This window comes from Ailuropoda melanoleuca, chromosome 8 (genome assembly GCF_002007445.2).
Source record: "Ailuropoda melanoleuca isolate Jingjing chromosome 8, ASM200744v2, whole genome shotgun sequence".
NCBI lineage: Eukaryota > Metazoa > Chordata > Mammalia > Carnivora > Ursidae > Ailuropoda > Ailuropoda melanoleuca.
Genome location: NC_048225.1, coordinates 67,468,085 through 67,539,587, shown reverse-complemented (window position 1 = coordinate 67,539,587; position 71,503 = coordinate 67,468,085). Strand labels below are relative to the sequence as shown.

Here is a 71,503-nt window from a genome sequence, read left to right as displayed (position 1 = left end):
TTGGTTCAGGTATATTCTGGACTTGCTGATGTGCGGAACATGGGTTTGTTGATTGACTCCTAGGCTTTTGGTCTGCGAATTGGTTGAGAAGAGATGCCCGAAAATAATTCTAATTTGGAAATACTAAGTTCAGGGTGCTTCTTTGACATGCAGAAGGTGTCGCTAGACCGATGAATCAGAAGACAAAAGCTTGGGAGAGGTTAGGTGTGATTTACAAATTTGGGAGTCTGCCATCATGTAAATGGCGTCTAATTGAAAGCCTCCATTTCTGACTGGGCAAGGGCAGCTCTTCAACCTGAGAGGTCATCAGAGGAGGGAACGGCAGCAAAACTGCCAGGAATGGCCAGTGAGGTGGAAAACCAGGAAGCCTTGTCCTCTTTGCAGCTAAGTAAAGAAAATGTTTCAAAAACATGATTATCTGTGCCGTGTGTGCTGACGGAAAGCATGGGGGATTTTACAGGGTCTCGACCAGGCTGTTGCAGTGGAGTGTAGGGATAAATGCTCTTTGAACGGACTTAAACGGAGGAGAGGCTTGTAACACCTAGGCTAACTTTAGTTTTGCAGCGAAAGGGAGCAGAGAAATGGGATAGTAGCTTAGGACGCTTGCGGAGGGAAGGAGTGTCAAGAGAGTTTTGTTTTTGTTTATACTGGAGAGGAAAAATAATAATACAAATGAAGAAGGGGTAGCGAGAAGCAAACTCCCCCCCCCCAGTGGTCCAGAATCACCTGCAGTTAGGACTAGGTTTAAATGGAAGAGCGGGGGCACCTGGGGGGCTTAGTTCAGCATCGGCCTTTGGCTTAGGTCATGATCCCAGGCCTTGGGATTGAACCCTTCATTGGGTTCCCTGCTCAGCGGGGGGGCGGGGGGGGAGACCTGCGTCTCCTCCTGCTGCATGCCTCGTGCACACTCGCTCTCTTCTCCCTGTCAAATAAGATTTTTAAAAATAAATAGGAAGAGGGCCAAGGGCACCTGGGTGACTCAGTTGTTTAAGCGTCCGCCTTCAGCTCAGGTCCTGAGATCAAGCCCCGCCTCGGGCTCTCTGCTTAGCAGGGAGTCTGCTTCTCCTTCTCCCCCGCCCCCACTTATGCTCCCTCTAGCTATCTCAAATTCTTAAGAGGGCCAGTTCGCCCGGTGCAGTGAGAAAAGACTATGAACACTGATGCGGAGATGTTTGGCAGTGGGAAATGGGGTGGCTGTACTTCAGTCTGTTTCCTTAAATCATTAAACTGGCATTGCAGCTTAGAGATCTTGGGTATCTTGGTTCCATCCAGGTGAGCTGGAAAAGCTGCCTTTCTAAATCTAAGCTTAAACATTTCACAGGTTGCCTGGCTGACTCAGTTGGCAGAGCACAGGACTCTTGATCTTGGGGTTGAGTTCGAGCCCCATGTTGGCTGTAATTTATGGTTAAAAAAAATCTTAAAATTTTTAGTCTGCAAGTCTAAAATTTCCCTAGTTTAAGGCTTGTTTGTTAACAGCAGAAGTTAAATCTTGAGGTTGCAGGCTGCATAGGGAATCAAAATGTGAAATGCTTGTACATCATAAATAGAACTACTAAAAAGGGATTTATGCCTTGAACCCTCTATTGAGTCTCACAGTTCAGTGTACTTTCTAAAAGTATCGTATTTGCTTAAGACTGGTTCTTCGTTAGTTTTCCTGTACTTGCTTTTCAGTGATCTGTAGTCTAAACTCGCACTTTACCAGGAGGCTGAGAATTCTCTACTAGTGAAGGGAAGATTGGGCTCTTAAATCAGTCTGTGCATTCCTGCCCAGTTCTGATACCAGTTGTAGACACACAGTTATGTACAACTGTCTGTCCCCTGTAACCTTTGGAAAACATCTCGTGAGTTTTGGTTTTCTCATTTATGAACAAAATGAAAGGGCTAAGTGACAGTGGAAAGAACAGGTTTTGGGAGTCGGGCCAACTTTGCACTTCCTGTGGCTCCGAGGTGTCCCAACATGAGAGGTGGAGACTGGGGAACAGGGATGTAAGAGGCCTGGCACAAACACCCCCCCACCCCTCAGTCAGGACGTTGATTAGTAAGACCAGTTTCTTCGGTGTGGTGCTGATAAATGCGATGGAGAACGTCTGGCTGCAGCGTCCTTGGCCTGTTATCCACATGTTGCATTTTAAAAAGTTCATTTTATCAAAAAGCATATATAACTTCTGTTATGGCCTCTTTTTAAGTAAGCGGATTTTTTAAAAAGATTTATTTTAGAGTGCGCACAGGGGGAAGGGGCAGAGGGAGAGGGAGAATCTCAAGCTGACTGCCCTCAACACAGAGCCCGACACGAGGCTCCAGCTCAGGGCCCTGAGATCATGACCTGAGCTGAAACAGAGATATCCCAAAACAAGCGGGTTATTTTTGAACACCTTTTAAAAACATTTACAGATTTTGGGGGTGGGGGGCCGACAAGCAGACTCCACGCTGAGCACAGAGCTCCATCGCACAACCCTGAGATCATGACCCAAGCCAAAAATAAAGCTTAGCCTACTGAGCCAACTAGGCACCCCAAAACATTTTTCTAAACAGTATCTAAAATCTGTTTCCTCAATCTGATAGGCTCATTAGGGGGAGGGAAAAAAGCCCTGAGCGGTTCTCAACTTAGACCCCCATGGTCCATCCCAGACCTGAGTTAGAATCTGAGGGGGCAGATTTGAAAACTGAGAAAGTTTTCCTAGCTGACTTAAGCAGCACTGTTTCAGTATTTGGCAAGTATATTTTGTACTTTGTAAAGAACTGGGGTTAATAACGTTTTGTCTGCAGATTGGGGGTATTCTGGGGTCACACCAGGGCTGTTACAGAAGGGAATCCACAGGAAAAAGCCATGGTGTGAGGTGTGCAGTGGCCAGCCCAGTAATTCCTTTTATTCTCCTTAGCACCCCCTGCCCAAATGTGAAAGCCACATCAGGACTTCTACCCTGTGGTGGAAGGTGTTGGTCTCACTTGCTACTAAGACCTAAAATGGGCAGTGGCCACCACCTCTGGCCTTGCCTTAGGAATGTAGTCTGGTTTGAATGTGGAGTCCAGCTGTCTGCAGAGTGGCTCACAACCCTCCCACCTGCCAGGACTATATTCCACTTGGCTTTGGAGCTGATCATTGCTTGCCCTGAGTATTTTTCTAAATGAAATGAATAGCCTAGAAGCAGAATTAAATCCCCCAGCCTCTTACTAAGATTTGTATTGAAGAGCGTTTACAATTAAAGTCTGCAACAGTCAGCACCTGCTACGTCCACCAAGTAATATGAGGGGTGGGAGGCGGGGAGGGGGACAGGGAAAGGCACAGTTTTAAAGAAAATGGAATAGAATAAGCAAGAAAATACTAACTTTTGCTTTATTATAAACCAAATCACACTCTTTCTGGCAGCAGCCTGAGCCAGAGAAGCAAACACAGGAGAAAATAGAACATCCTTCACAATTCAGCCTATAATCTGACTCCCCGTTTATGGTCCTTTCCCCATTTCTTCCCATCTTTCTTTCTCCCCCTTCACATTCCTTTCTAGGTGTCCCTTTACCCTACAATCATCCGGTTTTAGCATAAAGTCCTGCTTCATACTATAGGACTATTTAAAAAGTATTCATTGAAACCATTAAGTGGGCAAGTTGGCTTCCTTTTTTAAAAGCCACCTTACTGAAAACTTAGGAAAGTCTCAAGTTTCCTAATCCCTTATTAATAGGAATGCCACAGTGAAACAAGTGTGACTTTTAAAAAATGTGTCCTGCCCTCCCAGACCCTAAATAAGAGTTCCATTTGACATTCACATTAAAACGTGAAGATTTAAGCTGGCATTATCTTTTAATCCAGAAAATAAAGTCCATAAATCCTATGAAGACTGCAGAGAAAGAACCTAGGAATCATTCATTTAGCACTTGAAGGAACTTAAATTATCACCTAGCCCAGCGCCTTTCATTACAAATGGGGGGCTGTGGAGATGTCCTACAGGGGATCTGCAGTTAGTGGCAGAGACAAAGACCCAAGTCTGGATTTCCAGCTTTTCCCATCATGCCTTCCCCTCCCCCAGGTGTAGTTGCCATGTCCTATCAACAAAGACAAATAGAGTCAAGTGCAGTTTCTTATCACAGATCAAGAAACAGACCGGAAGAGTGATTGCACACATTTATTTTTAAAACCAATAAAATCTGAAGTCATTGTTAAATTTAAAACAAACAGCACTGTATTACTATAAGCAGACATGGTTAGAATAATTCTACTTTTTCCCCATTTTATGCTTCTTAGACTGGAAGAACTGTGGTGCTTTTTAATTTTCAGTGATAGCCAGATTCCCAGCTCATTTCATACAGATGTTTAAAGAGCTCATAAAATGGCATATGCTGTTACTCCCAGGCCAGTTAGTAAATTGCAGTATTAACACCATAATGTAACTGGTTTAGGTTGAAGTTGCCCTGCTGTTCTGTGGGGTTTTCTGGTCGGATTCTCAAGGTTTCCCACTTCAAGACTGATATAGGCCAAAGCCGGATGACCAGAGACAGTGAACAAGGTTCCCGGTTACCACCTAGCACATACTCCAGTCTTTGCCAAACCACCCTGAAATAAAGTGTTTCCTTGTTCAATCCAGGTTCTTTTTTGTTTTATCCTAGCCCTTTAAGCTCCTAGGAATTTTAGATGTTGAAAACGTTCCCTGCGCACGGGATTCGGTACTGTACGGTTCATTAGGGTGTGCTGTGGCTGGCCTTGGACACTTTTTGTTAACTAGTGAGTATCTGTTTTTCTCTATGTATGATGAACATTTTCTAAATGGACTAACTGTAGAGTTTAATTACGGTGGTTATGATTTTTGACAGGTAGGATTAGAAGATCATGTGATGTTGGAGTAGGAGGATTTATCTTGGTGACTTTAGGATGCTGGTACGTGTGCTAATTCAAGATGATCCAGGATCATGATAGATTGATCAATCTGTCACTAGAAGATTCCCACCCGCTCAGGGAGGAATGTTCTTATTTTTTAAAAAACTTAATGGGAACTTGTTTTACAAAATGATACTGCTGGGACGCCTGTCTTTTAAGTACGTACACGCAGACACATTGTATACCACATTTGTCAAATGAACAGATGAATGCATGACTTTCCATCAATACCAAGTAACAATTTCTACTTTATTTAGAAAGGCCCCAACCTTTTACATGACCCTGATGCTCATTCCTGCTCATGACATCACATCTGAAAAGGCTACTTTACGAATGTGTTCACAGCCGGCAAAACACATACGTGAATCTCCTGTGTTTTGAGCAAAAAAAAGCCAGAGCCAGGAGGACATAGTGTATGTATGGTTCCACTGGATGAGGTTTTCTAAGTAGAACTAAGCTAGAGGTGATTAAAAGCCTCATTTTATGTAAAACCTACCTTAATAATTTGTTATTAGCTACTTTTGACACCGAACCACCCCAAAATAGCACTCCAAGTTAGAATGGTTCTATTTTCAGTCTGGGGTAGCCATCTGTAAACATCTTAAATTTTGTTACTACAAATTTCAAACTGGTTTCTAGAGGAACTTTATATTAAAAATGACTCCTCTGTGTTTTTCTTATTAAGGTTCCATTGTAGGTATAATTATGCAAAGCTAAGAATCCAGGAAAGAATTGCCAGAGATGGAATTAAAAATAAGATTTTGTACGAAAGTACCCACCTTGATCCTGAAAGAAAACAAAGCACCAGCAAGGGCAGCAGCTGAGCGGAGTCTCAGGCATGGAAGCCCGGATACAACCGTGGGGTCAGTGCGAATACACTGGAGGCAATTCTGTTAGACCTCTATGGACCATTAGACTTTCAATCAAGTAATAAATAAAAGATGTGTTGGTGTAGTTTCTTTTTCTTTTTTTTTTTTTTTTTACACTTGTGTGAATGCCCACGAACTTACTCTGGCCCTCGCTCTTCTGCCAGTAAGGCATCTAGGGGACGGGTCAAACTGAGTGCGGAGAAGAGACTGTAAAAAAATGGCATTTCAAGAAACAGACTCTGTCGGATTTTCAAACTCATCTTAAAAACAAAAATCACAACTGTTTTACTGCACCCTGTTAAAAATGAGGCAATACTTCCTGGTTTCTAAAGTCAGTGCTTGTTGCAAGACACAACACTAATGGGTTTTTGACTTTCCAAATTGCTTTTTTTAAAAATGTACTCACTGCTTGACCCTATCTCTTACAACAGGTAGGTCATCTCCCCAAAAGTGAAGATTGTTTTTTTTTTTTTTTTGAAGATTTTATTTATTTGACAGCCAGCCAGCCAGTGAGAGAGGGAACACAAGCAGGGGGTTGTGGGGGAGGAAGAAGCAGGCTCATAGCAGAGGAGCCTGATGTGGGGCTCGATCCCAGAATGCCAGGATCACGCCCTGAGCCCAAAGGCAGACGCTTAACAACTGAGCCACCCAGGCGCCCCATGTTTTTGAATGCTCTAAATTTTTTTGGTTGTATGCAGTGTTTTAATTTTTTAAATGGAATTTAAATAGACAGATGGTATGCCTAAAAGTATTCTCAGACCTCGTTTGATGCAAAACAGCCACAGGTCACACATGTCATTACATTAATAATATAAGTCATTTATAATTCAATCCACTGCCATTAAAAATGGCAAAAAAACAAGGCACCCAACCAAGTCCACAGCATTTATTCATTCAGGAAAAAAACTCTCCCTTTCCAAAGCAATGAAATTATTTTTTTGTTTTAATGTCAACATTACTTTTCAAGAAAATCTTTTAAATGTTAACACAAAACACAAGCTAGAGGTCTTCCTGGTTAAGAAATGATAAATAATGAAAAAAGACCAGCAAACAGGACTCTGGCATTATTAATGCTCCTATTACTTGATTTTCATGGTAAGCCAGAAGGTGAAGCTATCCTGAAATTTTATTTTGTTCTCTTCCCGCTTTTCAAGGGGCAAGTGGGGAGTGCATGCTCCGTTCAGTGCACTGGAGGGTTTTCCCTCCCACGCGCACCTTTCCCGTGGCTGTCCTTACCAGGGGCAGGGCGCACGGGGTCTGTGGTCTGCCAGATGCCGTTGTCAAGCACATGCCCAGAGCTACTCTTACTGATCCTAACTGCCTAACGACCAGAGGAAGGACCTGGACGCTAATGAAGAAAGGCAAAGGCAGTGTCCAAGACCATACCATCTGTCCGCTCTACTGACACACGTCAGAGCTGAATCCGGTCCACGTGACTCGAATTGACCAGTGGCTTGTATTTTAAGAGGCAGCGCCATGTCTGCATGAGTAGGGGGAGATGTGACAAGTACTCCTCAAACCCGATCTTTAACAAGCTGTGCAGGCCGCTTACGTTCTCGGCTTCAGTTTACAAATGGATGCAAAGTATGAAACTGGGCAATGGGATTAAGTGAATTAAATTCCCACCTAGCTCTCCCATACTACGATTACATCTTACCCTGAGTAAGAGAAACCTCTCGGCTGGCAAAAATTTCCAAGGCCTTCGCCAATAACAAGGTTAGTTCATTTTCACAGCAGAATGACTGCATAAATGGAGACCTGGATAAAAACACAGTGGTGACACACTTGGGTAACTTTTAATATCACTTAGTAAGTTTATGTGATTATTAATACCCCCTATTTTCTTCCCCAACGACTAAGAGATTACAAAATGCGCTAACAGATAATGGGCTATGTCACACACCAGATCCCTATGCCATTGCTACTGGACCCCTCCCAAAAGGCCTCCAAACAGATCTTAGCCCTTCCACTTCTAGGCTCCAGCCCCACCTGTTTACACCCTGCCACCCACTCTAAGCTCACTGTGAACCCTGCACCCACCCCCTCGGCCTCTGCTTACTTTCCCATTCCACTCACAATGCCCTCCTCCCGCTGCTTCTCCCAGTCCCTTTTGCTGCTAACTTATGGGAAGGAGAAGCACCTTCTCACGTAGGTTCTCCTACTACTGGTTGACATTTTCACTGGTCACAGACTTGTGCTCCAAGCAGAGCCTACGTTTCTCAAGAACTCGGTCAGTTTCAATCTTTCCGTTCCCAGCCAAGTGCACGTCTGCTGAACTGTATTACTGACGGGAGTGCAGGCTCCCCTCTCATCCAAACACGCCCTCCCCACCGACTTGGAGAGTGACCTACCTTCACGCCCACTTGGGGGCCTCCAGCCGCACCGCTGCTTGCTGCCTTCACTGCTCCGTTAATTCCACAACTTCACACTAGGTGCTATAGCAGTAGATACCAGCTAAGCAGCTGATTAAAATAGAATTGCCGTCATTAGTAGTTTTAAACACTTCTTGTGGCCACATCTGTCATACTTTGTTAAATCTTTCTAGCGCTCTATGCACTTCCCCCTTCCCTCACCCCTCCCTTTTTTTTTTTCCTTGACTACTTAGCTTTTCCATCACAGTAAAAGGACCTCAGGGAATTTAAAATTAACTAGAAGCTCCTCTCTGGAATTTTGATTTATAACGACTGAGTTTGGCAACAAGACATAGTAACTATCCCTAATACCATTATTTGATTCGCAAGCATCTGTTTTAGTCTACGTACCTCTACTCCATCGCTGGTTTCCCTTTGCTTCGATTACATAATGCGAGGAGGTCTATATAATAAATTCAGGACTCCTGTTTATGCACTTTTCAGCAAAGAGCTAGGGATCAAATAGGGTTTGAATCCTTCTATTCCTAGATAAAAATCTGTAGTGGATGGGGGTCAAGGCACCCCTTTAAAAGTCATGTTAATATATATATATATATATATACTATAATTGGGTAAACAGAAAAATTAAAAGCGACTGCTAGAATTCTTCTAAAATGTTTTTTGGAAGCATCTTAAAATAGGGTCCAGGACAATATACCGATATCCTCTACCACCCCAATACTGGCATCTCACATGGCTCATTTTGTGTAGTAAGCTCCATCTTTTTCTCTTAAAATAGGAAGCTTTAGGGACAACAACGTATTACAAAGGTCTTAAAAGTATGACGTTTTGAAGCTTGTAACATGAGCACTACAAACTGTGTTGCAAGTAGTTTTCAACTACATTTCCCTTACTCTCCGTTTTCTAGAATACAGGTGGCCCCCCCCACAAAACTACTAGTGACATTATATAAACAGGTACAAATTTTAAAAGCTTCTATTGTTCCCTTTTTAAAAGCTTAGATCAAGTTAACAAATTAAATCTGTTTGTTTTCTAGGAATAACTTCCATTGAGGTCTCTATGCTATAAACCACCTTACGTGGCCTGCCCTTCCGAAATCAAAGTAAATAATCTGCAAACACTGGTTTCTTAATGGATCGGTTGCCATAGAAATATTTCTTCCCTTTAGACTGAGAACAAGTCATACGAAATGAAACCTATGCTTTGCCATCTGAATCAACAATTACTTTTGAAGCAAACATTCTTCTAGTTAGACTGAGGTTTTTTTTGTTTTTTTTTCCCCCTCAAATGAACAAAATAGTCAGGATTTTTACCTTTTGGTCTGAAACTGAGCTGTCTGCTCTTTCACAAGCCATTAGAGTTTTAGTTGATACAGAACTGTATTTCATTGAGCAAATCCTGACCGCTGCCATTTCAAATCAGGGTAGCAGCCAGGTCCTCTCACTTCACCAAGATACATTATTCTGGAGTATGTGGTGGGAAGAACAGGTTTCCTCTAAGCTTCTTATCAAGCCTTTAAATGACTTCAGGGCAATGAGAAATTACTGCTTTGGAGGCACAATCAGAGGTCACACTGAACCTTTTTATTCCTTCTGTGTTTACAATTTAAATTTACTTCCTTATAGTTCATTTCTCTCTGATATGGAATCTACCTCTTCTATCCTCCCAAAGGCTATCGAGTTTCCAAATGTCTAGAAGTTACAGAAGTATCTGCGCATTCCGCATGGAAGCAGAAGGCAAGAAGATACAAGGACTACGTATCTTAGACTCATTTTTCTGCATTTTAAGTATTTAGGTTATGCAAGTGGGAAAAGGTTACAACAGAAGGAATTTGAACCATTAGACCGTATGAGGATTCGGCTCCACCTGCATACAGTCTTAAACCTAGGTGAGAGGACCGCCAACTGCTTCACATTACACCACCAGATATTTCACATTTCAGGTATGCAAAGCAAAAGTTAGAAAACCTCCCCCCCCCCGCCCCGTTCATACAATCTATCCAATCTGGGTTATCAGTTATTTCCTTTCCACAAGGGAGTTCTAATTAAGGTGATCCTGGAAGCCCAATATAACAAGTGTTAAATGTACAAGCAGCAATTAATTTGGAGTACCTATTGGAATCACTGGAACACATTTAGTTGGGCCCTTTTACTCTTCCACACAGCACATTCACATGGACAGACTAAGGAAAAGGAGATGAAATTTAAATCAGCATTTTTTTTTTTGCTTTATTACTTTACTTTAAAAAAAAAATATATATATATATATAAAGTTGGAACCTTTTATTGTACTGGACCACGATGCTCCCACTCCCTGAACTACATACAGACAACTGAAATGTAAGGATACCTTCTATTAATAGCTACCTTTGGAAGTAAGGATTTTACCTCACCTCTCCTCTCTGTATGCTCTAATTCTTCAAAGCTTTTACACGTTACATGTTAGCGGACTACACTGGCCATCTCACTGCTCTTGGCTTTTAATTTTTTCGCTGATGCTAATCTGTGGATACGCGACTCAAGTGCTTGGCACATACAGAATATTTTATCGTATGAAACTGACTTGACTTCCTGTAAGATCATGGACTGCTATAGAAATGGCAGGAAAGAGCATGCCATCAAGCACAGCTCGTGCTGAGTCATCAGACGGGTCAGCTCTCCAGCCTGTATCCCTGCAAAACCTCCAGCAGCGCAGGTCGAGCTGCACGCGCTCCAGGCTGAGCGCCACACGCTCGGAACGGTGCCGCAAGTAAGGAAGTCACCTCCTCCATGAGGCCATCGCTCTCTTTACCTAGACAGTTGTTACGTCAACACCTTCGACTACAGAATACTGCTTCTCATACCCACAGATCCAGCTTTGTTTAAAAGCAAAACCCCTGCTCCTTGTCAAGATGCAAGTATATGTTGAATCCTGGCATGAGAAGGGAGAAATCAATTGTAATATTCCTAGAAAATAATTAAATACAAATTTAAGCACATAGTGAAGGTCCTTGTCCCAATAACTTACCTAACCGATGATTACTGATGCGCTGGCCTAGCAGGTATCTATTTGTTCCCTTACGAATACTGATCTATAATCACAACTGAAATTCCCCAGTTATCTAGGTCATGCCAAAATACTGTCCTTGTTCAGCTTTCTACATGGACAGCCCATCCCCAACATAACCTCACGAGATTCACAGGTGAAACATTTTAAAAACAATTCTAGGTTAACATTATGAATAAGTATTTTACAATCTACTAAGCCTTACAGACTAAATTAAGTTCCTGAGGCAACCTCATTAAATATACTCAATCCCCTGTATTGACTTGGAGTCAACTGGTCAGGATGGGACGGTAGATCGTAACTTTAAGTGCAAACTGTTAGCCGTTGCCCACCTTTCTCAAGCTTTTTATTTGGGGGGCTCCAGCTGCCCTCATGTTGAAATCAACAAAGTGGGGCCACCAAATAAAGTAGCATGTTTTTAGCAAAACGTAGTAAAAATATACTATCGAGGTAGGTTATTTCAACATTCGATTTCACATATACATAATTTAAACTTTGGAATGTTAAGGTATTTGGGGATCCTGGGTTTCTGTCCTTCCCCGACACACTCAAGAGATACATACTATATCCATCAGCACACTTCTAGGTCACTTCCAAAATAATTCTGAAGGGTTTATTTTAAATACCAAGGTTAGTAAATGTAAGTAAGACAAAGATCACTCACTTCAGCATGAGTTGGCTACACAAAGGATGTTTAGTATTTGTCTAACATGGTACCTGTAAGCCCTGGCAGTGAGGTTAAAAAAAAAAAACGGGCATTAAGAGCAACCGAAATAAAAACTCAACCACTAAACTGGGGAGACCTACTCCCTGCGTATTTCAGTGGAGAAGCTGAATAGGGCTAAAAAGAAGATTCAAATCTAAAAATCATCCAAACAAAAGGCTCCAAATATCAAACGGGTACTGTAGTTTTAAGTTTAGGCAATTCATCTGAAGAGACTGGTTTCCATGACTAATAGAGAGCTAAGGCAGGTGATTCTTACTCAAAACACGGATACCTTTAATGCTTGTGCGTGAACTACTGCGACCTCTTGCCAAGGCTGGAACACTACATATCCTTGCTTTTACTATTCCTAAAAATGCTATAACTGAAACAGAGTTTCTCTCAGAGCCCCAGAAACATGAACAACGAAGTTTAGATTCAAACCATTTAAAAAAATTTAGGAGAAAATGGCTTTAGGAAAAAAATACCGTATTCACCTTTCCACAGTATTTCACAGAATATTCTGGGGGGTGGGTGTGGAGAATCCTTCTCTGCTACAATTTCCACCCACTTTTTGAAAGATATAGTTATGTGTACAGAGGGAATTACGGAAACGTTTTAAGAAGCATATTTGTGTCTACTATCAGAAACTTAAGGCTTGGACTGTGAAAGACAGGTTCACGCCTTCCTCAGTACAAGCGTATTCTGTTCGGCTTTTTAAAAAAGTATCAGATATGCTCCCATAGACCTATCATCAGATCTTTTTATGTGACAAGTCTCTACCACTGCTTACAAAGCTATGAAAATACTTCATTTTTATTTGTGCAATGGGACTTATAAAACGATCCTAGGATAAAATGCCAATTTATATTAACCTTATAGAAAAACAAGTCATTCAACTCACACAACTGATGCAAACATTATACAGAACATCATCTGGCCATGAATGTAAACTCTCCAAAAGGTGAAAAACATACTTAAGATATACTTTTCCTAGAAAAATTTTAAATACTTTTTCAAAGAAAAGGGTCTTTTAAGAAGCTTCAACACTTCGTTAGTGCTCAGGAGCTCTAGGTTCATTGTCCTTATCGCTGGACGGGGTCTATCCTAGGCAAACATGAGCCTCTTGCTTGTGGATTTAAAACGGCTTCCTTTTGTCATTTCGACGTCAGGCTGACCGGACGCACGCTTCACTCTAAGATTTCATCTCACTGGGATCGATCTGGGTATCAGGGCCAGAGGTTAGTCCTGGCTGCTAGTTCCAAGCCAGAGCCCTCTGTCAAAGGCCAGACAGGAGTGACAAGATGTGACCTACCAACAACAAAGGAAACGCTCTATAGGACGGCATGAGTTACTTCATTTCTATCTTGCAGTGTTTTGCCTTCTTTCCCGATTAACCTACTCATGCTATTTTCACAGGACTGCAGCTGACCAATCTGATCCAATACCGGACTCAGGATGATCCATCCAACTCTCTGCGCAACTTTCTAGGGAAAGCACCACTTACAGCAACCACAACCTCACGGGAACAGCTGAGACACTTGTTCAGAACTAGGTCTTTAGTTTACTGGGTGTTTTGCTTGCCACAGAGACGCAGCAACCAAGTTTCTCACTGACAGATCTTATTCTGCCAAGCGGCATTCCTCATTTTTCTGCCTTTTGCTTGCTTGCTATCTGCTACAGTCCCTTCTTCTGAATTTCTTAAACACTAAAGGGATTATTTCTTTCCATACATATTAATTCTAATCTTCAGACTGCTTTTGGTAATTTTTACATTTTCCTGGACAGTATGCATCTATTCCAGCTTTCTTCCCAAAAGTTTCCAGCCTACGCAAAGCATGACATTCTACCAAAGTGTTACTGGGCCATTACTCTCTCCCACTGCGATTATTAGAATATAGAATTCCTTAAGCAAGTAATTTTAAACTACACTATATATCCAAGATGCTTCAAAGGTACCTAAATCACTGACTAGCAACAAAGGCTGAACTTTTTCCCCGGGTAAGTCTATGCAATCCTAGTAATTATGATGTATACTGAGCAACAGTTCCTGCCTGAGGTTGCCACCACTAAGCTAACTGCTAAAAAACACAAAACCTCTTGAGACGCTACCTTGTACGGTTACCGTTAAGTGTTCTTACAGTAATTACACAATTAGCCTTTGTTCCAAAATCTATAGACTAAACCTACGTCACCACCTAAAACTCCAGCTCAGCTTGCAGCAAAATTCCTAGGAGTATGAAGAAGTTAAAGATCCGATTTAAAATGGCTAAAACAAAAATCTAAGCAAACGGATAGACAAACCTAAACTTACCAGAAGCAACCTAAAACACCAACAACACACTAGACTGAAGTCAAGGTTTAGTTCTACAGTTTGACTCCTGATTCCTCACTTCAGATCAGTGAGGGTCCTTTAAGAAGATTAAGTGTTCTGTGCAAACCCAATAGAATTACAATTAGGGGATCTAATGTCGTCACATAGCTACGGTTAAGTTAGCAGTGTTGTGTAGTAGTGAAATCAATGACTGGCTCACGTGATGGCTTCTAAAAGCATCGTTCCCAGAGTTTCATGTATTAAGATAGGTGCGTATAAGATATTCGGTTGAGGACAGCCATTAGCATTTTGTAAAGATGGTAAATGGAGTGTTAACTTCTCCCAGCCAGTACACCATTTCCCCTCATTAAAATGTTAAGTCATCTGGGGGGGGGAGGGGAAGGAAGAATTCAACTTTGCTTCATAATTCAGAGTCAATTGTCAGTATACATTTAAGTTTTTAAAACCTAAATGTTCCAAAGTACAGAGTAAAGAATAAGCTGTCCAGAAAGCACACACTTAAATTTTCTCCTCTTGGGAGTTTTATAAAGGGATTTTGAACCTTGATGGCGAGAATCCCAAAACAAGAGTAAAATGAATTCTTTTTATTGCAAACAAACGTCTAAATTAATTTCTCCACCCACTTTCTTTAGAAAGAAAAAGAAATCAGCAGGCTAAGGAGATACCCATTCAAGAACTGACATGATTAAAAATTAAGATATAAATGGGTGACTCACAATGTCATTAGCTTACAAAGACGGTGGAGTAAACTACTACAAGCACACTAGTTATACAGTATTTTGTGGGAGAAGGGCATACAGACATAGCTAACTTCATATAGATCCCATTAGACAACTGGATTTACAACAAGTTTTTTTAATAAGAAATGGGCAAAGCCAGCTTTCTTTTCAGAATCAAAATGCAGAACAAATGGAAAAAGTATGGTATTGAACCTTCACAAGTTTGAGCCTCCACAAATAAAGCAACCAAGTTTTACATGTTTAACAGCCCTTCTACATACACTCCATCTTCTCCATCTCGGTTCCAAGTGTTATCTTCATTCCCAATTACGCCAATTCCATTGTTATTTAAAAAAAAGAAAAAGCCTTCCCCGTTATTGTCGGCAACTACTATTGAAGCTTCCCCCGCCACTACTCAGAGAACTACAGAGAGGATGGAGTGTACTATGAGCGGTACAGAGTCTTATGCAATTCATGAGGACCACTTAGTCCTTACATGAATCTGGTTGCTAACATTTCTATTATATTGTGACAATGACTCCCGACTGTTATCTCTGTGAGAAATGGGGGGAGTAAATTCTTAATAAAAGACACCAGGTACAAAGCAACATTTTACTTTTGTTGTGATAAAAAAAAAAAGTCACATTTTACAGATAAAATGTAGAACCCTGAAATACTGACACATTCTCTTATCGTGCACAATGCTGAGGTTCTCTTACGATTCACTTTAAAACTGCAATTAAAAATGTACAAAAAAGAAAAGAAAAAAAATCAACCCACAAAGCTTCTAAAAAAGGAACCCGCAGGCACTTCCTCTTGTGGAATGTTTAAAAAGTTAGCCTACTAAAGAAAACAGTCGACTTCTTGTGAAGGTTTTGGAGAAATATGTATCAGTTCGTTTTATTTGGGTATTCAATAATATCCTTGGTGATAATGCTGACTCCATGGCTTCTGACCCCAGAATTGCTGTAAGAGAAAATTTTTTTTTTAAAGAAAAAACATCAATAAGCCACTCAAACTGCTTTTAGGAAATGACAATCTAATTCAGAGTAACTGCTGGAAACAAATATATACCTGTCATACCTCTGATCTCTAACCAAACCAGATTTAGTTAGTATTAATATCCCATTATTATCAATAAACACATTACAAAAGGAAACACATCATGACTTGGTTAGTTTATACAATTAAAGCTAGCAATAAAAGAACCGTTTGTATTAAAGAGTATTTTATTATAACGTTAAATTACAACAAACTCCACCTAAATTCACACCTTGCCCTGTAACACTTATAAACACTCCAAACCCTGGACAAGTTTTTCAAGACTGATTTTTATGAACTTGAAGTACAATTAATGTCCGTAGCACATAAGAAATTACTTACACCCTGCTGCCACTGGTTGTAGCCCTGAGATTGATTTTTGTAGCCACGATTGTTTCCTCGTCCTCTGAAGTTCTGGGGAGAAAAAGAAATCTTTTAAGAACTCAGAGCACAGTTTGTCATGTTTGTACACGGGGGAAGCAGCGGCACAGAAATGGATTGACTGCTAGCAGTTATGAAGCTCTGCTCTGGGAACCCTCTGCAGGTTTGTTCTCAGGTATCTAACTTATTCATCTAAGGCATCACCTGACTCCATGCTAGTTCACCTGAAAAATCAAAATTCAGTGGGCCTCATTTTACCATCACTAGTCTTTCTTACATCACTGCATACAGACACACACAACGAGCTGCTTACGATTCTTACTGAGGTTTGTGACACACACCTACAACCTTCCAGACTAAATCCTCCAAGCATCGTGCCTGGAGGGACTTAAATCGTTACCTGGTTGTAGTTCCCTCTGTTGGGCATTCCACCTCTGTTGTAGTTCCCTCTGTTTGAGTAACCGCCTCGGCTGGGAAACACAGGGCCACGAGGGTACGGATAGCCAATCCCGCCACTGCCGCCACCGCCACCGCCACCTCTCTGCGGCATATTGCCCCTCCTGTTGTAGCCGCCACGGTTCCCGGGAGCTATGAACAAGAGATGGTTTGAACAAGAGATGGTTAGTTTTAACAGTGTGCTGTCGTACCTCCTTTACACATAGGACTAACGACAGGTTCCTCCGGACCAGTCCTTGAACGCGGGGGGGAAGTCACTTTTGAAGACAAGCACAGTGTTTCATTTAACCACTCACATCACCTACGCGTATTTATCGAGTCACTAGATTTTAAACCAGTTACTAGAGCAGCAGGATCAAGCCAAGAGTCGAATGTCCTAGGCCAAACTCTGCTAAACCCCACACGGACCCCCAACCAGGAGACTCTCAGCACCTGTGTCAGCCCTGAAGCGAACAAGCCCCACGCGCCCAGGACTTGCCTCCCCCTCGGAAGTTGCCACCGCGCATGTTGAAGCCGCCGCGTCCTCTGTGGCCGCCACCTCTGTTGAACTGGTTCTTGCCACTCTTGTTTTTATTGCTCTTCTTCGAGCCAGTGTTCTGTTTCTTTTCCGGCGGAAGAGCCTTTTTGCTTTCTTCCTTATACTGCTCCAAGAGCTTCTGGGCTTCCTCCTTCTGCAGTTCCACATAGGTTATCTCATCGAAGCACTCGGCTACCTCAGGCAGCGTGAAATTCCCTACAAGGAAGGACATCAGGTTAGCTTAAAACCCCGCTGACTCCCACAACCCCAAAGCCTAAACTCAAGGGGCTTTCGTCTTCTGAAACCACACTATGCTGTCTACTCCTGGTTTACTCACTTATTTTCCTAGAAACAAACCAAACACATCCATTGACACGGAGTGAACGTGACTCGTCGAAGCATTGCTGGCAGACAACGTTCACTCAAGTTTACAGACATAAATCACAAAAGATGTGAACACGGTAGTAGAATTAAATTCCATGCCTTTCATTTTGAGGACTGCATGTTCTGGTAGGTCTTTTCCCTCGACCTCTGCTTTCTTTTGTGTTCTCTGCTTGTAATCTTCGTCTTTCGGGCAAACTACAACAGCTTTTCGTTGGAAGCCTGCAAACAGGCACATTTTTCTCCTCTGGGCAGCAGCAGACACGTTTGTCTTGAAAACAAAGGGTATAAACCCGAACATTAGCTCCACACCAAACACAACAATCCATTCCTTTTTTCAACATCAAAGCTACAGATTACCTGATCCAGAATGAAATTTCGCTTCTTACGGGCAGCAATCTCAATAAACTTTCCAAGACACTGGGGAGCTCTCTGCAACAGCGTGTTCAGTTTTCCAGTATCAGCCATCTGCTTCTTAAATCCCGCCACCTGTTTTACAGGTTAGAAAGTTCCTTTGACCTTGTGAATGAAGCTTATTTTTTTAGCATCAGCTTAGATCTATGTGGAAACCACACATTTCCTAACTTAAATACCGCCTTTCCTCATTACCATTATGAAAAGGGTCACTTGACGTAACAAGATCCTCTGCTGTTCACCTCTTTTTTAGCTACTGAATGTTGATAGCTCAAAAAATTCTATAGAAAAAAAAGTAAAACCTAGCCGCTGGAAGGCACTTTACCTTACACAAGAAGGTAGTTTACCCTACGTTCTACTCTAAGTAACCAGTGTAACTTTGACAAACTCCTTTCTCTAAAGCACCAACAAAACGCATGACAACAACAGGCAAAAAGATTAGAATAACTTCTGGTCTTTCTTAAATGCTGAGATGACACCCAAAAATTTTACTTACCATCATTTTATCCATTATGGTGTTTGTCCCAAGAATGTTGTATTTACCAGGATTTTCTGCTGCATGTTTAGTAACCCAGGTGGTTTTCCCAGCTCCTGGCAAGCCAATCATCATAACAACCTACAGCAAAAAGAAATGGTATTTCACTTATCACTAAAGCCATCTAAGAATTCCTTACACGTTTTTAAATGCATGAGAACCCAGTTTAGATATATATAAATTTTCATTGCCCTAAAAGCAAAGGGAATTTTTGGAAACTCAACGCTCTACAGAAAAGTACACAGCTACTAAGAGAAAAATCACCGGCCGACAGTGACAGGCACAGCAGAATCAATCATCCAGATCATCCAAATGTCATTTCTGCCAGAGTAATCTTCAAATGCTTAAGGAAAAAAAAAAATCCACGTACCTCACAATCTTTCTTCTCTTCAGGCCCCTTTGGTCCTCTAACTCGATCCTCTAAGGGGACATTCTGGATAAAAGTATAATCTTCCGGTATTGGAAAATATGGCTTTTCCTTCTGACCAAAATTAAATTCAACTGCACAGTTGTGGCAGAGGACATGCGGGAAGAGTGGCCTTCCAGCAAGAATTTCCTTACTGATCTTGAAGGCAATGCCAAGATCCTGCCCATTCTTTGCATAGGAGAGTTCTACTTCTTCACTTTCAAAGTTCTGTTAAATCAGAAAAAAATTAATGGTTTTAACCTGCTTCTGTTAAACTTTCTTAAAAAATTTTTCAAAATTTAAATGAGGAATGAAGCTTATACTATGGAAAACATATTTAAGTTAAATGTTAGGAGCTTTATAACAGTTATAAAGAATGAAACACATGTATCTGGAAGCAGAAACAATGCTGCCTTAGCAAACACACTAGATTTTCAGGTCAACTTCATGTTAAGTAGTTTTCAGTCAAAACGGTTAGTTGAAGGCTAACGTTGATAGACCTTTAAAAAAATTCCTAGCTAATAATTTCTTGCTTATACATAGAAACTTAGCCGACTTACAGCAAAACATGTAATCACATCATTTTCATCAAATTTCTCTCCATAATCTTCAGTCTCACAGTTGCATGTTTTTATTCCTTTAAGGGAATACCCATAAGAAAATTCTTCTTCACCTAAGAAAATAATTGACTTTCATGAAATCGATGGTTCAAAACAGTCCAATGACCCACCATATTTTAACATTCCAGATGGAATGAATCAACAGAAATGAGTATATAACCTAACATTCTTCCACTTACACTTTATCTAGATGTAGAAAATTAATGAGCTAAATGAGTTATGTAACAATCTGAAAAACTGCATACCATGGGATAGTGATTTTTAACCCACTGGTCATAGAACAAGTAATTGTAAATGAAAAAAAAGAAAAACTGAAAGTCAGCTGATACCTACTACATTGCTAGTAGTATCGTTCATGCCTACAATACTAATAAAATGGATTAAAAACAGGCAGAAGGTTTAGAATGCCTTGGAGGCTAACTACTGAAATCAAACCCTAAACACGCGTGAGCACATACTACTCATATGGAAACTTTACCAAGCAACATTCCACTTGTGGTTAGTGACCAGCCAATCCGAACTTCATGTATGTCAATATCTTTTGTATATAAATGCCTTACTGGGATCTTCTCTGTAACCTGAAAATCAAATCATAAATGATTACGAGGAAGATAAACCCTTGAACCCTAGTTTATTTCATCTGGGCAGTGGGCTAATTCTCTGGCTACTAATATAAAGACACCCCTTCTGCCCTTACCATCTCTCCCCTACATTTACGAAAACTTTAATAATTGACAGAAGAGCTTGGAACTTGAAATAGAAAAGGTTCAAGTCAAGTCCTTGGCTGACTTCTCAACTTAAAACCAATTAAAATATACATTCAACATGTTTTGCTCTGGAACAACACTTGAAGCCTAACCAAATTTTTTTTTTAAGATTTTATTTATTTATTCGACAGAGATAGAGACAGCCAGCGAGAGAGGGAACACAAGCAGGGAGTGGGAGAGGAAGAAGCAGGCTCACAGCAGAGGAGCCTGATGTGGGGCTCGATCCCACAACACAGGGATCACGCCCTGAGCCGAAGGCAGACGCTCAACCACTGTGCCACCCAGGCGCCCCCCAAATTATTTTTAAACCCTTCGTGGGCCTTTCAAGTGCCTGATGAAGAAGGAGCACCCTGAATACAAACAGGCCGACCCCACAGCACAAACTTCGGGTGTAACAACTACAGTTAGCTGTTACAGGTTTTCCAAGCCCCTCTTCTAATCCACAGAAACTTCAACGGTAAATTCCACTGACACCGAAGTTGTCAGGCAAATGGAAACACACAAAAGTTCTTTAAAAAAGAAAAAAAAAAATCACAAAACTGCATTTACCTTCATCTCAAAACAGACTTTGCCTTTTGACACACCATAAGATGCCCTTCCTCCAGCCCAAAGAAAAGCAAAACTCTCCATAGTGAGGGAAGAAGCACTGAGGCGGTCTCTTGATATTTTAAAATGTAGATCACAATTATCTGCAATTATATCAAATACCATATTATTTCTTTTAACATCCAACGTAAATACATCTGCTACGTAGACAGAACCTGGTTATTACGTTCTTGCTTATCTCCTGAAGCTCACGGCACACACTGCTTCTACAGATCATGCTGCTTGCTGCTCTGACCTTCACTTTAAGCCCCACTCCCACCGAGTCACTCTCACCAAATTATAAACTAAAGCGTAAACTGCCTACAAAACCAAAAACACCAAGGTTAAACGTGTATTTTAAGTATATAAAATAATCAAGACAATGTGACATGGGATACATACCTGCTCTGCTCTTTACCTTGACTTAGAGGCAAGCAGTAGAGGATAGCAGGAAATCAAAGTGAAGCATGCCAGAACCAGGTAGAATTTACCAGTGCCACAAAAAACTGAAGGGAGGCCATGACCACATACTTTGAAATACAGGAGGTAAGAGCTGTTGATCCTGCACTTTGTAGTTTTAAAACACCAGGGGCTCTAGATCCTAAATTCTTTCTCAAACTTGTGAAGAAGGCAGCCTCAACCTAGCAAAGTGCAAACCTGGTTGTCTAACACTGTTAATATTACAGCATTTTAGGTCCCTTTTCGAAGCCAGGCTTGCCGGTTGGTCAATAAGAACGGGGGATTATCCACTCCCCGGATTACCTAAATCCGGGAGAAGGTCTTTAACCTGGCTGCCTTCAGGTCAGCGGCTCATCAGCACGCACCTTCTCCGAGTTCTCACCTCATGTTAAAAAGTTGTTTTCTTTTTATTGGTGAAAGGAAATCAGATCTACAGTTTGGAATTCTTAAATGAGCTTTGCTCTCACAATTCCTGATCACTGGTAGAATTTTCGATTCAACAAATTGAGTTTGAACCCAATATAGTCATAGATGAGCTGACGTTCCAAGGTAATCAGCTAAAAGCCCATCTAGTTTGATAGTAGCGTTAACTTCTGGAATCATTGCTTCACTATCTTGCCAATTCCAGCTTAGTTTGTATTTAAGCAACCAAACTATTTAAAATAAAACTCTCAAATCAACTAACTACTTTTCCATGTGCGGTTTTTTCTTTTGAAAGACTCCCTTAGCTCAACTACCTGTAAAGGATATTTAATAAGAAATTAATAAGAGTTAACATTTACATTCTCACAAATCTGATTAAAGGTAATTTGTATTGGAAAACATAGGAATCTGAACTTTAAGTCCCTAGATCTATGGGGCAGGTTCACACGTTACCACCTACTTTTCAAATTATTTCTACACTTTGTTCTATTTATCAAAGTGAAAGAATTGTGCATTCTTATCAAATACTAAACCAACAAAATGTTTTTACACAAAATCACACATCTGACAGCCAAGGCCCATTTAGAGGTTTGCAATACTTCCTCATACTCAATTGCAACCCAACTGGGTAAAGTAGCAGTGTTTACAGCGCTGCCATTGATACCATTCGCTGCTGAAGAAAGCTAGTAGCCCAGTGATAGCCCACTGCTGCTGCCCCAGGTCTTTGGAAGAAATCAACTTATGTTAAAGCAGCAGCTACTGAACTGGAATTGAGAACAAAAGAGCAGTTATTGAAAGAGTAATATTACAATATTTTAGAATAGGGAATATACTTGTGTGCTAATGGGAAAAGTCATTAATACATATTTAACTAGCCCAAATAGCTCAATATAATTCTACCAAAAAAATGAAATTACTTTATTGTAGGAGCCTAGAAGGACAAGTTACAGGTAGTCTTACAAGTTTCCATTAGCTAACTAAACCCAAAATTGGCATTAATTTTACATTCCTACAACTGAAATTTTTCTAGTCATATTAAAAAAAATACCACCAAATTGCTGGAGTCTCTAAAATTATCAATACGACACAACTGATGCTGTACTAAATATTAAGCTACCAGAATCTGAATACAACCCATCATCATCTCCCCGCTTTTAAGAGAAACGGTTTACACTAAGTTTTCTGCATTTAAGTTCAGCACACTGCGTTAAATCCGCTAATACTCTGGAACCAAAACCGACACATGGAGTAACTGGGGGAGGAAAGGGAAAAAACAGCTTCACTTACAAGTATCAAGACAAACCACTGTGTCATCGAAGTGCTCATCTTCTTCTTCAACAGGTGGCTGAGGAGATTTGGCTCTGAAAGACAGAATTGTCTCCTGATTCAGCTTCTCCTACCCAAGAAAGAACGGGGACGGGTAAAACTAGATCGGCCTACTCTACCTGCTGTACTTGTTCTCTTCAATGTACTCAAAATATCCACGGCCGTGATCTTCTCGAGGTCTTTTCACCCCTCTCTTTTTATCTCCGCCTTTCTGCTCTGTTTTGCCGTCTCCTATAACACACAACACCCCTAACATAAGGGACCAAGCCGCGACACAACCGGGGGAAAAAAAAAAATCCCCCTCCTGTTTGTGGACGCAAAAAGCCCGACTCTCCCGTGCTTTTTGCTAAGCGTTTTCAATCGACGAACCCAACGCGAATTCAAAGAACAATCAGCTTGGAACCGGCCTGGAGTTAGTGACGCAGTCTAAAGACATTCCTAATTTTGCCAGCCTGCTCGAAGGTTCGAGAAAGCTCCTGGAAACCAGCGCGGCCCAGGCCCCGAGCCCACGTGTATCCCGAAGAGAGTTCAGGAAGGGGGGAGGGGCCGGGCCGGCCCGCGCGCCCTCCCCGCCCCTCCCCCACCCGGGCCCGCGTTCCCCGCGGCCGCATTGTACAGATCTTCCGCCCCGCTCTCCCCGCCCGGCCCCTCCCGCCGGAAGTGACGTCACGCCGAGCCCCTGCGCTCCTTGCACAATACCGCGGCCCAGCGCCGCCAAAGCGCGCCCGCCCCGGGCCCTCGGGCCTCTCCCCTCCCCCCGAGACATGTGCCCGCACCGCGCGCACGCAGCGCGGCGGCGCCACCGCGGTCCGACGGGGCTCCCGCCCGCGGCTCCTCCCCCTCCAGCGGCAGCTGCAGCTCCCCCCCGGCTCTCCAGCCACATAATGGAGGCGCCGCCGCCACCGTCGCACACGCCGAGCCCGAGGCCGCGCAGGCCTCGAGGCCGGGCGGGATTCCCCGCGCCCCCTCCCTCCCCCGCGGCGGCCCCCGCCCGGGGCTCCCTCCCCACGGCGGGGCTCCGGCAGGCCTGGGGCACGGTCCCCACCCCGCGCGGGCCTCCCGCCGCGCGCAACGTACAACGCAGCACTCACCCGCCGCCGGAGCCCCGGGGCGACCGCCGCCTCCGCCGCCTTCCGCCTTCTTCTTACCTCCCGCCTGCTGCTGGCCCTGCCTCGCCCCGGGCGGCGCCACCGTCACCGCGAACAGCGAGGTGGGGCCGCTGCTCTTCCCCGCGGCCTCCTTGGCGGCCCCGCGCTGCTGTGGGGGCTGTTGCTGCGGCGTCGCCGGCGGTTGAGGCTGCTGCTCCCCGTGCCCGTTCTCGTCGCCCGCGCCCTCCTCCTCGTCGCCGAGCTCATCCTCCCCTTCCTGGAAGCCCTGATCGTCGCCGTTCTCGTCTTCCGAGGCGGCCTCCTCCTCCTCCATCGGGCCCGCGTCGGCCGCCCCCGCGGCCCCGTTCTCCTCCCCTAGCTCCATCTGGTCGCCATCCAGGGCGGCGATCCCTTCCTCCTCCTCTTCCTCCTCCTCCTCCTCCTCGTCGCCGCCGGCCGCGGCCTCCTGCTCGAGGCCTGCTCCCGAGCGCCCGGCGGAATCTCCGCCCAGGTCTAGGCTGCCGTTCCCGGGCTCCATGGCGGGGCGGCCCCCGGCCTCCTCGTCGTCCAGCGCGGCCTGGAGTCGCTCCATGAGCTCGGCCTTGAGGCCCTTGTCGGAAAGGCGCCGCTTCTTGAGCTCCTCTTTCAGCTCCGAGACCTTCAGCTTTTTTACATTAACAGGCGAGGAACTCATGGTGAGGGCCCCGATTCACCGCTAGGCGCTGGCTCAAACTCGGCTCCGCTCACTCGGCCACTGATGGCGGCTGCTGCGGCTGCTCCTCGGCCCGGGCGGCGGCTGCGGCTGCGGCTGGAGGTGGGTTCGTGCTGCAGAGCGGACCCGCCTGGTGTCGAACGGCGCCAATTCCTTTCACCGAGTTCGCGAGGGAGACGCGGAGACTCGCCTGGCGCGAGCGAGCACGCAACGTCCTCTCGCAGGGGCGGCGCCGCGCACGTAATATAGCCGCCCCGCCCCCTGCGCTGACGGGAGCGCTGCGCAGGAGGAAAGCCGGAGCGCGCCCGCGCCCCGCCCCGCCCATTACCGTACTTCCCTCCCCGCCCCCACGCCGAACCCGCCGAGAGCGCGGCGCAGGCCGCGCAGTGCGCTTCCAATTGGGACCGAGCAAATGGAGGAGAAGGAAACCGCCTTTCAGTTAAAGCGATCCACTGCAGCCTCTGTTGGGTTTCCTAGTTCTGTGGCGGCAGCACTCGGCTTGCTCTTTGCCTCTCCAGCCCGGAGGCCGGATTCAGCCGGAGGCGTGCAGGCCTCGACTTGGCGTGTTCCACTCGAGCCCTCCACCTTTTCTTCCATCTTAGATTCGCCTTATCTCTCTCCAGCTATTTGTTTAAAACTCCTTGAAATCTTATTTCCGTGTTGATTCGTGCAGCACAAATTGGCAGTGACTGTACGCGGGGCGGGGGGGGGGAGTTTCTTCCGCCTCATATTTGGTTTAATTTTCCTAGGTCCTGCCTTGCGCACTGGATTTTAAGTTCGGGAAGGGCGAGGGCAGAGCATCTCTTTTGTCTCTTCCCCAGCCCCCGGTGCAGGGCTGGTTCGGGAGCGTGAGCCTCTACTCCATGCTGCAGAGGCGTGCTGGGCGAGCCTCCTCGGGGCCGCTGCTCTCCTGCTGCCGAGAGCCGAAGACGTGAAATTAGCCTCAGGGTGGCATTTCTGAGTTTCCTCTACCTCCCCAGAGAGACAGACCTCTGCAAGATCAATTCCGTCCAACTTAGGACGTCCCAGTAGCTAACAATGAGACCCGGCTAGGTCTTCCACTCCGCTTCTGCTCCTGATGCGCTAGAAATACTCCTGAATAAATCATGCTGAAACTAAGAAAAGCTCACGACAAATCAAGGGCTGGGATTTTGTAAAAAAGAAAAAGAGACGATCTTTTGGTGTATTTTAGAAGTTTCATTTTTCTCTTGACTAAATAAAGGGCGTGTTCTTGAGGTTTTTGCCCAGGGGGGACAGAATATAGATTTATGATAGAAGGGAACATCTTAAACCCCAGACAATCTGCACAGTGACTTGCCAGTGTTCCACTATCTCTAAGGAGGTCAGTTCTACCCACTGCTTGGTGCTGTAGCTGGCACAGCAATGCTGCCCCAATGTTAATTTGAAATTGGAACAGTATGAACACTGCCCCATAGGCTAGTATGATTTAACCGATTAGTAAATTTTTAAAGTTTCTTCATAGCTTTTGAGAAGCATGTGTTTTACCATGCAGTTATTATAAAGATGAAATATTAACATTTGTGAAATGATTAGAGTTGAAACTTCCAAATAGTGCCAAAAACTCATTGAGCCTTTGGTTATCATGGCCTTGGAGCTTATAAACAACTCTGCAAACTGGAGTTTCAAATTCCTTGGGAGGAATGGGAGGAGAGCTACAGGGGGCTTACGTGTTCACAAACTGGATAATCAGTCCCTTCATGAATCAAAATTAAATGTAGTTATTATGATGGCCTTTTAAGGTGGTAAGTATCCTTAGATGGTTTCACATTTTTAAATATTAGTGATATTAAAAACATGTCCATTTAATTGGGAATAAGTAAACTATGAAAGTTTATATGCCTAAATATCAATTTATGACAATCGTTGTTAGTATGTTAAGTCAGTTGTAACGAGCTGAAATATAAGAGTAGATGGACAGGAAAAGTTGTACGGCTTTATCTCCAAGAGCTTCGTAGACTTTTAGAGCTTCATAGAGCTGAGAGAGCGTCTTCAGCCTGTCCATTTTACAGCCTGGAAGGCTGAGGGTCCCCTTCCCATCCCAGAGCTCCTTCATTACACTGGGCCTCCTTAGACAACATTTGGAAGAAAATCAGCTTTTGCAAATGGTCAGAGCCCTCGTGTTACTGTTTGTCCTTTTTACAAACAGGTGAAGTCTGCAATTCGGTATTTTACCACTTGCAAGTAAAAATAGCCACTTTCCTTATTGTTTTTTCTTCTTACACTTCTAATGTCATGATTGTCCTGTTCTGCAGAGAGCAGTAAAAGTACAAATCACTTCCCCTAAATCACTGTGGGACCTAGAAGAATCTTGAAATTCCCCCCTTTTGAAATACAGAGTGGAAGAGGGGACAAATGAAGTCTCAATCGCAAAAAGTGATCAGCTGATTATGTATGGGTCACAGATCATGGCAAAGTCAGGCTGCTCAGAGTATATAGCTTACATTTTTAGGCTGATGCAACGGCGCGTACCTATACGCTGTAGTTAGTCACACAGTTCACTCAGCAAATATTTTTGAGCACCTTTTCTAGAGCGGGCAGTGGGGTCTACTAGGAATACAGCAGTGAGCTGTGTAACTATGCCTCCACTCTCTCAGGGAGCGCTAGGCAGTAAATAAAATCGAGGTGGTAACAAGTCCTGCGGGGAAATGCAAATCAGGAGAAGAGCGGGCTGTGCTGATGTGGGGGGTGAGTTTTTCAGCTGTAAATGGGGAGGGGGTCAGGAAAGACTAAGAAATAAGGTAACAGCAAGTATCTAGAAGAGGTGGAGGGAAAGAACAGCAAATACAGAAAACTGAGGGAAAGGATTGGAAGTGAGATCAGGGAGCCAAGACAGTCAACACCCAATGTATCCATTTATCTACTTAACAAATTATTTATTGAACACCTGCTAGGTACCGGTACTCTATACCATGTGCAGGGGAAGCAGACGGGACTGACACAGGCCCAGGCCCCCGGGACCTTGCACTTTGGAGATAACCAGCATGGTAGGGAGCACTAACTAGTACAGCGACGTGGGGAGCCATCTGAGCCGCTCTCCGTGGGGTTCCCATGGTGTAGGTCTGTATACACGCTTGCCCACCCACCGACATTCACACATGCGAAAACAAAACCAAACCAAGCCTCACATGCACACTTATGAAGCCAGTTGAATGACATTTGTCAGTAAACATAAATTAGCTAAGATTATCTTGTGTCATATTCATTATCCTATAGAGCTGCCTGTCATTTGCAGACTTCTGCTGGCTGATGCTTAAGTCCTCCACTGAACGTTGTCAGGGGTTTAGAGGGGAAAAATCAAACTTAAAGTGCCTCCAGCACTGTCCTGATTGCCTGGACACTGTGTATAGACTCTTTCCTTCCTTCCCCTGCTTTCCCTTTGTTCCACTCCGGCACACTTCAGATGGGTTGTTTCTTAAGTCTGCGGTGTTTCAGGGCACCTGGGTGGCTCAGTCAGTGAAGCATCTGCCTTCGGCTCAGGTCATGATCCTGAGGTTCTGGGATCATGATTCCTGGGTTGTGGGATCGAATCCCACGTCAGGCTCCCTGCTCAGTGGGGAGTCTGCTTCTCCCTCTGCCCTTCTCTGTGCTTCTGCTTGTCCTCGCTCGCTCTCTCAAAAATAAATAAAATCTTTTAAAAAAAATAATTAAAAACAAGTCTGCTGGGTGTGTCCGGATTCATTTATTCAGGATAGGAACTGCCAGTGGTTAGGGGCCAGCTAGGTACCATCCGCTGCACTAGGCATTGTATACCAACTCTTTCTAATCCCCACACAATCTCACAAGGTAGGAATTATTAGTTTCAATTTACAGATATGGAAACTGAGCATCAGGGAGATTAAGAAACTTGGCCAAAGTTGATCATCAGCGAGTCTGACATATCAAATCAGGGCTGCCTGACTCCCCGGTCCAAGCTCCTTCTTGGGCACCGACTGGATGCATTAGAGTTTCGAAGTCAAAGCTGACCTGCTGTGTGGCGGTGAGAGTGGACCGTATATTGTGCAGGAGAACAAGACAAAACGATGATTCCATCGCAGGGGTAATCTGTGCTGTGACAGAGGTGTGTGTTCATTTGGGATGTGGAGCAAAGGCCCCTATTTAGAGGTGCGCCCACCTATGGCCTATGGGAATGGGACCCAGGGTTGCCAGGCTTTCCCATTTCTTAATGGAAGTGGGAAACCTTCACTTTTACGCGACACCTGCTGAATTTTAGAGGTGGCCAACACTATGCTGGCCAAAAACCAGACACAGAAGCCTGTCTTTGGCCATCTGTTGGTAAACCCAGGGCCAGAGGGTCATGGAGAGGTCACGGGCAGCGAGACCAGTTAGGCAGCCTTTTGGAGGCGTGAAGGCCACTTGGCCCAGGTCAGATGCATCCCTTTCGAGACACCCAGGGGATGTTCCTTTGGACTCTGACACCACCAGCCAGGCTTGGCAAATAGAACCATTTGGGTTAATTTTCTAAACAGCCCTGCCGTTAGAATGGAGAGGAAACATTCGCAAGAGTGGGCACAGTCTTTACTAAGAGACAATTGCCGTGCAGGACCCAGCTTTTTGGGCATTTTGGACACCGGTACCTGGAGGCACTCAACCCTCAGCCAGCTCCTTCCCTCCCTCTCAGCAAAGCGGCCGCATACAGACTACAAGACACGTGAATCAAGTCATAGAATCAAAGTGGCCCTTAGCAACGCGTAAGGCCTGAGGACTTGCCATTTCCCTCCGCGCCTCTATCCCATCGGGCCAGGGGGAAAATGAACGCCAAGGAGTGTTCTGAAGTGGACGGGAGCACAAAGGGGCATCTATACCCCAGGCAGAGGTGATGTATGCAGGCAAGACGGCAGCCCCGACCAGAGGACCTCAGCTGTCAAGAGTGGGCCCTGTTACAGGACCGCAGGGGGAGAGGAACGGACAGAATGTACGCATGCCCATCTGCAACTTCCCCCTCGTCTCCCTGAGTCGTTGCCCGGCTGCACCATCTCTCAATTACTTCTCAGATATTGTGTGCGTAATCGGGGTGTCTTTCATCATCCTCACAGTGGTTCTGAGCTTGTCAGAGGCTAGGCCTTGCTTATTCTCCTCTAAGATTCAGTGCAGGTGTTATCTCCTCCAGGAAGACCTTCCTGATTGCCCCCACCCCAGCCTCCCTTGCCCTTTACTGCACTAGGTACGCGTCCTCCAAGCTTCCAGAGCCTCTGATGCCCTTCTTGCCTAATGGTTTTATAATGATCTGTTTCTGTGCCTGTCTCCCACTGACCCACCTTCTCTGCTATGTTCTCAGCCTAGCCTGAGAGGTAAGCATTTAGGACGGGCGATCTGCGGAATAAGTAAGGCTTTGCGGGTCCGCGGAGCTCGGCAAATGGCCAGCCAGGTGACCTCAGGCAAAGTTTCCCCCTCTCTCAACTTCGGTCTCTTTTTTTTTTTTTTTTAAGATTTTATTTATTTATTTGACAGAGACAGAGACAGCCAGCGAGAGAGGAAACACAAGCAGGGGGAGTGGGAGAGGAAGAAGCAGGCTCATAGCGGAGGAGCCTGATGTGGGGCTTGATCCCACAACGCCGGGATCACGCCCTGAGCTGAAGGCAGACGCTTAACTGCTGTGCCACCCAGGCGCCCCTCAACTTCGGTCTCTTAATGTGTAAAATGATCAGGTCCTGTTTTCCCCTGAGGGGTAAGAATCACGTATGTGAAAAGGCTATAAAGTATAAAATGCTATGCAAATGTAAGGCATTTCTGTAATGACTACTTACCAAACAGACTTTGGGGGGAAGATTTTGTTTCCCTATCTCAGTCTGAAACTGAGTAGTAACATAGTGTTTATTGAAAGACTTTCCAGTTCAGTTTGATAGCTCTGGGAATAAGAGAGCTGTGACTCTCCGGGTTGGTAAGCTCCGCCTCTCTTGACTGGGAGTCTATACCGGGCGCGGTTGACCCTCCTTCTGGCGCAGCAAAGTCACATTTATCTTATTTTCTTTTATTAATTTTATTTTATTATATTATGCAAAGTCACATTTAAACAAGTGGTCTGCAGAGACCCTCGAGTGCTGAGTGCTTCCCTGCGCACGGGGCCCACGACCACTCTTGCTCAAGAAAAAAAAGAGAAGCAGGTGCCTTAGTCACATGACTCGTGCAGAAGCATTATTATTATTGCGAATAATTCAAAAAATTAAAACTGATAAGGCACTAAAAAAAAGTGCAGTGCTTTAAAACGTGAAGATAAAGTTATCGACTGCCCATCAATCTTTTGGGGGAACGGGGATGAATGTGCTCGGCCGTCCACTCTTACCTGGGATGGCTCAGTGTTCCACGGCTGGACGGTAAGGCAGGAGGGCAGCACAACTGAGGGAGAAGGGAGTTTCGCTCGCTGGTGCTTACCATATCTGTGACTTCCTCTCTGGCTTCTGGATATGGCCTTTGTTACAAAAATACTCGAGCCGCCCAGGGTCCTCTAACAGATGAGGTCTGGAGTTATGATTGATAATAACTTTTCGGTCTGGAGTTATGATTGATAATATTGTCCAGGCACACTAATTAAGCATTTTGTCAACAGAATCTTAATTTATGTTGTCCAGAGGGAACTGAGGGAATTTACCTTCCTGGCCCCGGGGGGAGACAGGAATCAACAGGATGGCCAGTTAGGTTTTAGGCTCACACCTTGTATCTTTCGGAATGGTGCTCTGATTTCTTCCTGCTGTCGGAGAGGTCTGATGGGCAAGCTGTGACACATTTCCAGTTTCTTCCTTCATCAGACCCTGAGTTGGGTCACACCATTTTCTTAAATGTGAATTCCCAGAACGGGAACTTCAAACAATGGTTTTACTTTGTAAATAGTAGGGAGTTTTCTACTGCGGGTGGTTGGAAGTCAGCTGTACTTGCCATCAGCATGATAATAAACAGCTTGTAGAAAAGTGAATCACTCATTAACAATTCGCCAGAGTGATTGATCTTTTTTAAGGCCCTGCTTAAAGCTCTTGGTGGCTTCCCACTGGCTGGGGGATAGAGCACGAACCCCTGCCCCCACCTGCTCGGGAAGGGGGGATCCAGGGGGTGGCTCCTGCTGCTTCCCCAGCCTTTTCCTTGGCTTCTCTGAGCTTCCTCGGCCCAGGGACCCTTCTGTTCCCAGGGCCTGCCTCGGTGTCCTTTCGGTGCTGGAGATACTCTCAGCCTCGCTAACCCCCAGGTCTCAACGTAATTCCGATGCCCTGACCAAGTTCTGTCCTCCCGACTGAGCTTACGGCCCCCGCAGCCCACACCTCCCTTTCTGAACACTTACTGTTGCTAACATAAACCTGCCTCAAAGGAGTGCTGTCAGTGCAAAGTGCCTGCTGACATGGGGCCAACCACCAAACGTTAGCTTTCTCCCCACTGGCACTGGCCTCGCTGTCTCCTGCCTGCATCGTAGCCTCAGGAGGGCAGGACAAGGCTGTCTGTTTCTTCTGTAACCCAGCCCTCCCACAATGAGGACTGGGCTCGATCTGAATCCTAGGTGCTCAATAAACATTGGTGGAATGAAGGAATAGACCCAAATTTGTTGAATGGGGGATGTGGGGGGGTTACTGTTTAGTGGGTACAGGGTTTCAGTTTGGGATAATGAAACACTTCTGGAGATGGATGGGGGGTGGGCGTACAATGAAGTGGATGTACTTAATGCCACCGAAATGCACCTAAAAATGGTTCAATTGTACATTTTATGTATATTTTACCATTATAAAAAATGTGTTGAATGAATGCATCGTTAACTAGTTTGAGCTTGGTCCGATTCAACTCTAATATTTGAATTCAATAAATATTCATAGAGTGCCTACTGTGGGTAACATAGAAAGGCGCGCTCTGGGACTTAGAGAATAGTCTATAAAATACACTCAAATTTCACACCCAATCACCCTTGCTGTGTAAACACGTTTAATCTACACAGACAGGTCTAATTTTTTTAAAGATTTTATTTATTTGACAGAGAGAGAGTGCGCGCAGCAGAGGGAGAGGGAGAAGCAGACTCCCCACTGAGCAGGGAGCCTGACGTGGGGCTCGATCCCAGGACTCCAGGATCATGACCTCAGCCAAGGGAGACGCTGAACCAACCGAGCCCCGCAGGCGCCCCAGGCAGGTTTACTTGTCTTTACGTCCCAGGTGCCAGCACATAATACGTGCTCCACTAATGTTTGCTAAATCAAAAACAAGGCATTGACAACTGCTAGTGTTTAAGGAGGGCTTTCCCTGTTACAAAATGCTCCACAAACAAAAATCTCACACAGGGTCTCTTCCGCTCTTTCTTCTCCTTTCTCGTGCATTCACGTTAACAGTCATCTCTGCCTGACTTTACAATTTCCCCAATTTTCTTATCCTTGTTTGGCCAGCTATTTTTAGCTGTTCATCTCTTGCTCTCATTCCCACTTGTCTAAGCAAATTTTGCTATTTTATACCTTCCATGCCTTCCACAAAGTCCAAGTTCCGGAAAAGAGTTACACTTGCCTCTGAGGAGAAAGATGAGTAGGGGGATAAGGCGGGCTTAGCAGATGGGTTGGGCTACACACCCTGGAATCCCCAGACCCTCCCCACCTGTCCCCAAACCTTCTGCTCATCCTTGGGGGGTGAGCAAGACACATCGCACCTCAAAAAGCAACCGCACCCCGTTTGTCCACAGAATGTCGTTGGAATGGTGGTCGGTTGCCCATGGTGTCTTTCACTTTCTACTGAATTAACTTCAGTCTTTCATAATGTAAGGAAGTAGATAAGAAGATACGGTGTAATAACATATCAGGCAGCACTGTAGAGACGGGAACATCAAAGCATGAGGCTAATCGGGTGATTAGGAATAGTCCGTTTGCAAGGCCTGTGTCCAACAGCCTGACCAGCAGCAGCGGTCTTCTGGAGGGCTGGGCTTTCCAAGGCAGACACCACGGAACGACGCCAAGAGGTGCGGACATCTCGTTTGACTTCCATGCCTCTGATGCCTTGGACACACGGGTGGAGTTCCCATTCTAGCTCAGTCTTCCCAATTGGCCCGACATAGCACAGTGCTCCCCGCACAGCCTCGAGCCAGGCTGCACGAGGAAGAAGCCATCTCCTCACTTACTACCTTTTGTGACCTAGGGCAAGTTTCCTGACCTTTCTATGTCTCAGTTTTCTCATCTGTAAAATGGGCATAATGAGATACTTACTAATACATGGAGTGTCCGTGAGCATGAGATACACTAATACTAACTTGCAAAGCACTTAAAACAATGCCAGGCTTGCATTAAGTATTAGATCAATGCTTGATAAGTAAATAAAGTCACAAATATAGTTAATGCACATCTTAGCACCCCCTGGTTTACAAAGCAATTTTGTGTAGTTAGGATTACCTCCTTTTAATGGAGGGGGAAATAAGGTTTCCTAAGCATTTTGCTAAGTGTTTTGAGACAAAGCTGATTAAAAAGAAAAATGAGCATTTAACATCTTTTATTTCTTTTTTTAAAAGATTTTATTTATTCATTTGACAGAGAGAGAGAGAGACAGAGAGCGCACAAGCACGGCGAGGCAGAGGGAGAGGGAGAAGCAGACTCCCCACCGAGCCGGGAGCCTGACATGGGGCTCGATCCCAGGACCTGGACATCATGACCTGAGTCGAAGGCAGACACTTAACCATCTGAGCCACCCAGGGGCCCCAGAATATCTTTTATTTTTTATCCTTTCTCCAAGAGAAAGATCAGCTCTCTTTTTTCCTATTTCCACAGCAAAGAGAATGGTGGTTAATCACTTAATTTTTATTTGATTGCTATGATAATAAGTAGAACAGTTATCATTGAAATAAAATGTAGTTTGTATTTGTGTATATATGATGTGTGGCATATTGCATGTGTCTCCTCTAAGAATATTTACCTATTGATTTTTATTATTACTATTGGTCTATTTCTTTTTATTGCTCAGGGACCAATATGAATATTAATTTCATACATATTAGTCTTAACGGTGTAGGTTACACTTACTCTCCAACACCTAGGTTGAAATTCAGGCTATCAGCCTATAGAGGGTAGCTCACTGTGATTTTGGATTGAGAGAAGTTTCTCTTTCTTCCCCCAGTACACACCCATACCCAGAGTTACATGAGAAGTGTGTGCTCAGTTCTACAACCATTGGCCTTTTCTATTTTTTTTTTTTTAGATTTTATTTATTTGACAGAGAGAGACACAGCAAGAGAGGGAACACAAGCATGGGGAGCGGGAGAGGAAAAAGCAGGCTTCCCACTGAGCAGGGAGCCCAATGCAGGGCTCAATCCCAGGACTCTGGGATCATGACCTGAGACAAAGGCAGACAATTAATGACTGAGCCACCCAGGTGCCCCTGGCCTTTTCTATTTTAAATAGGGTCGTGTACATGGGCAAACGTTCTCAGGGTAGTAGGATGGACTAGAGAAGCAAGACTGCCGTCCTCCCCAGTCCCTGCAGAGAGGTGTTCAGTATACAGTCTGCATAGCTGGCGGCTGTTATTGATGATACCATATACACTATATATAATACACACTATGTTAGTATGTCTGGCATTAAATCCCAGGTCTACCATTTTCTACGTGTGTGATTTTAGACAAGACTCCATCTCTGTCCATTTTCTCATTCACAATGTAGAGAAAATGGCAGTATCTGCAGTACTGGGGAGTGGAAACACAACAGGAGTTAACAAACGTTAAGCATTTAGAACAGGCACGGCTCATGGCAAACATTCGGTAAATGTTAGCTATTAGCTTTATGCTCTGTTTTGCTCAACATTTTCACTAGCTTCATGTCTAAGTCAATGTTTTTCAAACACTTTTGCCCATGACCTTCAGTAAGAAATACATTTTATATCACAATCCAGGACACTCATGCATAAAAAAAAACTAAATTGAAATTTTGCAAAACATTGATACTCTTAGGACCTACATTGTACTCTCTTAATTTCTCTTCCCCCTTAAAGAAAAATTCTGGTAGTTCCCTATTAAATAGATTTCACAATCCCCTAATGGGTCAGTTTGAAAAAATCTGCTCTTTGATACCTGTGATAGGCAGACTAATGTCTCTCCAACATGTTCATGCCCTGATTCCTAGACCCTGCATGTTACCACCTTAGGTGGCAAAAGGAGCTTTGTAGATGGGATTACGGTTACAGTCTTTGAGAGGAGAGGGTTCAACTTGATTGTCCACGTGGACTCTGTCTAATCACATGAGATTTTTCAAAAAAGATTTTTATTTATTTATTTAAGAGAGAGAGAGTAGAGGGTGGGGCTGAGCAGGGAGCCCAATACGGGGCTTGATCCCAGGACCATGGGATCATCATCTGAGCCAAAGTCAGATGCTTAACCCACTGAGCCACCCGGGTGCCCCTCATGTGAGATCTTAAGAAAGCAGAGAATCTTTCCTGACTATGGTCAGAGAGAGATGTGACAATGGAAGGGTCAGAGATGCAAAGCGAGAAGGACTCTGTCTGCCCTTGAGGGCAGTGAACGTGGTGAACGTGCTGAACGTGGCGGCCATGAGCCATGCAAGGGCTGCCGGTGTCCTCCAGAAGCTGGAAAAGGCAAGGAAACAGATTCCTCCTTAGAGCTTCCAGAAAGGGATGCAGCCTCCAGTGGGACCCATGTCAGGCTTCTGACCTCCAGAACTGTAATAAATGTATGCTACGTAAAACACCCGATGGGGGATAATCCGTTACAGCAGCAGTAGGAAACTGATACACTACATAAGCTGGAAAACTTGACTTCACCTTACACGACTCTCTCTTCGCAGCCCCACACGTTTCAATGAATCACCGATGCCTTCTGCTTCACCTTTGAGTGTCTCTGGGACAATCCATATGCTGGCCTACGTTCATGGCCATTGCCCTCATTCTGGGCCCCTCCATCTCTCTCTGGGACGACAAAACCAACTAACTGCCTTCCCTACTTCCTCACCCCCACGTGCACACACTTCCTTCTGGCTTTCAGAGTCAACTTTCTCAACGACCAAAGGGATTACCTTTTGGCACTTTCGATGGCTCCTCATGCCTGCAGGATAAAATCTGATGTCTTTCGAGGATATCTAAAGCGCTTCAGATGACCCGGCTTCAAATCCCTGAGGACATGTTTCCCTACTGCAGTTTTCCCTATTCTGGCTCCTCAGAATATCATATTTATAAAGTCACTTTACCGTCTCGCTTTATTGTACTTAGTGGTTTAATTTTCTTTGTTGTTTTTGGTCTTAAAAAATTGCTTCTTGGGAACCAAAGAAAGCACGGAGAAGAACCCCTGCCTGCCGATCTGCCCGCAGATTTTGTATCCCAACCAAGACCTCCGAGCGTCTCATTTATATTATGGCCCTCCAATCACAACATGTTTTATTTTTTTAATTAGGGCATTAGTGGCATAGAGAACTCTCTTTTCATGCTTGGGAAAAGTAAGCAAATTTGCCAGGCCGTATATTCTTTATTTGCATCTTTTATTTCAACAAGCCTCATTAAAAATGTGTACCAAACTATGCATTGGAAAGGTCCTGCGGAACCTAACATCCAAATGTGGATGATAGAGGAAGGTGTCCTCTTGTCCCCGTTCCACTGCGGGCAGGAGTCCGAGGTACTTTTTCACAGTCCCTACATGAGGAGGAAGGCCATCCCGTAACAGCCAAAGTCCTCCACCTTGACCCTGCCCCCAAGGCTTCTCTGGCATCTGCTTTGTTCTATGTATTCCCAGTGGTTTGGCCGACTCGCTCAGATCAAATGCACAATTAAATTTTGCTGCAGCCAGAGGAAATTTTAGATTACAAAGTGAGAACAGTTGTAAAACATTGTATTAGTTTGCTCCAACTGCCGTGACAAAATTGCACAGACTAAGTGACCTAAACAAAAGGGATTTATTTTCTCAAGAGTTCTGTAGGACTGGTTTCTCCTGAGACCTCTCTCCACGGTGTGCAGATGGCCACATTCTCGCTGTGTCCTCGTGTGGCCTTGTCTGCGCACACCTCTTCCTGCAGTCTGTCTGCGTGTGCAAACTTTCTCTTCTTACGAGGACACCAGTCAGACTGGATGGGGCCCACCCTGGTGGGCTTCTTTTAACTTAATCACCTCTGTAAAGTCCCAATATCCAAATATAGTCACATTCTGAGTTACTGGGGGTTCGGATTTCTTTTTTTTTCTTTTCTTTTAGGTTTATTTATTTATTTGACAGAGAGACAGTACGTGTATAGGTGGGGGAAGGGCGAGGGAGAACCAGACTCCCCGTTGAGCAGGGAGCCCAATGTGGGGCTCAATCCCAGGACCCCGAAATCATGACCAGAGCTGAAGGCAGACTCCCAACCGACTGAGCCACGCAGGCGCCCCTGGGGGGTTTGGATTTCAACGTGTATTTGAGGAGTGAGCTAGGACACAAATCAGTCTGAAATAAAGAGTAAGGACATTACCTCCTGATTCTCAGCTTTGCACACACCCGGACTTCTAACAAATTCCTCTTAGGTGTTGCTCAAAGCCCCTTTTAAGATCCTTCTGTTTGGGGGCTATAGTTCCATTTTCCAGCCTCAAGGCTGGGCTCTACCCCGTAGCCCTAATTTGGTCTCTGGAAGAATCATGTCCTTTTGCAGGATGGGTGGAGGGCCTCATACACCCACCCCGTGTTCTTTGGTTATAATTTGCACACGTCACAGCTGTCTCCTCAGCAACTCAGCTCACCCACCCGTGCCATAAGAACCCTGCTCTCTTTCCCTTCTTCCTGATGCTTTCAGTGGGGACTCTTTGGAAGACAAGTCTAAGCCCTTATATTCGCAGTAGAGTTGCTGAGGCACAATGTTCCACTCTTGCTTGCTTTTTTTTCCCTTTATGCCCTGTTTTCTATAAAAGCCGTTTTTGGTATTCCTCTACTCTTTGCTGTGCGCAGTCGTTTAAGTCCCACTCAGCCCCCAGAGAGCTTGAATCCAGATTCCCAGATACATCGTCTTTCCAATCAGAAATTCATAAAGTTCTAGGCGCCGGGGTGGCTCAGTCGGCTAAGCATCGGACTCTTGATTTCGGCTCAGGTCATGATCTCAGGGCCACGAGGTTGAGCCCCACGTCGGGCTCTGCACCGAGCATGGAGCCTGCTTAGGATTCTCTCTCTCCCTCTGCCCCTCCTCCCATTCCCTGTCTCTCTCGCTCTCTCTCTCAGTAAATAAATACATCTTTAAAAAAAGAAATTCATAAAGATCATTTTCAATGAGACAAGCAGCACTGACTCCCTTTAAATATTTCAACTGTATCATTTGGGGGCCCTTCCTCTTCTCCCTACTTCAGATCACAGCTTTTTTTTTTTTTTAATGTGACCTTATTGCTTCATAGCCCAGGTTCGAACCTGACCACTCCACCCAGCCAGGCGGGAGTGGTGCCCTGGTCCTCTGCTGTGGTCTGGGAGCAGGGGGTTAGCTCCTCAGGGGCGAGTCAGGAGCCGAGTGACGCAATGTGCCGGCGATGGCAGTGGATTTGGGGACTGACAGCTCAGGCCTTGAGCAGTCGCAGGTCCATGGCCAGTGGCCTCTCCCAGGAAATGTGGTGCTTTGTGCAAGTAGATATTTAGGGAATGGACGAGGGTAGCATCACCAATCCACGTGGGGACTTACTTAAGACGCTTCTGTTTTGTTTTGTGTTTTTTGTTTTTTATTTCTTTTTTTTTAATGTTTTTTTATTACATGATGTTGGTCACCATACAGTACATCCGTTTCTGATGCAAGGTTCGATGATTCATTAGTTGTATATAACACCCAGTGCCCCATGCAATACGTGCCCTCCTTACTACCCATCACCAGCCTATCCCATTCCGCCACCCCCCTCCCCTCTGAAGCCCTCAGTTTGTTGTTTTGTGTTTTAGTCAATTAGGCAATTTAGGCAATTGTGTGTGTGTGTGTGTGTGTGTGTGTGTGTGTGTGTGTGTGTGAAGTGGGCATTAAAGAGTCCCAGCCCAAGGCAGTGCCACCCGAGGGACACCAAGAGAAACTCCAGGCCCAGGGTCTACAGTCTAAAAACCAAATTTGATTCTCAGGCGCCCAATGCATCATGTAGCCTCAGTGTCTTTGCTTTGGTCTTGCCGAGCTGAGATCTGATTATTTGCATTCAGAGTTTGCATTAATATTCAGGCTAACGAACAAACGAGGCTGAAAATGCTGAGGTTGGCTGGCCAGCCCACTCATTAACTGCTATAACTGAGGTAGGGTTGTGGTCATTAATATAAATGACAGTGACTCCTCTTGGTCATCTGGTCAGCGGGAAAGACCATCGAACTAAGAGCGAAGCCTCTGGTTCAAATCCCAGCCCCCCCTCGAGTATTATTTTCACCTCTCTGAGACATTTCCCTCCCTTTTTAAAAAAATGAGAGGAATATCCTTAACACTTAATTTGCATTTTTATAAAAATAACACACACACGTTGTTAAATGGTCAAATAATACTACAAGGCTTATCACAAAAAACAGAGATTCTTACGAAGATGGCCACAAGGATATCTCCCACCCCACAAAGGCTCTTCTTCCAAAACCTTGACAACCCTCCCTGGAAATGGAGGGGTCTGTGTTTCCTCCCCTCCCTAAGCAGGGAGGACCCTCACAACTGCTTTGACTGACAGAGTAGTCTATATTGGTCAAAGGTGCTCCAGAGCAACAGAAGAGTGGGGAATACATATAAAGAGAGACAGACAGAGAGCAGACAGAGACATTGATTTATGACCAGGTATTGGCTCCCCCAATTATGGAGGCTAAGCAGGAGGACATCTGTCCTCCACAAACTGGAGAAGGCCCGTGGGCGGTAGTTGTAGTTCAAAGACCCAGGAGCCGGGAGCTCTGAGTGCAGAAGATAGATGTTTCAGCTCAAGTGTCCGTCAGAGAGTGAACCCATCCTTCCTCAGTTTTTTTGGTCTTATTCAGGTCCTCAGAGAATTAGATGATGCCCACCCACATGGGGAAGGGGATCTTCTTTACTCAGTCTACAGAATCAAATGCTAAGCTCTTCCAGAAACCCCTTAACGGACACGCGCACAAATACTGTTTAACCAAATAGCTGGTCGTTCTGAGATCCAGTCAAATTGACACAGAAAATTAACTATCACAGATGCTATGTGATATCCTGCTCTCTTGGGACACTTGCCTCTGGGACCCTGAGCTGCCATATGAGAAAAAGCTCAAGTTAGCTTACCTGGAGAGATCCCATAGAAAAGCTGTAAGAGAGGGAGATGGGGAGAGAGGCATGGCTAGGCCTCAGCAGCTCCAGCCCCACTCCATTTCCTGCGTCCAACACCACCCAGCAGAGCCCTTACCTGAAATCCTGAGCCACAGAGCCACTGAGAACCAACGCACATAGTGGTGTTAAAGCCACCAAGTTCTGGGCAATTTGTTACCCACTGGTAGTAACCCTAACGCTTCCCGACCCAGCTCATGGTTCAGTGTCATTCGGCTGACAGCAGCCTCTTTCCTTTCTTTTCTTCCTTTCTTTGAGAAAGAGAGGGGGTGGGGAGGAGGGACAGAGGGAGAGGGAGAGAGGGAATCTCAGGGAGACTCCAGGCCCAGCATGGAGTCCGATGCAGGGCTCCATCCTACAACCCTGAGATCATGCCCTGAGCTGAAGTCAAGAGTCAGACGCTTAGCCGACTCAGCCACTCAGGCACCTCTCTCTTTCTTTTCTTCTAGCAGTTTCTTCCCACTATTCATAACTCCAGAAGAATTAATATGCTTATATGGGTATTCATCTCAGACATATTACAATTTGACTTTCTCTTTGGGAAGATGGAAGGTATTCCATCTTCTATTATCCCTCCTTCCCATTTCTACTTCCTCAATCACCCAAACATAATTATATCAAAATCTTGGTTAAGCCAATATTTATTTTTTGCCTTATCGTTACTACCGTGTAAGTATTGTTCACCATTGAGCCAACTTAACCTTGCCCACTACACTCACTTTCTTATTTCTCACCTGCTCACTTGCACGGTTTCTTATATCATTACCACTTCTTCCTGCCACACTCCCCAACTAGATTGCGAAGCCCCCAGAGAGATCGTCTATGTGGTTAAATCCATAATGTAGTCTACCCACCCGTTTCCAATGCCCCTGGACTCCATCATCTTGGAGCCTCTGGTCCCCTGTGCCTCGGTGGATTGCTGCGCTCTCCAAGTGCGGCTTCTGTCCAGAGCCTGCCTGTTGCCTCTTTCCTGTGGCAGGCCTCCTTTTTTTCTGACTCCTTCTTGGGTTACTGCCTCATTTTGCTGGAGCACAACCTCAAATGGCTTCCTCGGGGAGGAGGTGCAGGAAGGGGAAGTGCTGAGAGCTTGTATGGCCGAAAACGTCTTCATTCTCTTTGGCCACTTGATTAACACTTGGGTGAGATAGAGGATTCTGGGTTAAAGATCTTTCTTGCTCAAAGGTTTGAAGGTATCGCTCTCTGGTCTTTGCTGTATGCAATGCCGTCCTTGAGAATTCCCCCGTCATTCCAATTCCAGAATCCTATCTTGAGACTTAATTGTGGCATTGTTCTAGAGAATCTTCCGGCATTTCCTCTTGATCTCTGGTGTTCCGAAACAGTATGAAGATAGGACTGGGTGTAGATTTTGTTCTCCTTCATTTTTCTGGATAGGCCCTTTGAATCTAGAGGCCTGCTCACTCATTCCGAGAAATCTATGGCTTCTCGGTTACCTGAATTAATCCTTTCAGTTTTAAAATCTTTTCTTCCAAAAATCGAATCAAATCAGATCTTTTCTTCCTTATCGCCCATCTTTCTACATTACGGGAAATTTCCTCATTCTTTAAAAATTTGCTCTCATTTCGTCTTTTCTCTCTGAGAATTCCACTTAGTTTCTGAAGGTGTTTTTGGCCCCGTTCCTGGCGTTTGCTTTCCACAATTTGTTTTCGTACTTGTTTATCTTAGTTCCTGCCTTCACTCCAACATCCAGCCTTCCGCATCACACGGTGATGCGCTGAGAAGCTGAAAGGAAACAGGGCCGACGCTTGGTGATGCTGAGCTTCACGGCAGGGTTATTTTTGTGTCTGGTGGAAGAACGTGGTCCAGTTTCATTCGTTTGCATGTGGCTGTCCAGTTTTCCCAACACCATTCTTTGAAGAGACTATCTTTTTCCCCTTGTATATTCGTCCTCCTTTGTCGAAGATTAATTGACCATATAATTGTGGGTTTATTTCTGGGTTTTCTGTTGCCTCTCCCTTTTCATGTGAGCCACCACCATGCTTCATCTGATTTCCCTATTCACAAAATGCATTATTAGCTCCCTTCCACTGTTAGTTCTCTTCTGCTCTCCCTGACCCTAGAGCTTTATTTCTCTCATTTTGTGGAGCTTGAGAAGGCCGCAGACAACTCATGTTGTCTGTGCCGTGTTTGGACGGCCATCTCCCAACACTTTGTAAGACCATTGTTGGTACAAGACTGAACAATACAAGCAAAAGTGCCTTGCAAACAAACTCTAAGACGTCAAACAAATGTGATTTATTATCATGTGGTTCCTAAGACACCTTGATAGTTTTCTCCATCTCACTGCTTTTGCCAAAATGAGCACTTGGGCAACGGCAGCCACCCCTCTAGCCATAATCCTTAAAATCCTTAAAATCTTTGTTTGTTGGTTTTTTGTTTTCATTAAGAAGATTTGCTACCTTTATTGGTACATTGTTTTCAGGTCATATAACCCAAAATATAATTTAAAAATAGTTACAAATTCAAAGCGATTAAACCATCATAGCTCTAAAGTGACAAAAAACTCTTTTTTTTATGTTTTTCATTTTTATTTTTTAAAATATTTTATTTATTTATTTGAGAGAGACAGAGATAGAGAGAGCACGAGTGGAAAAGAGCAGGAGAAGCAGACCGCAGGCCTAGCAGGGAGCCCGACTCGGGGCTTGATCCCAGGATGTTAGGACCGCGACCTGAGCCAAAGGCAGGCACTCAACCAACTGAGCCACCCAGGTGCCCCCCCAAAATGAATTCTTTTTTTTTTTTTAAGATTTTTTTTATTAATTTGACAGAGAGAGACAGCCAGTGAGAGAGGGAACACAAGCAGGGGGAGTGGGAGAGGAAGAAGCAGGCTCCCAGCAGAGGAGCCTGATTCGGGGCTCGATCCCAGAACGCCGGGATCACGCCCTGAGCTGAAGGCAGATGCTTAACAACTGCGCCACCCAGGCGCCCCCAAATGAAATTCTTAACGAAGTTTAAGTGCATGAACTTAGAGTGTAATCAAATAACCGACCAACCTTTTAAATGCCAATTTAAGGTGGCACCCGGGTGGCTCAGTCAGTTAAGGGTCTGCCTTGGGTTCAGGTATGGATTCCGGAATCCTGGGATCAGCCCCAGTGCAGCAGCTCTCAAATGCATACATAAAATCTTAAAACAACGCCAATTTAAAGTTTAAAAAAGAATAAGTACGCAGAGGATCTTTGTACATTAATTGTTTAACGTCCTAAGATGAAAATAAAGAAAAGGCCAGTTACATGTGCTATTCAAAACAAGTTGCAAATAACAATAGTAGTCTGTACCCTGAAGGAAACTCACCAGGCTGGGAGCTCTGGCCAAAGTCCTGCAGACTCAGCTCAGGGCCTCTGCTCCCCGGGGGCCCACCCAAGGCTGCCAGGTGGGTGGCTCCTCCCTGGAGCTCCCGGGCCCCTGTGCACCACACCTTCTCCCCGCTGCTGAAGCTGCTCTTTTCCTCTTGGTTCAGCCTCCAGGTGCAAACTGTCCATCACTGACCCTCTACCCCAGCGCCCAGCACAGTGCCTGGCCGACAGCTGTTCCTAAGCGTCTGATGGAGGGAAACACTGCCCACGGCCACGTTCAAGTATTACCTAGTCTTTGGGGGAAATACTTCCAAGGGAGGTGACTGGGATATTTCACTGGAAATATTAAGAAAGCAAAGACCCAAAATCTCTTTCGTCCCCTATCAAGACAAAGAGAAAGTTGGGGCTCTGACAGACTGCTTCATCTTTTCACGCGACGGGAGAAGCAGGATAGAGAAACAAAACTCCACACAGCCCAGACACAAGTGCTGAGCACAAAGGGGGAGGCCGCGTGGATCCTGGCAGCTCTCGTGTTCCATGAAAAACACCTGCTCTGCTGGCGGCCGGGAAAGAAAGACCCAGAATAGCATAGGCACACCCACTCACAAAAACACAGGAACTCCCCTGTCCTGTAGGCAAGGGGGAGGGGATGTCGGGAGGAGGCCTAGGGAAGCTGACTTGGAACATGTACCCAACACCATGAAAAGGACTTGAATTTCCCCTGTCATGGAAGAGAATAAAATTCCACGCCTGTCATTCTCAGAGGCTGCTGGACGTGCCCAGAGCTCACGAGGTAGGGCTGGCAAGCTTGTGGCACGGGGCCAGCAGCCCAGGGAGGAAGGCTCTTGTAGCCACAGAATGGGGCTCTCCCTCTGTTGGGGACAGCCTCCTGTGAGCACGGCATGATGACTTTCAGGGGCATGGGGATGATTGTATTAGAGGCGGTGAGAGCCGGGCCCAAAGAGCAAGCAAGGGGCCCACAAACATGGCAGTAGGAGCGGGGCAAAGCCTGAGCCAGGAAGACCATGGTGTTAACCAACCTGAATGCCCCTCCCCAATCTTCTTCATTAGTGTCCAAAATAGTCCCTGGAGACTGTTCCTTAAGAGAAGGTTCTAGGGTCATAGAAGTTTGGGAAATTCAAAATACAGTAAACCCCCTTAGGGATTCACAATGAACATTAGCATCTGGAAGGCCCCAAGGGATTCTTCATAAAAAGAAAAATAACAATAAAAAAACCCAAAAGATGCTTTACTCTATTTAACCCAGCATTTCCCAGACACTATTTTTCAATAAGGCCTATCAATGCCCTGCAGAAAGCATTCCATCAACCACACCATGGGGACTGCTGTCCTACCCAGGCCTTGACCCTGGAATCTTGCCTTTTGTAAGGACGCACCTTTCAGAACTTACAGTGAAAGACAGATTTAATTATCATATAAGCTGCGAATTTAAAAAATCTCCTTTTCTCTTGGGGCACCTGGATGGCTCAGTTGGTTAAGCATCTGAGTTTGACTCAGGTCATGATCTCAGGGTCCTGGGATAGAGCCCCATGTCGGGCTCCATGCTCAACACGGAGGAGTCTGCTTGTCCTTCTCCCTCTGCTCTTCTCCCCACTCTTGCTCTCTCTCTCTTGCTCAGATACATAAATATAATCTCAAAAAACAAATCTTTTCTTTTCTTTTTTTTTTTTAAAGATTTTATTTATTTTTTTGACAGAGATAGAGACAGCCAGCGAGAGAGGGAACACAAGCAGGGGGAGTGGGAGAGGAAGAAGCAGGCTCATAGCAGAGGAGCCTGATGTGGGGCTCGATCCCATAACGCCGGGATCACGCCCTGAGCCAAAGGCAGACGCTTAACCGCTGTGCCACCCAGGTGCCCCCAAAACCAAATCTTTTCTTAAATAACATGTCAGAGTGGAAAATTCACCAAGTTTCTTAAATGTTGTTTTGTTTTTCCAACTAGCTTTTTAAAGATGAACTTTATTTTTTTTAAAGACTTTATTTATTTATCTGAGAGAGAGGGCCAAGTGGTGGGGAGGGGCAGGGAGGAGGGAGAGGAAAGGGGACAGTACTTCCAAGCAGACTCTCCACTGAGCGCTGACACCAATGTGGTCAGATCCTAGGACCCCAAGATCATGACCTGAGCCAAAATCAAGAGCCGAAGGCCTAATCTGCTGAGCCACCCGGGCGCCCCAAAGATGAACTTTATTTTTTAGAGCAAGTCAGCAGCCAGGACAGGGAGTTCCTGTATGGGCCCTGCCTCCACTCAGCCACAGCCTCCCCCACTGTCAGCGTCCTCCACCAGACGGTACATTTGTTACCACTGAGGAACCTACATTGACACATCGTAATCACCCAAAGTCCACAGTGAACATTAGGGTTCACTCTCGCGTCGTACTTTGGGAGTTTGAATAAATGTATCATGACATGTATCCATGCATGTTAGAGTATCATGCAGAGTATTTTCACTGCCCTAAACATCCTCTGTGCTCTGCCTATTCACTCCTCCCTCCCCCCAACCCATGGCCACCACTGATCTCACTACTGTCACTGTGGTTTTGCCTTTTCCAGAATGTTATGTAGTTGGACTCTTATAATATGTTGTTGTTGTTAAACCTTATCGTATTTCTATGTAAAAGGATATTTTTGATTGTTAATTTATTTTCATTGAAGTGGAGCTGACATCCCGTATTGAATTATTTCAGGTGTACAACGTAATGATTCGACATTTATACACGAAACGCTCACCGCCGTAGGTCTAATTACCGCCTGTTAGCATACAAAGTCACTACACTATTATTGGCTCTATTCCCTGTGCTGTAGTTTCCATCCCTTTGACCTATTTATCTTATAAGTGGAAGTCTGTACCTCTTAAACCTCTGCACCAATTTCACCCACCCCTCACCCCTCCCTTCTAGCAACGACCAGTGTGTTCTCTGTATTTATGAGTCTGTTTCTGATTTGTTTAGTTGGCTCACTTGTGTTTTGGTGGTTTTTTTTTTTAGATTCCACAAACAAGTGAAATCATACCGTATTTGTTGTTCTCCATTTGACTTATTTCACTTAGCATAATGCCCTCTAGGCCGGTTAAAAGGATACATTTGAAAGGGGATGGGGAGAAAATGCACACTTTCCACGGCAGGAAGATCACTGGCTCATACTTACAACAGCGTTCGCAACCTCAGCACGTGACATCTTGGACAAGACGAGGAGGCTGTCCCGTGTATGGTAGGATGTTTAGAGCATCGCTGGCCCCTACCCCGTAGATGCCAGTAGGACGCCTCTCCTTAAGTTGTGACAATCAAAAATGACTCAGACCTTTGCCTAATCTCCCCTGATGGGGAAAAGAATCACCCTGATTAAAAACCACTGGTCTAGGGGCGCCTGGGTGGCACAGTCATTAAGCGTCTGCCTTCGGTTCAGGGCGTGATCCTGGCGTTCCGGGGTCAAGTCCCACCTCGGGCTCCTCTGCTGGGAGCCTGCTTCTTCCTCTCCCACTCCCCTGGTGTGTTCCCTCTCTCACTGGCTGTCTCTGTCACATAAATAAATAAAATCTTTAAAAAAAAAAACAACAACACTGGTCTAAAGAGAAACCCAAACTTCATCAGAAAATCTCAAAAGCATTTTCCACCTGGTCCTTTACCTCTGGCAAGCATTTGGTCACCTGAAATGTTTGGTAGGGAAAGGACAGACTAGGTACGAAGACCCGGGAGTTGCTGAAGAAACATGCCAAGAACATTGGCTTTTCATCTCACAAAACAAACTGAGTTAGCCTTTGGCTGGGACAGGACATTAGTCAGGTCACAAAGTCAAAGGAGAAAAGAAGAGGTTGTGTTCTCCTGAAGTTTGTTAAAGGAGAATATCTGAACCTTCGTTTTGGGGTTATCTATCTACCTGTCTTCTCCGGATCTGAAAAGCCATTTGGTTCTGGGCAAGTGTTCTTTTAAATGTTCCTAGAGGGGAAATACTTGCTGTCTTTGAGAATTAAAAGCTAATATTTGCTGTAACCATCTTACACTGTAAAATCAATCTGATAAAAAGGGACCTACTAGAAATTCGGAGTGAGACATGTCTGGTTTAATAAACTGCTTGAGGAAATGAGACCATAACCAAAGCTGGACAAGTTTCCCAAAAAGTACTTGGGGGAAAAGAAGACCCTTCACCATGTCACTCATCAAAAAGATACACACAATTTTTTTTTTCAGTGTCATGCCCTTGCTCTTAAGATAAGGTCCCAAGTCCTTAATCATGGACATGGCCCACCAGCCTCGTCTGACTTGTTGCCTGCTGGTCTCTCCAGCCTCCTTCCACATCCCCCTCACCCCACCCCCACTGTTCAGTCAGGTTAGACTTTTCCCACCTCACGACTTTGCACATGCTGTTTCCACTGCCTGGAACACACTTTCCTCCTCTCCTCATCCCTCTCCTACTGTCTTGAAAATGCCTGCTGTTTCTCGAGATTTTGGTTTAAATGTTGTTTCCCTATCCCCACTGTCTAGGCACATCTGTTATAGCCTGGTAACACCTTGTTGTCCCTCGTCACAGCACTTCACGTACGTGTAATTAACCGATCATTGGGATAATTTTGTCTCCCTCACTCACCTTCAGCATCCGCGTGTTCACAGACCCGTGGTCGTGTGTTCCCAGCGCCCAGCAGCACCTGGTACGTGGGAGGTGTTCCGCAGGCATCGACCCCAATGATGAGTGAGGTCGTTCCTGTTTGGGTTCCAGTTTCATTTTGGGCTAAAAATGTTGCAAAAATAGATTATTTTCTTATAAGCTTGTGTCTGTCTAGCTTCTGACTCAAAAATCATAATTCTTCTTAATTTTGGGGCACGTGGGGGTCTGAGTTGGTTAAGCATCCAACTCCTGGTTTCGGCTCAGGGTGGTGAGTTGAGCCCCATACTGGGCTCCGTGCTCAGCGCGGAGTCTGCTCGTCCCTCTCCCTCTGCTCTTTCCCCAGTCGCTCGTGCTTTCTCTCTCTCAAATAAATAAATAAAATCTTTTAAAAAAATCATTTTTCTTAATTTCCTTTTGTTCACTTTTTCCCAGGAACCTTCCTTCAGACCAAGGGCTGTGTCCCTGGCCCAGCCCTTTAAAATATTTTTTCAGTCAGAGCTTTGTATCCTGGTTTTTGTTTTCTCATTGGCAACGGCAGCATGGTATTTCACCAGGTGGAGAGTTTATGTAACCATTTCCTATTGAGAGACATATATGGCATTTCTAACTTTCTGATATTGTGGGGAAAATGCCACAATAGGGGCGCCTGGCTGGCTCAGTCGGGGAGCGTGCGACTCTTGATCTCAGGGCTATGAGTTTGAGCCCCACGTTGGGTGTAGAGATTACTTAAAAATAAAATCCTTTTTAAAAATGCCACAATAAAGATCCTCAAACATAAGTGCTCCTACATATCTGATTATTTTCTCAGGATAAATTTCTAAAAATAGAACTAGTAAGTTAAAGGGTCTGAGCATTTTTCAAGACTACAGACATATTTTGTCCAGTTTTGTTCCATTAGGTTAAGCTTGCTTTTCATACTTAACTCCGTGTTCATGTGCATTCTCCTGCTAACTCCATACCCACCCTTTACCTTTTCTGCATCAGCTCCTTCATCTGCCCAATTTCCTGTATTTCTCACCGCTTCCCAGTTGGCAACGGCATGGCTTGATTTCCACGTCTAATCACTCTCCTGATTGATTTGTTCATTGAATAAATATTTATTGAGCCCCTTACCATGTGCCAGAAACTGTGCTTGGAAAAGTGAAGCAAACAGCCATCCAAATAATAACAGAACGTGGTAAGTGTTCTGAAGGACAGCAACAGAACGCTAGCGCATAATAAGAGGGAGAATGAATCTTCTCTCTTTTGATGGGTTTTTAGGAAAGTCCTTTCTGAGAAGGGGAACCTGAAGGACGAGTAGGAACTAACTGGCTGGTAAGTACATGGAAAGATGCTTGACACCGTTGGTCACAAGGGCAAAGCAAATCAAAACCGAGACAGGGTACCGCGTCACAGCTGCTAAGATGGTGGTCATGAAAATCAACATGGGAATGGATGGATGACAGGGGTTGGCAAGGATTTGGAGAAATAAGAAACCTTACACGCTGCTTGCGGGAATGCAGAATGGTACAGCTGCTGTGGAAAATGGTCTGGCATTCCTGCAAATGGTTGAACTTGGAGTTGTCACATGACCCAGTAATTTGACTCGTAGGTATGGACTAAAGAGAACTGAAAACACACATTCACACAGAACCAGTACCTGAATGTTCATAGCAGCTTTGTTCATAATCGTCGGAGAGTAGAAGGCGCTCCAGCGTCCGTCAACTGCTGGATGGGTAAATACAGCGCGGCACACCCACCCAGTGGACTAGTACTCAGCCACAAAAAGGAAGGAAGAACTTGCTTCCCCGCAGTCCAGTCCCCAAACGGCAAATCACGTCATGAAGACTCTTCTAGTGCTTCCTCCTCACACGTAGGATGAAACCCAAACTCCTCATCCACGTTCACGGAGCAGATGACCTGGCTCCCACCTGCCTCTCAGACCTCTTCTTCTCCCTGGCGTTCCCTTGCCCACTAGATCCTAAGACACGCTTGTCTGTTTGTCCGTGCTTAAAACATTCCAAGTTAATTTGTACCGTAGGGTTTCTTCTGCTTGAAATACTTTCTCTTCTGGTCTTGGCTTGACTGGCTCCATTGAATCATGTGGAGCTCATCTTAAATGTTATTCCTCAGTGTTCCCTTTCTCGATCACTTAGTGTAAAAGAGCCATGTAGTCCCTTTCTCTCAGGACGTTCGGGTTCAGCTGTCTGCGGAGGCTCAGAGCCTACTGATTTTGTTCCTTGTCTGTCTTTTGCCACTAAAATCTAAGCTCGATGAAACGTGGGGATCTCATCGCTGAGAACAGTGCCTGGATGAATGAATACTGAAAGAGCGAATAAAAGCCTTTTCATGGAAAAATAAAAAACAGAAGGAAGCACTGACAAATACTACAACATGGGTGAACCTCGAAAACACGATGCAAAGTGAAAAAAGCCAGATGAAAAAAGCCACATATTGTGATTCCATTTGTATGAAATGTTCCGAAGAGGCAACTCCGTAGAGACAAAGAGTACGTAGATCAGTGGTTGCCACGGGCTGGAGAAGGGGGAGTAGGGAATCACTGCTTTTAATGGACATGAGGGTTTTTTTGGGGGGTGGGTGATAAAATTGTTCTGAAATTAGATCCTGGTGATGATTGCACAACGTTGTAAATGTGCTGTAAGATGATTCAAATGGTGAGTTCTGTGTGAGGTGAATTATTTTCTTCTCAGGTGCCATTCACCCCACATAAAACTCACCATTTTAAAGAATACAATTCAGTGGCATTTAATACATTCACGAGGAAAGTGAAGGAAGACAACACTCACACGTCCTGTGTGGAAAGGATGCCCATCTCCCCATTGCCATTTTATGATGCACTTTTTGTTTTATTTTATTTTATTTTAAAGATTTATTTTAAAGATTTATTTATTTATTTGAGAAAGAGGGCGAGCACATGAACGGGGAGAGGGGTGGAAACAGAGGGAGAGAGAGAAAATCCTCAAGCAGACTCCCTGCTGAGCGTGGAGCCCAATGTGGGGCTCGATCTCACGACCCCGAGATCATGACCTGAGCCAAAAGCAAGCGTCAGACACAACCAATGGAGCCACCCAGGTGCCCCATGATGCACTTTTCAGAAGCAACTTCCAAGGAAAGGTATTAGGAAAGATCCCTGCCAGGATCTTCATTTTGCTCGTGCAGTTGCTCGTAGGAGTTGTAAAGCTGTAACGTCAGCCCATCGGCATCACTTTACCCACTAGGAATTACATGAACTTTTTGATGCCAAAAGTGCGGGGATCATTCCGAAACAATCAATCAGGAACAACACAGTAAATCCAGAAGGACAAGGGCTGCATTACCACAGCTGAGCTGAGCATGGGGGAACAGGGGTGAGAGGCCAATGCAAGGAGCAGGAGTCAACCAAACACCCACATTTGTGGAGACCGATACTGCCTTGTCCTTCCTCTTTCTTAACATGAGCAACATTTCCAATGCTACACTTTCCATGGTGGCCACTGAATTAAGTCAGCTACTTGGCCCTCAGGGACCACTCCTCTTGTACGTTCTGATGATTGACCCTTTGCCCACATCAGGAGGGACGCCATGAAGAATGAGGTTGTCCATCCGTCCTTCCATCAGTCCAGGCAGGAAGGTATCATTGAGCAACCACATACAAGGCACGTATCGCTTAGTAAATGGAAAATGGAGAAAGGGCTGGGTTGATGGCTTGGCTGAAGAGGCTCAACAGCCGCTTTCGTGTGGAAATTCAGTCCACGGCTCACCGTGGGAAAGACTTCGCAAAGCGCCCACATGCGTGCAGTTGGACCAGAGGCCTCCACTGTGAATTAGGTCCGATGGCCATTCCGTACGACCAAAAAAAGAAGCCTGACAAGCTCCTTCTATCTGTCTTCAAATACTTGGATGGCAACTTGGGGGAATTTTCATATTCCTGGGCGGGTGACCTTTGTCCCACATAATACACAGTTGTGTTTTTCTTAATTTCCAGTGACGGGTTTTTACAACGCAAAATTAGCACGGTACTTTGAGTGACTAACAGGTGTGAAGCTATGGAATCTCCAACTTCTGCCTTTCAGTGTGCGTTGTTGTCGGTATTAACTGCTCCGGTTACACCCTGCGGGTGAGGAAAACACGCGGGCTCTGTCTCTTGGCGGTTGCTTTGCTACGGTTGCTCCTGTGTGTTTGCTTTTTACTCTAAGCAAGTCATTTATTCCTCTCCGTTCCCTGATCTCTATCTGCAATACGGGAGCGTTAAATTAGCAAGGGGGTTCCTGGGATTACACGAGTTAATGCATGTAAAGAGCTTGGAGGGCAATGCCTGGTACACAGTGAGCGCTTTATTATTATTATTATTACTACTACTACTAAAATACATACAAGCTGACAGAATTCAAATCCACCAAGAATATTCAGTGCTTTCGGTAACACAGTGTTATTTAAAACTTTACTGTGTGAAGATACACAATTTTCTTGGTGATTACCAAGGTTCTTGGGGATAAAGAGAAATTTGGATATTACAGTGAGTTAGGGTTTCATGGTGGCCTTTGGAACAGGTGAGGGAACGGAGGTGACCAAACACAGGTAAAGCGCACAGAATTCTTGTGCCAGTAACTCCCAATGGGAAAGCTGTGCTTTCTTCTGGATTGAGGACAACACGACAGGTGGGAACAGCGGTGGGTTTGTAGGGGATGATAAGAGCAGGTTGCAGTGTGAGGGACCTGGAAACGACAGCGACGGGGACATAAGTATCCACCATCAAAGAAACGGGGCTCAGAGCTGCGTGGGATCAGAAGAGATACAAGCAGAGGTGCTTGGGTGGGGCTTTAATATTTCCAGGGGAGATTCTGTTCCTGAATCAAAAATTGGGTGAAATAAAAAGAGAAAAAGTGAAGAGGGCTGGGGTAAGAATTCTAATACTGGAGACAGCACTGGTCAAGCAGAGCGAGCATGGCGATCACAGGAGGAGGACTCAGGGGAGATGGTCTCTTACAAGTCAGTCATTCTGTGCCTCAGTTTCCCAGGCACAGAATGGAAAGTAAATGGAGACCATCTTACTCAATTTTATAAGGTTCAGAAGAGAAAAGGAGTAAATATCAAAGTTCCTTAAAAGAGACATTTGCTAAATGTAATTATCACGTTTGGATATTGTCGTGTATTTACTCTTCCAGATTAATTTTGGAATCACCTGGCTGATTCCTAATGAAACTCTTTTGGATTTTTTGTTGAAACTGAGTTAAACGTATACATTAATTTGGGAAGAATTGACAGAGTTTTAGTATTACATCTTTCCTTCTGCAGACAGGACACACCTCTCCATTTACACAAGTCTCCCTTCGTGTGCTCCAGGAGAAGCTTTCAGGTTTTTTCATAAAGGTTCCTTAACACTTCTTATTTTGTTTACAATTAGACATTCTACACTCTTTGGTTGATATTTTTCATTGGACATTTTCCCATTATATTGTGTAACTGGCTTATAGGAAAGCTATTTTTTAATATGGATTTTATAACCGGTCACTTTACTGAATTTCTCTTATTTGTTCCAACAACATGTCTGTTGATTCTCTTGGAGTTTTGTTTTTTTTTTTTTTAAGATTTTATTTATTTATTTGACAGAGACAGCCAGCGAGAGAGGGAATACAAGCAGGGGGAGTGGGAGAGGAAGAAGCAGGCTCCCAGTAGAGCAGGGAGCCTGATGCGGGGCTCAATCCCAGGACCCTGGGATCATGCCCTGAGCTGAAGGCAGACACTTAACAACTGAGCCATCCGGGCGCCCCTCTCTTGGAGTTTCTAACTACACCGACATAGGAACAGAGAGAAAGAGAGAGAGAGAGAGGATAATTTAATCTTCTCTTTTCCAATAATTAAACTCATTGTTTCATTGTCTCTTAGTTAGAACTACCAGAACAGGTGCTTTTGTGGGTGACGCAGTTGGTTGGGCGTCTGACTCTTGGTTTCGGCTCATGTTATGCTCTCAGGGTCGTGGGATCGAGCCCTGCATGGGGCTCCACACTCGGTGTGGTGTCTGCCTGAGATTCTCTCTCTCCCTCTCCCTCTGCCCCTGCCGTTTGTGCTCTCTCTCTCTCTCTCTAAAAGATATACGTAAATCTCCAAAAAAAAAAAAAAAACCCAAACCCAAAAATACCTACCGGAACAACATTGAATAATATGGTGAGAGGGTACACGCTGTCCACAGATGTTTTAGATTTTTAAATGGATGTCTAAAGTGTCTACCACTAGGTGTGATGTCTGTTGTTGATTTCAGACAGAAACATTGTATCACAGGAAAGAAGTTTCCTTATATTTTTTTCTTTACTAGTGGTTTTCCAACATGTTAATTATTCAAGCTCCTGCTTACAAAAGTACTTTCTGTAAGGCCCCACATATCTCATCTTGGTCAAAAGGCTTTAAATCCATCCCAACTTAATACATGTTATTGGATTTATTACTTAGTAGTGATAATTTGCATAATCATTAAGACCTGAATACGTGCAGCCCCTTTTAAACTGATATGGTGAAAATCCAGTTAAATTCAGGAAAATAGGTATCCCATGTTAGTGCCACACGTAAGGCATTTGTTAGATGCTTCCAAGCAGAGTTTCTCCAGAGGGGTCCACAGTTCGCTTGACCTGCTTGTTAGAAGCACAGACCGATGAGCTGTACCCCAGAGCCACCGACGGAGACGTGGGGAGGGAAGCCGGCAGGCTGCGTTTTCAGTCAGCTCCCCAAGTGACACTTCCACAGAATACAAGAGCAAGCAAGACATTCAGAACTTGAAAAAAAGGGAAGATGGTGTATTTACACGTATCCTCACAGAGTGGCGTTAGCTCACCTGTCATGCGGCAGTGACTCAACCATTCGTGAAACCTCCCGCCATCTGGGCTGAATGCTGACCGCTTCTAGAAATTTCCTTTAAATCGCTGTTGTTTCCAACAGCACCGCGGGCGCAGGGCCTCCGGTAGGGGAAGGTAGCTGAGGCCGAGCTGCTGGAACGCTCTCTACAACTTCAAGCCCCGGCAGCTCCCTGTTAAACTGTTACCCGTCGTAGGGCTCCAGGCGGGATTCTAAGAATAAAAGTTTGAAAATGACTGTTCCACGCCCTTGAGCAATATTTTGATTTGACTATAGAGTCTGATCATTTTATGTTGCTGTGCATGATTACAACAAAAAGGCTTGATTTGAGCAAGTTTGACACAATCCCTTTACGTTTTCCTTCCTTTATGGATTTGCCTCAAAAAATGAAATCTCTTCTGTATCAGGGACCCTGATTGCGCATCTAGTGTCTAAAATGCTTCTATGAATCTGAGGACATTCTGTAGCTGTCTAATATTGTTATTACTCAGAAATTCTCTAAAATTTGTATTTTATAAGTTTTGAAAAGGGAGGGGAAAAACCTCACTGAGAGAAATAAGGGATAATTAATGTAGGTGCTGGGTCCAGGACCAGGACAGGAGCGGGAGTTCCTGGCTAGAGTCCTCTGATCACCTTCTGTTTGCTTAGGTGAATGTCCTCGTTCCCCTCTAGGTCTCAATTCCTTCTTTGATAAACTGAAGATGTTGGAGCATGAGATTTACAAGGTTCCTTCCAGCTCTAAAAGGTGGTGACTTATTTGCATGTCAAAGAATTCAACCGGCCTGGCCTGCGTATTACAGTGCTTCAGGCTCTCGGTCATAAGAAAAATTTTCTGGTTAATTGTCAAGCATAGGATAATGTCCTGCACCGGTCTATATTAAGACTAATTTATTACAAAAGTAATTAATTCAGTATGGTAAGTATTTACGTACGTGTAATTAAAAGCAGATTATTTTAAGGGACTCTAAGCTAATCATTATTCTTATTTTTTTAAACTTACACATGATCAATTAACGTCCTATGCTCCGTTAAGATCACCAGTTCATTGTGGGCAAGGATGTCACATTCAATCAAGCCCAGAATCTCATTTCTCCACTTTAGGTTTTAGTTCTCTATTTATTTTTCAGAACAAGTTTTATTTTGTTTTCAGGTAGGACCTTCCTCTCCTCCCACCGCCTTGGCAGAGCTGAAATTTGAAAGGCGTTCTTTTTAGTTGTGCTCCATAATTTCTCACCAGTGCCCACAGCTCATAACAAAACTGAATTAAGTTGAGTCATGAACCTTTCATCCATTTAGCAAACACCCTCGGAGCACATCCTGTAGTCCTAGCAGTGGACTAGGACGTCGGAAGCAAAGAAGGAGAGGGGATGGCCGTGACCTTGAGCAGCTGCCAGCCTTCCTGGTGTCCTGTAGGAAGGGGAAACCGTACCCAGCATACTGATGTCATGACAAGGATGATTTGTGACCAATGACCATTTCTACCTTTTAAACAGAACTCCTTAGCGACAGTTGCTTGTGAAAAACACGTTTGACATTTTAACAAATGGTACTGGTTGGACGCAGAGCCCCAGGAAGATCTCCCTGTGGTTGTCAAAACAAATTCAACGACAAGAGAATGAGTGGGTTCAAGTAATTAACAATATTTTGGTGCAAGTGCCACTAACAAAGTGGTAAAAAGCAAGAGCTGGAAATGACAGCTGTTACACATAATGATCATGCTTTCCCTCCCCTCCCCCTAATCCTATTATACCATTTTATAAAAGAGAGATAAGGGGTAAGGCATCTTCGCAGGAAAAAACTATGCAGATATAACATATGGCAGAGTTTATCTTACCTTTCCTTCCATCCCAGTTTATTCTTTGCCTGGAGAGTGTAACATACACACTTATTCCCAGGAGGTTGGGTCCCACGGGGTTGGGTAAAATAACTTCCCTTGAACGACTCTTCACAGCTGACTTTCACTTTGCCTTCAGAGATGCCATGTGCTATGTGAGTTCCTCCTTATTTCATAGATGACTCTCTCTGCTTTGCTGTTTTTCTCCTTGTGTTAAAGGGACCACTTGCCAGTGTCCCACAGGGCTGTGCTTATTTTCACCTCCCAGCTCCCTCACTTTTGTGAATGAAAGTCAGACACTGCTGTAAGGTTTTTTGGTTCCTGCTTTGTTGGAAAAGCTTTTGGTGGCAATATCTGTGATCACTGGTGTATTAAATGTCAGGCCCCGAATAATTACTCTGCCCTGAGCTGATGGTAAACCAGGGGACGAATCCTTTATTTTTCATCCCAACCAAGAGAACTGCCCTTAGGATTCAACTCATCCAAGTCAAACATGCTCAGACTCAGCCCCCAATGTGTATCCCACTCTACACCCACCCCCCCCAAAAAAAGAAGAAAGGAAAAATATGAATTCACAGAACCTAGGTTAAATGTCACCATTAAGAGGAAATTACATTCACCATATTTCCATGAGAATGGCAAAGAGAACCAAAATAAATTCCAGGATACGTCTTGGATCTTAGTGATTTGCCAGATTGTGGCAGAATTTAGGAGAGCGGGGAAAGATGTGATTTCTACTCTTTGGGATCAAATACATTTTTTTCAAAATTATTTGTAAAATATTATTTGGCTCTTTACTGTGTGCATTTGAAAATGAAAGTAAATCAAAGAACCAGTGGACTTTCAAATCTTCCTATACTTTAAAAACGTTTATAGTCTCTCTGGTGTAAGAACCTAGGGATCATTTCTGTATCGTCATTTAATTCCTTGTAATTCATGTGTTTTCATGTGATCTTTGACATAAAAGGATAAATATCAGTGTTCTTAAGTGGAAAGTGGAGTAGCAAACAACTCCAATTAAAAGTGCAAAATGTTAGGAACTGACGGCCAGCTGGTAACGTTTGAGAATTGTGGTTTTCAAAATACATGTAATTAAGTTATCTGTGTTTTTTTGGTTTTGGTTTTTATCAAGTTACCTGTTAAAATGATATTCGAATCTGCATGCCCGTGCTCAGGAACACGGATTTGGACCCTGGAGAGTGGGAGGAAGTCTACGACGCCCAAGTTTTGGGATCTAGGCGTATCAGTATGAAGAGGATTGAAGAAATAACCAGCAAGCACGCGCGCCTGGCCCTGCCCCCGGGAAGCGCGCAGCAGCAGGCGCACGCGTTCGAGCCCACCTGACAAGCGGCCGGCCCGCACGCCGCTCCAGCAGCTCCCGCCGCACACCTGTGCACACCTGCGCCCGCACCTGCACGTGCCCACGCCCCACCCACGCAACCGCGTCCACCCGTGCGCAAACCCGCACCCACCAGCGCCCCACCCACCCACACCTGCATCCGATACCACGCACACCTGCATGCCCAGCGCGCAACCCCGCGTCCACACCGGCCCACACCGCACACACCCGCCTGCAACCGAAGAAGCCCATGCCTCAGGGTCTGCCGCCGACGGGGACTCCTGACCGATGATTCTGCGTGCGATGCCCGCTCGGCTGGGTAACACCATTTTCTTGAACGCAGCGACAATGTATTTTGAAGGCGTGCCCTGTGTGACTGGAAGTGCACCTCACAGATTGGGGCAAGAGCAGGTACTCCGCGCCCATCCCGAAGGCTGAAGCCCTGTCTGCCCTGCCACTTTCACCTGTCCCGCGCTGAGCTGTTCTAAGTCATTGTGTTATCCTTTAGGGACGTGCATTCACCGCCGGTTTACCGCAGCCACCGTTAGGAGGTTTCGTGTATACCGAATGATTTGGGGCGGCCTTTCCTTTAGCGTTGAGTCCTTTTGGAGGAAAAACATAAATACGAAGAGTACAAACTACCTTCCTACTGGTAGTTCCGTATAAAGGCTTGATCGGATTCAGTTTCGATTTTTTTGGCATAAATTCTTCATAAGCTGCTCGTTTCCCACTGCGTCACATCAAGGACACAGAAGACTTGGTGGCTTCTCTTTTCGTGATAACAGCATCCGTTGACAGATACTGTCAGCCTGACGGGCTCATTAGGAAGCCCCCCCCCCAGCTCTTCACCTGCGGTTGCAGCAGCCCAGGGTAATCATTTCCTAAATCCTGTATTCATTAGTGGTTGCAAAATGGCAGTGTTTTAACTGTATCCTTCCTTCACGTATTAGCAGGATCTCTTCTCATCGATTATTGGGTGACCCTGAGATGCAATTCATGCAGGAAAGGTAGAATAAATGCTTGATTCTTTATTTTTATTTACTCAGAAACAATTGCTTCCTTAACATCCTTCAAAGGTCAGCCATGAATCTATTTCTAGAGCATTACTAGGAACCTGTGGATATTATCATACTTGATGTATCTCAACATCCCGCAGGTCTTTATATGTGTATTTGATTCTTAAAATATCCCGCCTTTGGCCAGTGCTCCCGCATCCTTCTGACACAACCCCAGAAGCCTTTTTTTTTTTTTTTAAGATTTTATTTATTTGTTTGTCAGAGAGAGAGAGTGAGTGAGCACACAAGCAGGGGGAGAAGTAGATTCTGGGCTGAGCAAGGAGCCCAGTGGGGATGGGGGGCACCGATCCCAGGGCGTCGACAGGATCATGACCTGAGCTGAAGGCAGACGCTTAACCGACCTTGAGCTCCCCAGGCACCCCACCCCAGAAATCTTTGACAGCTTCCATTCTTCTAGGACAACAAGATGCTTCAGGGGTCAAGGGAGCATATCAAATGACATCATGGAGAAACAACCAGCAACGCTTAGAATGTGAGACCCTTCGCAGGACAAATTACTCTGTTTTTTCAATAATCGGTTTATTTCGGGGAAAAGAAGGAGGTAGGAAACCTATCGATTCGAAGAGACTGGAAAAGTAGCAGATAAATGCAATGTCTGGACCTCATTTGGATCCTGACTTTAAAAATAAAAAGCTGTAAAAAAAATAATGTGTGAGAAAATCAAAGAGATATTTATGCTGGTTGGCTTTCGGATAGTATTAAGGAATCATCGCTAACAATTCTAGAGGTGGTAATAGGCCCAGATACGGTTATGTTAGAACTCTATATATTAGCGATATGGCACTAAAGTATCTCTGGATGAAATTACATGACACCTGAAATATGTTTCCAAATGATCTCGTCGAGCTGGCGAGAGAAAGTAGGTGTGATTCAGCTGGGGTGACACTGGTCTCGTGCTGGTCATTATTGAGATTGGGTGACGGGCGCCTGGAAAGTTCCCTGCGTACGTCTCTCCGGTTTTGTATGTGTTTGAAAATCGCATAACAAATGCTTGGAAATATATTTTAAAAAAGAGAGCACCCTAGAAGGAAGGAGGCGAAGACGAACGGGTGTTGGTAGACCTACACCGGCTCGGTAAATGAGGCCTTGCCTCCTTCGGAAATGCGCTCGCCACCGGCCAGAGGCTAGTAGCCAAGTGAGGGGGGGACCTGGTGGGCTCGGCAGGGAGAATGAGCCTACCTTAGTGGTAGTATCGTGTTGTTTGTGTCGGGTTATGACTGAGGCCCGCCGCGGGCCTGTGCTAGGTGCCTCGCGTGCGTTTACCTCATGTGGTCCTCACAACAACTTGACGAGAGCCGGACTTGAGGGGAGGCGACTGCGGCCCCTCTCACGCTGTTGGCCCCGGGGCCCCACTGCCAGCTGTCCGGTGCAGGGTCCTTCCTCCTCGGGTTGGTAAACCTCTACTAGACACGCGCAAGAGGCAGTCTCCCTCAGAGGTGCTGGGGTATGGCGAGGAGCAAGACATGGGTTTTGTTTGTTTTGTTTTTTTACCCTCTGGAAGCTTACAGTCTCCTGATGCCTGATGCTCTTGGGGGCAGGGGCTACGTAAGAGATAATGGGGCAAACTTAGAAATTCATGGCACCTTGGGGACACTGCCTTGTTTGACACTGAATTGGAAAGAGCATGGAAGCAGCAACCCCAAGAGGGGCCCTCCCAAACCCTAGAGTCTCTGCGGTGAGCCTCTGAAGGGAGTTGTCTGCGGATCCTGTGGCTTCACACGATGGCCTCCCACAGTGGGGCCAGCTGGTTCCTGTCCCCCCGGACACCATTGCTCATTCCTGTGCTAGGACGTTCTCTCTCTCCTGCTGGGTTCTGCTCCCTCTTCACCTCATCTCTGTCCCGGCTCTCAGTGAGCTCCCCTTCTCTGAAATCTCTTAGGGGTCGCACTCATCAGTTGAGGACTTAATTCTATACCAACCTCGATTGGCTACTTACCAGTTGACTCTGCATATCACGCCTCTTCATTTAAATTGTAAGTATTTGGAAGACAGAGACTAGGTCCTGTACTTCACTGATATTCCCCCAGCAAGCCCCCAACCGTGGAGTGGGTGCTCACTAAATATTAAATGAATAAATTCTGTTTACAACGGCACAGTGTATGTTAGACGGCAATATGTGGGATGATTGAGAGCGCAAACTCTCTCTCTTCTTAGCCGCGTGCCTCGAAGCAAATTTACGTTCTTTATGCCTTAGTTTTTTACTCTCTAAAATAGAGATGACAGTGTCTTCTTTGTGCTTGTAAATGCTTAGTACAGTGCCTGGCACACAACAAATATTCGAGATATGTCAGACCTCGTATATGTATTATAAGTAAGGTTTTATTACTTAACTAGAGCATTTTTTCCTACGTGTGAATTCAAATTAAATCAGAAAGTTACTTATTATGCATGGTTTAGTTGGCCGGGGAGGTTGGGGGGATGTAGTGGAACCAGAAGGGGCACTAAACCTGGACCAGAATTCACGTCTCTCCTTTGACACTGGCTGTGAGACCTTAACATTTATAAGGCTCAGTTTGTTCCTTTGAAAATTGGAAATAGCAAAAGGAATCCCATCAGGCTGTCATATGGTTCAAAAAACAACTATGAAGCACCTAGCCCAGAACTTAACACAGAATGGAGCTTAGATAAACCATTCCGTTAATGTCATCAAGCCTATAGCGTTCCCTCTTTACAGAGTCTGTCTGCTTAGTAGATGAGACATTTGTGGTTGTTCATGGACCCCTCTATTCTAGAAAGCTGTAGTCCTCTAGACTAACTAATACCTCTGTGCCCCTGCGTTCTTGGTATTTAACTATACCACTTACTGTTATATACTCCCAGGACACTTGACACACGTAGGCACTTAATGAATTTACATTGAATGACTTGGAAATTTCCTTTTTACAGATGCACGTAGACCATCCCCCCTCAGCTTCTCAGACCCTCAATCTGCTGATGACTAAACTCATCCATTACGTTTTTGTGCTTCTTAATGTTGTTCTCAGGGGATAATCTTCATACCTGTTCTCCTTTGTTCCAACAACTGGTAAGATTTTAGATCAGAGAGGAGCGAGAGCATCCCAGGCTGGGTGAATGATGTTTTTGAAGGGGTTGGGAAAGACGGAGTGAGTAGTACCTGACTGGAATGAAGAATACAAAATAGAAAGAAATTTAGAGAGAGGTCAGATAGGGAGGGTGGAGACAGATCATGGAACGACTTCATGGTCAGGCTGAAGAATGTGACTTGGCACATTAGGCTGTTGGAAAAGCCAGGGGATGGTTTACATAAGTTAGATTTTATTTTTCAAATTTAAAAAAAAATTTTAATTTTCAATTTTTAAATTTTTAAATACAGTTTTTTTACATGAGTTTAAAGAGTCAAAAGTGCCAGTAGACTTATAAAGCATTATAACCTATTTGGTGATGAGAGAAGCCAGAACGAAGTTGAGCCACTTGCCTGGAGCGTTAGTGGTGGCAGCGCTAGGCCTGAGGATCAGCCCTGACTGAATTACCGTGCAGGTGTCAGGGAAGAACTGATTTCCCCTCTTGGTCACTGCTGCGTCCCAGTGCCTCAAATAGTATCTGGTGGGCTCTCGTATATGTGATGAATACATTAATGTGAATACAAAGTTTTAGGCCTGGAAATGGTCTCAGAGATCATTTATTTAAATGAACTGATTTTTGGGACGCCTGAGGGTCTCAGTCCACTAAGTGTCTGACTCCTGCTTTCAGCTCAGGTCATCGTCTCAGCCCCGGGTTGGAGCCCACAGAAGATTCTCTTTCTCCCTCTGTGCCCCCCCGCCTTTTAAAAATAAATAAACTGAATTTTCAAGTAGGGAAACTGAGGCCCAAATATTTTAAGTGAGCCACGGGCATGTTTTGTGTTTTTGTGTCTCTGCATCTGCACAATGCTTTTCAGAAAACTTGAAGTAGTTGCCAAATTAAGTTCGGCCGTGGACGAATAGAAAGCCCAAATTAGTGGCTAAAATAGAATAAAGTTTTCTCTTTCATGAGAAAGAAAAACTAAAGACAGGAAATTCAAGGTCATAACTCCTGAAACTAGGCAACTATCTTTCTGCTCCCCTCTGCAGGGCTTCCACCTTCATTATAGTGTTAAGATACAAAGTGGCTGCTGGGGCTCCGGCCATTCAGAAGGGAGAGCCAGAGGAAATGGAGGAGGCTCATAAAGGCTGGACTGAGGAGAAAGGAGGGAGTCGATATCCCCAGATGTGAGGAGTGATGTTGAGTTCGGCATTCTGGTCTGATAAAATTCATGTTTTGCAAATTGGTAATAGTGTGGAGGATGGGTTAAACAGGAGGAGTGCAGAAAGAACAGGTAGGAAGCTACAGCAGAGATGCAGGCACGATGTGATGAGGGTACAGAGCAGCAATGCCTGTAGAAATGTAATGTAAGTGCCCCATGTCATTTTTAATTTCCTAGTAGCCACAGTAGAAAGGGAAAAATAAACAGGTGAAATTGACTTTCATAGTGGATTTCACTTTTCCTTTTTTTAAAAATTCTTAAATTTTTATTTTTTTAATTAAAACAAAGATTTTATTTTTTTTTAAGTAATCTCTATATCCAACGTGGGGCTTGAACTTACAACCCTGAGACCAAGAGTTGCATGTCCTTCTGACTGAGCCAGCTAGGCGCCCCTGGATTTCACTTATCTGGTATGTCTGAAATATTATTATCTGAACATGTAACTAATGTAAAAATTATCAATAGGATAGTTCACATTCTTTTTCTCTAAGTCTTTGAACTCCAGGGTATATTTCACCCTGACAGCACATCTCAATTCGGATGTCAAATTCTCATCAGAAACACTCAGTGCACAAAATCAGAGTGCACAAAACTCGCAGGTGAAAAAGTACATCCACGTACCCCGATTATCCCAGATATATTTCATACTTCTTCTGACAACCGAATTGAGTGTTTTTAAATGTATGTTAATTAAAATTAAAGTTAAAAATTTGGTTCCTTGATCACATTCACCTTGTGCCAGGCCTCAATGGCCACCTGCAGCCAACGGCTTCATGTTGGAGACAGGGGAAGGACTCAGTCTGAGACACCCGGCTCAGAAAAGGTCCTCATCAACAGCAACACTTCTGAACAGACCCATAATATCATCGCCTTGCTAGGCATTAAGCAAAACATCACTATTTTGCACACTCCCTAGATTTGCTAGCTTCTTTTACATCTCCTGTCCCTTCACCTAGAATGCTTCTCCCTTTCTTTTTTCATCCGGAAAATGTCTACATATCTATTAAGTCTCCATTCAGAGATCATCTCTGTGAAACCTACTCCGAGTCCCTCTGGCCCTGTTAGTTGTCCCATCCTATTACATGCTTTCATAGATCTGTAATGTTCTTGCGATAGGGAACCATCTCTTAATTGTCTTTGAATCCCTACTACATAGCAAGGGCCTTCTAGATTCTCAATGAAGATTCCTGAATGGGGGCGCCTGGGTGGCTCAGTTGGTTAAGCATCCCACTATTGGTTTCAGCTCAGGTCATGATCTCATGGGTCATGCTACTGAGCCTAAGTCAGGCTTCCTGCTTAGCATGGAGTCTGCTTGAGATTCTCTCCCTCTGCTCCTCACCCACCACTTTCTCTCTAAAATAAATAAATCTAGGGGCGCCTGGGTGGCTCAGTCGTTAAGCATCTGCCTTCATCTCAGGGCGGGATCCCGGCGTTCTGGGATCGAGCCCCATGTCAGGCTCCTCCGCTGGGAGCCTGCTTCTTCCTCTCCCACTCCCCCTGCTTGTGTTCCCTCTCTCACTGGTTGTCTCTTTGTCAAATAAATAAACAAAGTCTTAAATAAAATAAAGTAAAATAAAATAAAATAAATCTTGGGGAAAAAAAAGGTGGGGTGCCTGGGTGTCTCAGTTGAGCATCTCCCTTCAGCTCAGGTCATGATCCCAGTGTGCTGGGCTCGAGCCCTGCATTGGGCTCCTTGCTCAGCTCCCTGTTCTGTGTCTCCCTCCCACACTGCCCACTCTGCCCCTTCCCTTGCTCATGCTCTCTTTCTCATAAATAAATAAATAGATTTTACTTATTTGAGAGACAGTGAGTGAGAGAGAGAGAGACAGAGAGAGAGAGAGAGAGCACAAGCTAGGGGAGGGGCAGAGGGAGACGGAGAAGCAGACTCCCTGTTGATCAGGGAGCCCAATGTGGGGCCCAATCCTGGGATCCCAGGATCATGACCTGAGCCAAAGGCAGACACTTAACTGACTGAGCCGCCCAGGTGCCCCTAAATAAATAAAATCTTAAATTAAAAAAAAAAAGATTACTGAATGAAAAAGATCTTCCCTGCAGCTTGCTTCTCTATTGGCACTTTGGTCTGCTACATTTTTTAAAAAGTCATCTCTACGTCGGACATGGGGCTGGAACTCATGACCCTGAGATCAAGAGTTCAGTGTGCCACCGACTGAGCCCGGCAGGCGCCCCTTTGGTCTGATACATTTTGAAAGAACATGCTCAGCCTTCTTAATTCAATTTTTGCTTTGCCTATTTGAATATCACCGGACATGTCCCTTCCAAATAGCATAAAGGATGACTTCTGACTTTGTGCATCCAGACATAAAATCTGCATGGTGCAGGTTGGTATAAAACTTTCATTCTTTAAGGCTTAACATCAGAGCATGCCGCTGCACTAAATAATACATTTGAACTTCACCTGTGTGTCTCTGTGACTCTTGCCTTTATGTAGACAGACTGCAGCACAGAGCGGTTCTGGACGACAACCACAGGGACTTCCCCAAATGTACAGGGGACTCATTCCAGTGGAACCCGCTGGAGCAAGGCTCCCGAGAGGAACAGATTCCATTAGATATTACTGACTCGGGCACAGTCAGGTTCACAGGGATGGAGCGACCGACCTTCCGTGCAGTCAAATCCACGTTGCCATGCTTTAGAGACAGAGTGAGCCCTAGGTGATCTCAACTGGTAGGGGGCAATTTGGCCACACCTGTTACAATTTTAAGTGCACATTCCCTTTGACCCTCCAAATTCAACTCTCAGGAATTTATTGTGTAGGAATATTTGTATAAATACGTTATCATGTGTGGAAAGTTCACTGTTATTTTAAAAATTTGAAACAGCCCCCACATCCATTGGTATTAGATGGTTAAATAAAGTATGGTATATCCATACAATGGAATACTACGCAACTGTTGCAAAGAATAAAATCTCTCTCTATATATAAATATATAGATATATCTTTCCATACGTATTTTTTAAACATTTATTCATTTATTTTAGAGAGAGATGGGGGGAGGGGCAGAGGGAGAGGGAAAGAATCCTCAAAGAGACTCCCTGCTGAGCATGGAGCCTGGTGTGGGGGTCAATCCCAAGACTCTGAGATCATGACCTGAGCCAAAATCAAGAGTCAGATGCTCAACCGATTGAGCCACCCAGTCACCCCTCTCCATATATGTTTCAAAAAAAAATTTTTAAGCAAACTCCACATGATACATGGGCATCGAACTCATGACCCCAATATCAAGAGTTGCATGCTCTACTGACTGAGACAGCCAGGTGCCCCCTCTCTTTTTTTTTTTAAAGATTTTATTTATTGATTGATAGGGAGAGAGAGATACCAAGAGAGAGCACAAGCAGGGGGAGCAGGAGGCAGAGGGAGAGGGAGAAGCAGGCTCCCCAAGTCGAACAAGGAGCCCGATGCGGGGCTCGATCCCAGGACTCTGGGATCATGACCTAAGCCTAAGGCAGACACTTAACCAACCACCCGGGTGCCCCCTCTCTACTTTTTTTAACATGGAGAAATATCCATGATTTATTGCTGAATAAGGAAAGCAAGTTAGAGAATATACTATATTAAAATAAATATGTAAGAATATTACACTGACAATTTTAGCTCTGATTCTCTTTAGGGTATTAAAATAGAGGAAAAATGGGTTTTCACTATTACCAACATTTTTTAATTGTTTGAGGTCTGTTCAATGCCCACATATCATATTTACAATATTAAAAGTTATTTTTAGGGGCGCCTGGGTGGCACAGCGGTTAAGCATCTGCCTTCGGCTCAGGGCGTGATCCTGGCGTTACGGGATCGAGCCCCATATCAGGCTCCTCCGCTATGAGCCTGCTTCTTCCTCTCCCACTCCCCCTGCTTGTGTTCCCTCTCTCGCTGGCTGTCTCTATCTCTGTCAAATAAATAAATAAAATTTTAAAAAAAGTTATTTTTAAATATATCAGGATACCAGGAAAGTAAAGAAACAAGAAAATGTCTCCACAGCAGAAAATCCAGGTTTCGTAGGAACAGTAACTCCAAGCAAGGCCTGCCAGGAAACCACGACAGCTCTAATGGCCTGGTCATCTTATTCCCTCCTCAGGAGCAAAAGCCTTTCACACCCTGCTTTAATGACGTGACCATACTACTAACCCATTTTCTTAGATTCATTTTCTTTCCTTTGTTTTTTTGTTTGTTTTTAAAGATTTTATTTATTTGAGAAAGAGAGCAGGTGTGGTGCAGAGGGGGAAGCACGGTCCTCGCAGAGCAGGGAGCCCGATGTGGGACTCGATCTCAGGACTGCAAGATCATGACCTGAGCCAGACGCAGATGCCTCACAGACTGAGCCCCCCAGGCACCCCTTTGATTCAATTTCTAATGCCTTCTCTCCAGTTTACTTAAAAAATTCCCCAAGATAGAAGATCTGATAGGGTGACCAATCGCTGTTCATCTGGATTACTCCTGTGGGGTGGGGTTCTTACGTGAGGCCAGCTCTCGGTGGCTTTCCCTAGAGCTGTTGCACCGCTGGTCATGGCTAAGTGCGCAGGGTTGTACGACACGAAGCAAGGGGACAAGCACGAAGAACACCTACATTTTAGAAGAAGAATCTGGGCACGAAGTACGCGTAGCATTTCATGGGCCACCCACTGCACACTGTAGGCTCCCTTTGGTTTCATACAACCAAAGACGGAGAGGTCGAGCAGAATCAACGGTCATCTATGTTGTTAAGAAAGCCAGCCAAGAACCCCTTTTAAAGATGTCCTTGTCGATGCAGTGGAAGCTCGTCTTCCTAGGATTTTCCTGGTGGGTCACTTGTGTTCCTTGGACCGCCAGCTTGCACTGTGCCTGCATGTGATCAACAGAGTAGATTCCAGAAGCAATCTTTCTGCACTACTTGAAGTTCTCTTTGCACTCCAAGATTAATTGATTGATGAAAGGTAAGCAAAGAAAAGAAAAAGAAAAAAGAGAAAGAAGAAAAAGAAAAACCCAAAATCAGCGTTACTGTTTCTGAGGGGATGACAAAAGTCAGAGTGTTTGTAGGAATGAAAATGCAGATAGAATTTTTATAGCATCTGGGATTCCTGTAATGCTGTATTCTTGAAATATTTCAAAGCCCAGTCTGAGCATCTATTTTTAAACCTTAAAAGGCAGATCATTCAAACCTTCCAGAATAAGGGAAAGAAAGCAAAAGAATAGGCATGTCCCAGAAGACTGGAGGGGCGAACACTTCCGTCATGATATTTTATCTAACAGTAGACATCTTCAGGCCACTAGGAATATTGTTAGTCTTTTCTTGCTGGCAAAAGGGCCATCTGTTTTTGAAAACCTATATAAAATATATACGTATTTATAACACAGGCAAGTAAGGTTCATATTTCCTATGGAATGTAGAGGCATTATGGAAGGCAACCTATGACATGATTCATTTTTCTATGCCTGGAAGCAGACCAAGTCGCCAAGGTATACCTGGTCCAAACTTTGGCTCGATGAAGTTTTATTATTACACAAAATCTGTCACACATTTTTCATTCCTAGTGGACCCCTTACGGTGTTTAATATGATCTTGCATGAGGATTTCAACTTACATTAAGCAACTGAGTATTGAACATCTCTCTTGGGCCAAACACCGCATTGGTTGCTGGGAGGCCGGAGGAAGAAAGATGTCTTTCCTACCTGAAGCTACTCCTATCTGGCGGGGAAAGCAGGCCTGCTAGCAACCAGCTAGAGTGCAGTGCGACGTGTATTTCCTGCAGGGACACACGGCCTGCTACTTGAAGCCCGGTAAGGGAATAGGTACCTTATTCCTCCAGTCCGAAGGTGCGCGCTGACATCTCTGCAACCAAGATGTCTCTCACAATTCATGGTGTCTCACAGTTATGATCAGCAGGTGTGTTTCTTTGTTTTTCCTTAATGACACACAAAACAACAGCACATCTTACAATCTATGGCATCCTCAATACTTTGGTGTGTCCTAGGTCACACAGAAGCAAGAGAGATTCTTGAGCTGGGCCTCTGAAGAACGAGTAGGATTCTTGCTCGGTGGAAAAGCAATGCATGAGGGCCAAATCCACTGACTGTAAGCTTTTGAGTCGGAAGACCTAAGTCCTAATTTCCAAGAATTTGGGCATTCCTTGCTTAACAGTGGGAGTGTTATGAGGACAATAACAGCTGACCCTCTTAAGGGTGTGCTGTGTGTCTGGCAGCATTCTAAGGGTTTTATTTATTTATTTATTTTTAAGCTTTTAAAAAGATTTTTATTTATTTATTTGACAGAGATAGCCAGCCAGCGAGAGAGGGAACACAAGCAGGGGGAGTGGGAGAGGAAGAAGCAGGCTCATAGCGGAGGAGCCTGATGTGGGGCTGGATCCCATAACGCCGGGATCACGCCCTGAGCCGAAGGCAGACACTTAACGACTGCGCCACCCAGGTGCCCCTCTAAGGGTTTTAAATAAATTAACTTATTTAATCCTCAAAACAAGGCTGGGGGATAAGATACTATTATTATCTCATTTTTAAAAATGAGGAATCAGGGGTACCCAGGTGGCTCAGTCAGTCAAGCGTCCAACTCTTGGTTTTGGCTCAGGTCATGATCTCAGGGTCGTGAGATCGAGTCCTGAGTTGGGCTCTGTGCTCAGTGGGGAGTCTGCTTGTCCCTCTGCTCCTCCCCCACCCCTACCGGCTCTCGCTCGAGCTCTGTCTCTCTCAAATAAATAAATAAAATCTTCAAAAATAAAAAAATAAAAATGAAGACACTGCAGAAGTTAAACAGATTGGCCAGGATTACACAGCAAAGAAGTGATGAATTAAAACCCAGGAGTCTGGCTACCGCTCTCCATCCCTGACACGAAACTCTCAAAGGAGTGTTTGCCAAAATGTTGCACAAATGTTAGTCATTATTTAATGCAAGAAAGAGGGCTTTTCAGGTTAAGGGGACAATAGGAGCAAAAGACACAAGGTTTTAAAGCATTTAAGAATTCCTTTTGACTGAAGGTTTTGTGGGGAGGAAAGGTTGAGGCAGGCAGGGTGGGGGCTGGAGTATCACTAGACAGGAAGCTAGA

General features: G+C 44.8%; 2 protein-coding genes across 3 annotated transcripts in view; one reads left to right on the top strand and one right to left on the bottom strand.

The window, feature by feature from the left end:
- Nucleotides 1-5,821, top strand: part of LOC100479657 (cytochrome c oxidase assembly protein COX20, mitochondrial) — a 5,889-nt gene extending 68 nt beyond the window's left edge. The window contains exons 1-4 of the mRNA XM_034667637.1: nucleotides 1-43; nucleotides 4,600-4,714; nucleotides 4,804-4,867; nucleotides 5,553-5,821. The exon at nucleotides 1-43 is cut by the window's left edge and continues 68 nt beyond it. Coding sequence (XP_034523528.1) covers nucleotides 1-43; nucleotides 4,600-4,714; nucleotides 4,804-4,867; nucleotides 5,553-5,691 — 361 coding nt within the window. The 3' untranslated portion in view covers nucleotides 5,692-5,821. The remainder of the gene's footprint in view (nucleotides 44-4,599; nucleotides 4,715-4,803; nucleotides 4,868-5,552) is intronic.
- Nucleotides 5,822-14,760: 8,939 nt separating this feature from the next.
- On the bottom strand, nucleotides 14,761-25,207 carry HNRNPU (heterogeneous nuclear ribonucleoprotein U). 2 transcript variants are annotated; one of them, XM_034666628.1, is made up of 14 exons: nucleotides 24,313-25,207; nucleotides 23,341-23,452; nucleotides 23,183-23,256; nucleotides 20,978-21,117; nucleotides 20,140-20,239; nucleotides 19,602-19,714; nucleotides 19,006-19,269; nucleotides 18,597-18,716; nucleotides 18,047-18,175; nucleotides 17,789-17,957; nucleotides 17,267-17,521; nucleotides 16,733-16,920; nucleotides 16,294-16,365; nucleotides 14,761-15,876 (listed from the first exon to the last, which is right to left on the bottom strand). In XM_034666628.1, the coding sequence occupies exons 1-14, from the start codon at nucleotides 25,001-25,003 to the stop codon at nucleotides 15,823-15,825; spliced, it is 2,481 nt and encodes an 826-aa protein (XP_034522519.1). In that variant the 5' UTR covers nucleotides 25,004-25,207; the 3' UTR covers nucleotides 14,761-15,822. The 2 variants fall into 2 exon arrangements, with proteins under 2 accessions (XP_034522519.1, XP_034522520.1); XM_034666629.1 differs by having other exon boundaries at nucleotides 24,370-25,205.
- Between the last annotated feature and the right edge of the window lie 46,296 nt (nucleotides 25,208-71,503).

Bases quoted from the DNA above. Each gene is read 5' to 3' on its own strand.
- HNRNPU (XM_034666628.1), bottom strand. From the start codon at position 25,003: ATGAGTTCCTCGCCTGTTAATGTAAAAAAGCTGAAGGTCTCGGAGCTG. The intron at 21,118-23,182 runs GTAAGTGAAGCT...ATATAATTGCAG, and splicing joins AGTGGTTTGTCTTGATACTT to ATAATTGTGATCTACATTTT. The intron at 18,717-19,005 runs GTACGTGGATTT...TTTTTGCTGTAG, and splicing joins AAGAGAAGAAAGATTGTGAG to GTTGTTATGATGATTGGCTT.